This window comes from Amblyraja radiata, chromosome 12, assembly GCF_010909765.2.
Source record: "Amblyraja radiata isolate CabotCenter1 chromosome 12, sAmbRad1.1.pri, whole genome shotgun sequence".
Classification (NCBI taxonomy): Eukaryota; Metazoa; Chordata; class Chondrichthyes; order Rajiformes; family Rajidae; genus Amblyraja; species Amblyraja radiata.
The window spans coordinates 28,311,002-28,383,090 of record NC_045967.1 but is presented as its reverse complement, the minus strand read 5'-3'; the positions used below and the strand labels follow the sequence as shown (position 1 = coordinate 28,383,090).

The 72,089-nt window shown below is 42.7% G+C and overlaps 1 long non-coding RNA gene across 1 annotated transcript; it reads right to left on the bottom strand.

The window, feature by feature from the left end:
* Positions 1-16,103: 16,103 nt before the first annotated feature.
* LOC116979388 lies at positions 16,104-39,945 on the bottom strand. The gene is made up of 3 exons (XR_004413701.1): positions 39,835-39,945; positions 18,201-18,336; positions 16,104-16,183 (listed from the first exon to the last, which is right to left on the bottom strand). It is a non-coding gene; the product is annotated as an uncharacterized LOC116979388 (long non-coding RNA).
* Between the last annotated feature and the right edge of the window lie 32,144 nt (positions 39,946-72,089).

Sequence of the window (72,089 nt, the reverse complement as noted above, 5' to 3'; positions counted from 1 at the left end):
TCTATAGGCAGGTGGATGCTTCATAGACGTATGTTAGAAGAAACAAATCAGGTCTCACCTCAGATATCCTCCTTGTATGTTTAGAAGTAACAGGCATAATGGAAAAAAGGTATTGTAGCGGCGCCTGCTAGCGCACGCAGATATCGAACCCGGCGTTCGGAAGCCGCGGTCATGTGACTCGGGGGGGGCTGTTGTTTTTGCGCGGTTTTTCCATTGCACGCGTTAGTTCAGCGCTGACCACCGTTGTGGGCAGATGTGTCTGAAAAGCCTGTATGCTGGATATTGAACTTTCTGTAGTTGTTTCTCAGGCCACTAAAGTATGTTAATAAAAAATTCCATCCATTTAGGCAGTAGAGAGTGTGAATATCAAGAAGTAGAATTAACTTGGGTGCAGCTAAGAAACATATTGGAGCAGAAACATTGCTGGGAGTTATTTACAGAACCCAAATAATGGCAATAGTGCAGGGTATAGTCTATAGCAGGACACTGGAGGTAAATGCAACACGGGTAATAAATTAAGCATGGGGTCTTTAATCTACATTGAGTTTAGACAAACCAAATTAAATATAATACTTATCCCTGTAAGTCACAAGCACGTCTTCCTAACTGATTCCTGGGATGGCAGGACTTCATATGAAGAAAGATTGGAGAGACTCGGTTTGTATTCACTAGCAGTTAGAAGATTGAGGGGGGGATCTTATAGAAACTTACAAAATTCTTAAGGCGTTGGACAGGCTAGATGCAGAAAGATTGTTCCCGATGTTGGGGAAGTCCAGAACACGAGGTCACAGTTTAAGGATAAGGGGGAAGTCTTTTAGGACCGAGATGAGAAAAACATTTTTCACACAGAGAGTGGTGAATCTGTGGAATTCTCTGCCACAAAAGGTAGCTGAGGCCAGTTCATTGGCTATATTTAAGGGGGAGTTAGATGAGGCCCTTGTGGCTAAAGGGATCAGGAGGTATGGAGAGAAAGCAGGTACAGGATACTGAGTTGGATGATCAGCCATAATCATATTGAATGGTGGTGCAGGCTCGAAGGGCCGAATGGCCGCCTACTCCTGCACCTATTTTCTATGTTTCTATGTTTCTTCTGAAAAGGGCTTAAAATGGGACTTGGTCATTCAGGACAGTAATGAGAAGATTATTCACCTGGAGAGTACTGAATCTTTGGAATTCCCCACCAAAGAGTGATATCATAGCTTTGCCCATATTCAGGACAGAGATCAATACATAGTTCAGATATTAAGAGAATTAAGAGCTGTGTGGTCTGTGCTGGAAAGTGGAGCTGTGAGAGTCAAGTGGATAGTAGAAAGTGGAGAACGTTGAGGTTGAAATTCAGCTATGTTCATCTTGAATGAAGGAGAAGGTATGAGGTGCCAAATGGCTCATTTCTATTTCTGTATCGTATGTGCCTTTATAAACCTAAACAAGATGTTTAGGGAAGGTCGTCTAAGATAGGAGAACCCCAATATTTGAAATAATGGAAATAAGAATTGTTCCATGAAAAGTAGTCAGCACATAGTGTTATTTTCAGTTAAAATTCTGGAAGGATGAGTTTTAATTAGCAATAAAATAAGACATGTTTAAGTCATAAAGTCATAGAGTCATGCATGCCTGTACTGACTAAGATGCCCCATCTACACTAGTGGCATCTGCCCACATTTGGCCCATATCCCTCTAAACCTTTCCTATCCATGTGCCTCCCCAAATGTATTTTAAAACTTGTTACAAGGTAGACACAAAATGCTGGAGCAACTCAGCGGGACAGGCAGCATCTCTGGAGAGAAGGAATGGGTGACGTTTCAGGGCGAGACCTTTCTTCAGAACAGATAAAAACTTGTTACAGTACCTATCTACCTACAGTACTTGTTATATGGTCAATGTATAAATCGTCAATAACCTCATTGGCCTGGGCATTCTTAGAACCACTGTTAAACATTTTCCGTCATGTTCAATGAAGTTTGCAAAGAAAAACCCACCCGGGAAATAGCAGGAGGTTTGGCAAGGTCAGTGGGGCTTGATCAGTACTGGGGTGAGATGGATTGGTATCTCAAATGACCAATCAGAGCCATTGGAGAAATATAGCTGGTGCCAGGAGTATAAGATGAGAAGAAAATTTGAAGAGCAAAAGGGGACAGTGCATAGCTCTGGCAGAGAGCGTTCAGTATAATCCAAAGAGATTTTTTAAGTATATAAAGGGAAAGAGGGTAACCAGAGAGAGAGTTGGATCCCTCATGAATCAGAGTGGTCAACTCTGCGTGGAGCTATAGGAGATAGGCAAGGTCCTCAACAAGTATTTATCCTCTTTTTTTACCATTGAGTAAAACAGGAAGACTGAGGAACTTGGAGCAGTCATAGGAAGTGTCTTGAGAGTAGTCAGTATTACGGTTGAGTCCTCCCTCCACCGCCTCCAGTTTAAATTCAATTTGGAATATTTTGGAGGACCAATTATCCAAGAACCCAAGAAGAGGAGTTGTTGCAGGTCCTGATGCGAATGATTGTAGACAAATTTCCCGGGCCTGATCAGATATATCCAAGGACACAGTGCGAAGCTAGAGAGGAAATTGCAGGAGCCCTTGCAGAGTTTTAGGAGTCAATAGACAATAGACAATAGACATTAGATGCAGGAGTAGGCCTTTCGGCCCATTCGAGCCAGCACTGCCATTCAGTGTGATCATGGCTGATCATCCCCGATCAGTACCCCGTTCCTGCCTTCTCCCCATATCCCCTGACTCCGCTATTTTTAAGAACCCTATCTAGCTCTCCCTTGAAAGCATCCAGAGAACCAGCCTCCACCACCCTCTGAGGCAGAGAATTCCACAGACTCACCACTCTCTGTGAGAAAAGGTGTTCCCTCATCTCCATTCTAAATGGCTTACTCCTTATTCTAATGCCCCTGTCCCACTTAGGAAACCTGAACGGAAACCTCTGGAGACTTTGCGCCCCACCCAAGGTTTCCGTGCGGTTCTCGGAGGTTCCTGGAGGTTTTTGTCAGTCTCCCTACCTACTTCCACTACCTGCAACCTCCGGCAACCACCTGCAACCTCCGGGAACTGCACGAAAACCTTGGGTGGGGCGCAAAGTCTCCAGGGGTTCCCATTCAGGTTTCCTAAGTGGAACAGGGGCATTAGACTGTGGCCCTTGGTTCTGGTCTCCCCCAACATCGGGAACATGTTTCCTGCCTCTAGTGTGCCCAAGCCCTTAACAATATTGTCTATTGTCTATTGTTTATTATTTGTCATCTATTTGGATGAGAACCTACATGGCATGATTAGCAAGTTTGCACATGACACAATAGTGAGTGGTTTTACAGATAGTGAAGATGGTTGTTAAAAATTCCAGCAGGACCTTGATTAGTTGGGCAGGTGGGCTGAGGAATGGTCAATGGAATTTAATACTGAAAAATGTGAGGTGTTGCATTTTCAGAAGACTAACATGAGCAGGCCCTAGACATGGTAGGGCTGTGGAGAGTGTTGTAGAGGGGTCTAGGTGTGCAGGAGCATGGTTCCTTGAAGGTGGATTTGCAGGTATATAGGTTGTTCAAAAAGGCTTTTGGCACATTTCCCTTCATCAGTCAGAGCATTGACTATAGAAGTTGGATGTCATGTTGCAGTTATATAAGGTGTTGATAAGGCCGTATAGAGTATTGTGTTCAGTTCTAAGCACCATGTTATAGGAAAGATGTTGTCAAGTTGGAAAGGGTGCAGAGAAGATTTACGAGGAAGTTACCAGGACTCGAGGGCCTGAGCAGGTTGAGGTTGAGCAGGCTGGGACTCAATTCCTTGGAGCGCATGAAGATGAGGTATCACGGTTATTTCCACAGAGGTACTGTATATAAAATCATGAGAGAAATAGATTGGGTGGAGCACAGTCTCTTGCCCAGAGTAGGGGAATAAAGAACTAGAGGACATAGGTTGAAGATGAGGAGGTAAGATTTAATAAGAATCTGAGGGGTAACTTTTTCACACAAAGGATGGTGGGTCTATGGAACGAGCTGCCAGAGGAAGAGGTTGAGGCAGGGACAATCACAATGTTTGAGAAACATTTAGACAGGTACATGGTAGGCCAGGTTTCGAGGGATAGGGGCCAAACGCAGGCAGGTGGGACTAGTGTAGATGGGACATATTGATCAGTGTGAGCAAGTTGGGCTGAAGGGCCTGTTTCCACATTGAATGACTCTATGACTCTCTGATGTTGATGGGAATTCAGTAAGTCACATAATTCATAGATGTGGTACTCAGTAGCAGGAGGAAAGGTCCCAAATTTAGTTTGGTTTAGATTTTAGTTTAGAGATACAGCGCAGAAACTGTTCCGCTGTGCTGACCAGTGATCTCCGCACACTAAAGGGCCTGTCCCACTGTACAAGGTAATTCAAGAGTTCTCCCGAGTTTCCCCTGATTCGAACTCGGAGAATTACGGTAATAGCCGCTCATAGATACTCAGGGCTCTCGTGGACATTTTTCAACATGTTGAAAAAACTTCACAAGCTTACCGCATTTCCCGAGGTACCTACTGTTAGCATTATGAGCTGCTAAGAGACCTCCCGAGCTCCGATGTACCCGCTACGTACATTCAGGGCCGGATTTAGATGAAGAGAGGCCCTAAGCTATTTCACTTTTAAGCCCACCTCCCAATCCCCCACCTCCTCGACTAGTCAAGTCAAGTCAAGTTTATTCGTCACATACGCATACGAGATGTGCAGTGAAATGAAAAGTGGCAATGCTTGCGGATTATGCAAAAAAACTACAAAACAGAATGGAACAGAATCACATATTCGCATATTCACATATTATATATTTGTGGAAGGAAAAAAGAGAAAAAAACAGCAATTTTAAAAAGACACCACACAACAGTATATTGGTACAGTAAGTTAGTCCCTGGTGAGATAGGAGTTTACAGTCCTAATGGCCTGTGGGAAGAAGCTCCTTCTCATCCTCTCCATTTTCACAGCATGGCACCGGAGTCGTTTGCCTGACCGTAGCAGCTGGAACAGTCTGTTGCTGGGGTGGAATCTTGTTGTCCCTAGATTTGCTGGCCCATGATCTTGTTGGCCCTAGAGTTGCACCTTTTAATGTATAGTTCCTGCTGGGGGGAGAGTGAAGTTCCCATAATGAGTTTGGCCGAACGCACTACTGTCTGCAGAGCCTTCTTGTCCTGGTCAGAGCAGTTCCCAAACCAAATTGTGATGTTTCCGGTCAAGATGCTTTCCACAGCTGCTGAGTAGAAGCACTGGAGGATCATCAGAGACACTCCCCATTTATCTTCAATGGTGTGTACGTCCTCGGATGTTGTGCCCCGCTAAAGTCTACTATCAGCTCCTTAGTTTTATTGACATTCAAGAGGACGCTGATGTCTTTGACACCAGAGTGCCAGATCAGACATTTCCTCCTGGTAGGCCTTCACATCATTATCAGAGATCAGGCCCACCACCACAGTGTCATCAGCAAACTTGATTATAGAGTTGGAGCTGAACCTAGCCACACAGTCATGTGTGTACAGGGAGTACAGTAGGGGGCTGAGGACGCAACCCTGGGGGGGATCCTGTGCTCAGGGTGAGGGACTTTGACATATTTCCTCCCATCTTGACTACCTGGGGCCTGGCGGTGAGAAAGTCCAGGACCCAGGCACACAGGGGGTGTTGAGCCCCAATTCCAGCAGCTTCTCAGGAAGTCTCGTGGGGATTATCATGCTGAAGGCTGAACTGAAGTCAATGAACTGCATCTTCACATAGCCCCCTTCCGGCTGTCAAGATGAGAGAGAGCGGTGTGCAGAACCTGGGAGACCGCATCGTCCGTGGATCTGTTTGGGCGGTATGTAAATTGTAGCGGGTCCATGTTGTGAGGGAGGAAGGCGCAGATGTGTTTCTTGACCCGCCTTTCAAAGCATTTCGTGACCTACCGAGGTGAGGGCCATTCAGCGAAGCTGAGGAGGCATTTTTGGTACAGGTACAATGATGGATCTTTTGAAGCATGCATGGACCACGGACTTGGCCAGGGAGAGATTGAATATTGTAGTGCACACCGGAGCTAGCTGCGTATCACAAGACTTAAGTACTCGCCCCGAGATACCATCTGGGCCTACAGCTTTCCTTGTGTTCACCCATGTCAGGGCCCTCCTCACGTCGAGCTCGGACAACGAGATTTTGTGCACATCCCCAGCGATGGACCTCCTTTCAGCTTCGTTAGCCAGCATGCTAGCGGTGTTGTCGTTAGCCGGTAAACCTGGGGTGATGTTGCCCAACTCTGCTAGGAAATGGCCGATTCGGAAGTCCAAGCCGTTGAGAATATTCTCCCGTTCCGACATTGGATGGTGACCCCCAAATTTAATTGTACCAATGGCCATGAGGGGGGTCCAAGAGGAGGGGGTCCATTGGAGACAGGAAAAGGGATCATCAATGGGGGCGAGGACTCCTTCGCATGGAATAACGGTGTGAGGCGGAGGCGACGGTACAAGACCTCCAAATCGTGGCGGGCGCGGAACTCATTGAGGGGGGGACGGAGGGGGACAAAGGTGAGGCCTCTGCTGAGGATAGACCATTCGATATCTGAGAGGGGGAGGTCAGGGGGGATGGTGAACACACAGCAGGGATGGGGGTTGGGGCCAGAGGAAGGCAGGTGAGTGGACTGAGGCCGAGGCGATGTCTGGTGGGGGGGTGGTGGTTGGTCAGGGGGTAGGGGGGTATGAGGACTGTAGTGTGAGTGGGGAAGAGCTGGGGTCACATGGTTTGAGGGGAATGGGGAAGACCCAGTGGAACAGCCACTGATGTTACCAGGGTTAGGGGGACAAGCACTAGGACCCAGCGCAGTCAAACCCGGGGGAGTGGGAGTCTGCAGCATGGAAACTTCAGGCATCTCCACAACAAATATAAACCTCACCTGCATTTTAATCCTGCCACACACCACCAAAGCCTCCGGAATCGCAAGCACCGCGCCACTGATGGTAGGGTTTGTGACAACTCCACTGTGTCAGAAGTTTTATACACCTTGGTGGAGCTGGCCGAGGCCCCCCTAGATCTCAAGGCCCTAAGCTTAAGCTTTTCTAGCTTATACGTAAATCCGGCCCTGCGTACATTCTACGTACTTACCACAAGTTTGATTTTTATTCGTCAAGAGCTCTTGGGCAAACTCGTAGAGTGGGACAGGCTCTTAACACTATCCTGCACATAATAAGAACAATTTACAATTGTACCAAAGCCAATTAACCTACGAAACCTATGTGTCTTTCGAGTAGGTTGAAGCAGGGCGGACTCAATTATCTTTGCTGAAGGCTCAGTTCCTGATAGCCAATGGAAGCATGGCAAAAGACCAACAACTAATTATCCTCAGAACAACATGGTCCAGTTTGCTTTTGTCTGCCAATGTTTCTGATGTTGTTCCAAGGTCCATCACTGGTGAGTCATAAAACAGCCAGAACACAAGGAATGACAAATTGAAACTTGATTTCTAAATAAACAGAGTAATGTGCTAAAAGCAATGAGTTTTTAATACTATTTAAACCTTCTACAGTTACACCAACATTTGTTTTTCTTTACACCTTTAAGTTCCCAACAGAGGGACATCATATAAACAAACAATGTATGATTCTTAGTCCTTATATTAAGGCCTGAGTAGGAATCTGAATATACCGAATATATTGAAGAATATTGTTTCCTTGCATAGGGACATTAACCAAGGTGTAAAATCTACAGAGCAGAATGTTTGAAATGTTATCCACATCCAGTTTGGAAGATGGATTTTTTTGGAAAAGTGAGGGGAAAGCAGCGTTACAAAATAAGATGGATTGTGACATGAGATGCATTTTGTCAAGTTAGGAAAATCATTTAGGAAATTAGGGTTCACCATCATTTGTAGAATTAAGTAACCTAATAGAGTCCTTTTATGTCCAATAGTCATTTTCTGGAACATGTTACGAGGACTTATGTTTCCAGTTACTTCTCTACTTGTTTTACATATTTGTAAGGCCTCATTCTGTTTACTTAATAATTTAATTTGCAATAATTTGGCCCCTGGTCCATATGTGAGTTGTGATTTTGCTGCACTTCTTCTTAATGTGCTGTCATGTTAATGTGTTTGGTGATCAGTTAATAACCCCGGGGCCAAGGAAAGAGCGTTCACGTCGCGGCCCTGTTTCAACCAATCTTTCCACCACCACGCGCAAGAAGCACAAGAAGCGCAAGACAGACACCATTGTGCAGATGCCGAGAAGTGTGTTCAGCTCTGGCTGAACAACTTCTAATCTTGTGTGTGGACTCGATAAGAAGAAGAAGTTAATAACCCCCATAAAATACAGAGTTTGAGCACTGAGGCTTCGTTTCTGTCTTGGTACCACATTGTGGATCCAAATCATTAAAAATCTCAGGCTTCAGATAAATTTATGGGTAATTGCTGCCGTTCTGAGATGTCCAGATGGTGACAAAAAGGTTTTGTTCATGACTTGTTAAACTGTGTGGCAAATCACCCACAATAGAACACCACTGAATTCAAAATTTACATTCGACTTCATTACATGTAATTGTCAGGGGGAAATCACGAGTGCCTGCTTTTAGCTCTCAGTTGACATTTTGCTGAATTGAGCTGATGATCATTCATTGGGGAAAATCTGAGGATGCATAAAGAGGCATTTTCCCTATTGTTATTGGCCTCTGTAGTTTGTCATTTTACAAAAGAAAAGAAAAACATCAACTATTTGCAGTGTTTGGTTCAAAGATTCAAGTCTGAATACCAAAGAGACACAGTTAACACAAGGAATTATAATAGGAAGAAATAGAAATGTATTCTGACGTGAAATGAAGTAAAAAACACATGAAGTAAAAAATACATTTTCTGAGTGTCGAGCTGAATTTTGATTAAAATGCAACAGAGGGCTGACATGAAGTCATCTGTCTGTGCAAGTGAAGCTTACTTGAAGCTATATAGTAAGACGCTAACAGGAAATAGCCAAAGAAGGAGATGTGATTACGTGCATTTTGAATTTCTTTACCTTTTTGAAACTGAGAAAGCTGCTGTTGTTTCCCATTGGTACTCACAATGCCACAGCTGTGTCTATCCTTTGGTAAGTCATTAGAAGAGATGACGTGTGTATCTTCACAGAACTGGAACCCAGGGAAAAGTAGACAGATGCTATAGCATAAATCAGATCTTAACAATAATGTAATGTCTCAAGAGGTAGTAGGAACTCTTTTATTAAAGGTTACCAAACCAGGACTTGCATAAAATGTATGCAAGCTTCTAACTATATTTAAGTTGATTATCTACATCTGAAAAAGCAAAATGCTTTATATGTATTCACAATTCCAAAGGCCCAATGTAAATTAGATTGATCTTAACCTTACTTTAGAATGTAGGTCAGAGTGAACAAGCTTGTTGATATGAGGGACTTTGTCAGGTTAAAATATAAAATTTATGAGACAAGACATATAGATATGTATAATTCTCAGAATATTAAACAGTTAAATTAAAATTTCAAAGCTCACATCACATAGGTATTCTAACAAATACATTTTTGGGGGACATTTCTATTTAAAAAAAAAACTTTTTCCAAATGGCATTAAGAAGTGTCATTTTAAGGACAATACTTATTTTCACAAAACTCATAATCTCTTTTTTGTCAATTAATGTGATTATCAATGGTTAAAAAGTATACCCTAAACCAGTCAAGAAAAAGTTATGCATTGTCCTCTGCTTCCAAAGACAGTCCTATTGAAATGAATGGAATGACTTTCAGGAACAAATGACAATGTAATGTTATAGTTACGTGGAATGATTAATAGCTGAATAATTTCTAGGTAAAAGTTCTGTCATGCTGTGACAATTATATCAACTAAGAATTTTATTGGGCAAAGAAAAAAAGTGTAAATTCCCAAATTACAGCACAATAAATTATAACTTTAAAAATGTCTTTTATTTTATTAAGTGACGTAACAATCAAATTTCACACAAACAATGACTGAGATGTTTATGCATATCTTGGCTCCAACCCTCTCACAAGAAGTCAGCTGTTTTTTATATATAATTTACTCTATAACTAGGTTACGTCTGTTTAAAGCATCTTCGGAGAAATTAGGTGATTTGAACTGCATGTATTGTTGGTGGCCACATTTTAATTGCAATGATTACTCTGACTCAGAGTAATTTAAAGAGACTTCCCTGAGCAGGTCACAGCCCTGCTGTCTTAGGTTTCAACTACATGGTATCAACACCCTACCTCTTGCCCACAATTATACAAACCGTAGCTACTGCTCAAATATCCTGTCCACTTATCACTGCCATCTGAGTGCCCTATATACACTAATTAAAACTTCCAATGGCTGTCGATTGCATGCCCTACACTCCCATATTTCCCCCTTATTCACCACTCTCAGGTCGCTAGCCATCTATCACATGTGTCCTTCTGCCTGTCCATGATCATCTGCTACCCCGCTCCCAAACTCTCAGCCTCTGTCAGAAAACCCTTAGTTCTGATCCTGATCCTTGATTTCTTTTGCAAGCTCTATAATGGTGCATAACAGAAAGGAAACACCTTCCCTTGCATAATAATGAAAGCACCTCTGTGAGCACTAGTAAATGTCTGGGTCCAGATGGGTTTTATGATTATCCAGTAGTGTCATGGTTATGATTAGTTCTCCAGGAGGATTCTCTCAAACTTCTACAGAACGATAAAATGTATTCTGAGGGCTGCATATCAGCCTGGTATGGCAGGTGCTCTACTCTTGATTGCCTGAACATGCAGAGAGCGGTGAACACAGCCCAGTCCATCATGGGCTCGTAATATCCTCCCATCCAGTCCATCTTCACAGTGCGTTGCATCAGGAAGGCTTGAAGTATTAGCAAGGATGCCTGCCACCCTGGCCATTCCCTTTACTCACTTCTACCTTCTGGGAGAAGATGCAGGAGCTTGAAACCTTGAACGTTTAGTTTAGTTTAGTTTAGTTTATAGTCACATGTACTGAGGTACAGTGAAAAGCTTTTGTTGCATGCTAACCAGCGGGAAGACAATACATGATTACAATCAAGGCATTCACATGATAAAGGGAATAACGTCGAGATTTAACAATGGCTTTTTCCCATTGCTATAAGATTGGCTAATGAACGACCTCATTCACACCCTAATCCTGGTGTATTTTACAATAAATTAAACTAAGTATCTAACAGATTAACTAAAGATAAGGTAAGAATTTAGTCGTGTAATATTCATAATTGCATTGCACTGATGTAAAAAGCAAACACAGATTTTGACGTTTTTTGTTAATCATTCTCAATTTTAAAAGGGGCTATACTTAGTTGATATAGTTAATTGATTGCTGCACCATTTGCCTCACATCTTGGCACCATTGTCTTCAACTACTGATAGTGCCTGACCTACCAAGATGAAAAAATGCAGCTTTTTTCATATGTTTTGAGATCAAATAAATATTTATGGCAATTTAAATGTGACACTGCTTGCAGAACTGAACTGTAATATGCTGCTAATTGGGAAATATAAATATATTTTATTTAATTATTCAAGTAATGTTTTCTCATTCTCCACAAGATGTATGCTGTTTAGTCAACTGTGATAATAAATGTTCTGAAAATAGTTTGCAAAACAGAATACATTGATAAATGATGGACTGGTAAAACTGAGAGTGCTTTATTTTTACAACTGATTCCAATTACATTTCTGCCTATTGCTTCCTATTATCTATTGTTTTGCATTAACAATAGAGAACAAAGTTTAGCACAGGGTTTATGTGTCACCTTTCCCTCAACCATGTCACAACTGTTATGTAATCGTGTGAATGATTTATTCAACGAGCATTAATCCTACATATTATTATTTATCAGCTACAGGAATGAGGGCATAAAACATTTTTTATTTAAAGATACTGAACTTTGGACTCTCCAAAAGAAAGTTAAGCGTGGTTTAATTTGGCAAGGGCAATGGGAAATGTGGATGAGTGGTCCATTTGAAGTTTGCCTTTGAATGGTTGATTACAGAACATAATTTCAACAGTGGGGTGATTGGGGGGATGGGGGGTGGGGGGGAAGGGGGAGAGGGGGTCCTATCTATTCCATTCATCAGAAGAAGTGTTCAAGATATAACAAAGTCTGTTCAGGATGAAAATAAATTAAAAATTAAAACGAGAATCATTTCTACATTCCTTCACCATGAACAAATTAAAATAAAATTGTGCAATTCTCATTTTTCATAGTTGGAAATAGTAAGAAACTTTTATCTGAATAGTACAGTAGATTATGAAACTGAATGTTTCAATGAGACCAAGATAACTATACATGAGAAATAACCCAGGCGTGACAACTGTCAACATTAATAGGGTTGCATTCAAATTTTATTACATGTGGTTGAGTGTAAGAAAACGCTGTGAGGAAAGAACAGTCCATTCTCGGATTTGAAAGAGAAACCTAATGTTCTTAGGCTTGGAAGTTAAAATATTTAAGCTACTTTCTCAAATTATACATGAAATGTCTCTTTTAATATGGATCCTCCTTCAATTTGCAAAACTAAAGCATGAACTGGAAAGAGATTCTGTATGTATCACTGCACCAGCTCTGATTCAAATATTGACACAGACAGAAATTGACATATATGCATCAAAACTTAAAACATAGCAATCTGGTTGAAAACATGCATGGATTTATTGCTCCCAAATTTATTTGCTTTGGAGAAATATGTTTTTGTAATTTTTTATAGTTCTAGGCAAAGAAGGCTTGTATGATACACTGTAGCTCCTTTGATCAGCATAAGGGATCTTTATAGCCAATTTGCATCCTGCAGGCGACAGAATCTGCAATGAAATAGATGATTAGGTAATCTGTTTTAGATTTGATTGAGGGAGAAATGTCAAGTGGGACCACAGGAGAAATCAGCTGATCATCTTCAAACAGTGCCATGGGATCTTTTAGATCAGACTGGGCATTGGTAAACAATTCCATCAAAGGATGGAAATTCCAACAACAAAATTAATGAAAATCTGTGAAAGATCAAAGGTTCAAAGGGACAAAGGTATTTTATTGTCACGTACCAATTTAGGTACAGAGAAACTCACTTTACCATACAGACATACTAAAAAAAAAAGACACACAACTACATAAAAGTTAACACAGAGGATTGCCCATATTCCTCACTGTGATGGAAGCCAATAAAGTCTAATCTTCTTCATTCTTTATTCTCCTGCGGTCGGGGCAGGCGAACCATCCGCAGTCGGGGTGATCGAAGCTCCCTCAGTCAGCGATCGAAGCCCCCGCGTAGGGGCGGTCAAAGCTCCCGTGATCGGGACGGTCGAAACTCCTGCGGCCTGGAGCTCCCAAAGTCGGTCAATAACCAGGGACAGCGAACTCCCCGATGTTAAAATCTGTAGGCTCCCGCGGTTGGAGCTCCAAGGTCGATCCCCGACAGGGACCGCCAGCTCCACAATGGTAATACCGCAGGCTCCCCTGGTTGGAGCTCACAAAGTCAAAGGTCTACCCAGCAAGAGGCCTACCCAGCTCCTCGATGTTAGGCCGCAGTGAGGATGGAGATATGATATGGAAAAAAAATCTTCTAATCTCCGTCGAGGTAAGAGATTAAAAAAAGTTTCCCCCAAACCCCCACCCTCCACATAAAACAAAGCTAAAGAACACTAAAACATACATTTAACACATACTAAAAACAACAAAGAGAGAAAAGGATGAGGCAGACTATTGGCGAAGCAGCCATTATCATCAAAGATAAAATTCAGATTTAGTTTGACCAAAATGGCTTCTCATGCTTCATTTTTCCAAATAACGAGGATTGCTAACAGTTTCACCTTAATCTGGCTGCAAATTCATCACTATTGAAACACATTAAGCTATTTTCAGTATTTATGCACTCGTTAAAAAATAAGTGAGGGAAATGTGATGAGATAGACCTTTCAGCATTGTGGTATATGTAATATTGATTGTGAACAAGATTTGTTACTTAGTCTGTCACCCTTATAAGCATGTGATATGTACAGCAATGTGTCTAGAAAGTTCCAAAAGCAAAATGTAAAGAGCCCTTGAATAAATAATACACGTTTCCCTTGAACTCTGTCTGTCTCGTGTGTATGAATTTATAACTCTGTAATGGATTTCGTTAGCAATTAAGAATAAACTGATCAAACATGCAGGAGGGACCATGAGTAAACACCAATTCCACTTCTAAAGTCCAACCCTCTAAGAAAACTTTTTTCATGTAAATAGCTTATGAATTATATTTGTGCTCACATCACTTGAAGAATAGAAAAGCTGATTAAACACATTCATGAGTCTGAAGTAAAAAACGGTGCAACTAACCTTCATTCATTATAACATTGTCTGTTCTTACATAGATCCATTATATCACAGAAGCAGAACAGCCAATTGGACCATTTGCTGAAGGAGTCAACCAACAAGTTTCACTTTCCAGTTTATTTTCCTTCTAATATGCTTTCTTTTCATTTTCCTCCTTTTTTATATACTACTTTTTTTTAATGACTCCTGAATATGCTTCCTCTACCAATTCAGGAAGTGTATTCCAGATCATCACAACTTATTACTTAATTTTCTTCATCTTCATGTTGCTTCTGTGTTTTGTGATTTAACATTTAATCTGTGCTCTTCTTTTTACAGGCTTTCTGTTGCAGGAAACAGTTTCTGCTTATTTTCCTTATTCTCCTTCTCCTTGAACATTTGTTTCAAGTCACCCTTAGCTTATGCTGCATTTGAAAAAAAAATCATCTTTTAAGGTCATTCCACATAATTGAACATTGTTAGGAAAATTGTAGTAAATCTAGATTAACACTCAAGGTGCTCTCGTCCATGCTGGAAGAAACAGTTTGCTTGATTGACGTCTCATTCATCATTCCAAAATTTAATTTGTTTCACTTCCCCATTTGCAAAATATACTGCAATTATTTGCCTTGGCTGCTGCAGCAATTATTCCAAACTGGTAGCTTCTAGCACCAAGAGGAAGTGTATGGGATCAACACAACCTGCAGATTCCCATCTATCTCTCATATCATGCTGACCTCAAGCCATAGAGTCATAGCGTTATACAGCACAGCAACAGGCATTTCTGCTTAACTAGTCTATGCTGATGAAATTGCCTCAGCTAGTTTAATTTGCCATTTGCCTGTGTTGGGCAAATATATTGCCATGTTTTCCTCATTGCAGGGCATAAATCATGAAACTTCCAGACCAGCCATGCAAGGCAGGCACTTTCATGGTGAAGGACTGCAGCAGTTCAAAAGGATGGCTCAATGGCTCTTTTTCAAGGTAGTGATGGAAAACAAACATCAGCCTTCCCGTCATTACCTACATCTAGAAAATTGAACTTTTGTATGTCAAGACGGTATGATATTTTTCTGAGATAATCGTAGCCAGCACTGCACATAATGCTCCATCAAGAAACCTGCATGAATTTTGTAGCATTTAGCACAGCATGCTTGCTCTTATACTAACTGACCTGATTATAAAATGTTGGATCCTATATTCTTTGCATTACAGCGTACTCAACTTGTCCTGCCACTTATATTTTATGTACTTCCACATCAAGACTTCTATTTCTGCATGCTCTTTAATAGTACATTTAGTTTATATTGCTAATTGCCTTATTTAATTTATATCTGGCACATTTGTAGTCATCGAATTAATATCAAGATAATATGATCCCATTTTACATGAAACTCTGAAACAATAGATTCTCACTTTGTCCATATCAAGTTTCCCCCCCAAGATAATATTGTAGTTTTGTAACAATTGGAAGGTAAATAAGCATAACATTTGCATCCGTTGTGCTGCATTACCTCCTTGTCTCAGCAGAGAAGCGTATCCTAATGAGCACATGAATTATGATTACCATGAAAACCATGACACGAGTGCAAAATTTTAATTGTTGTATCATGCTTAAAGCATTTGAAATTGTGACATGTGGTATAGACCATAAAGTGGTTATCTCATTCACATGAATTATTATTATTACTGAAACTAATTATCATCACATTGATGGATGTATAAGTTGCCTCAAATATGAATATTCTTGCATTTAAAAAAGTTGCTGGTCAGTACCTACATCAAGCTGCTGATATGGAAATCGCTGAGATAGGGATCGGCTGTTTGTGACTTACCAGGTAACTAAGTCTGCAAATGTAGTGTTTCCCAAAATGGGTGGTATGGCCAGATTGCCTGGAGCTTGCTCAAGTTTGCTAAGAATGAAAACCACTGATTAATCCTTGCAAAGCCAGGGGAAGCACATTAAGGGACAATTACACGCTGTTTTTCAGTGCTGAGTGTTAGACCTATGAGTGTTAGTTCTAACACAACAGTAATCAATTTCTACCACCAAAATCAGCAGTGATAGGATAAATAACCTTTTCTGGACATTGTTACACCCTATACTGTGTCAAGATCTCTACATTATGTGGTTTCACTGACAAAAGTGAAGGAGATATCTGATATTTCTAAATTATGTGTCTTGATCCATGCACAATATTTATTTGATAAAAGATCAGATAAGCTATGCTATTCAGATTTACCCCCCCCCCCCCCCCAATTTTGGCCGCCAATCCTATCTGTAGGATCTTCAAAATACTGCTGCTTCATATAAATACGTACAAGGTGGAGTGAAGAATATGAATCAGAAATGAATTTCCAAAGGGGCCTCAGCAAAAATGATCTACCCTAAGCTCTGACATGATGAATAAGAGTGTGTATGTGTGCATGTGTGCCTGTGTGCGCAACTGTCAGTGTGTACATGTGTCCGCTTGTGTGCTCATGTGTGTGTGTGTATATCTGTATGTGTGCCTGTGTGCATGCGCGTGTATGTGGCATGCGTGTCTATTTGCTTGCTTGCACAACGATGAAAATACTGTATGCCATACAAATTTGATCACTACTAAATTCATTAGTACTTTTTATTAAGGAATTAATACCTTCAAGGAATTATAGAATAAATGTAAGGCACAATTTACAGCAAATTGCTTCAGATTCAACAAATCTATTGGCTCAGTTTAAAATATATAGAAATAGAAATATTCATAATAGTTTGTGAAGTGCTCTGATGTGCTGAACATCTTAAAGGTAGACCAATGTTTTACACACACAATAGTCAATCTCTTACTGATGCATTACTCTCTGCAAATTATATCCTTTCTTTGTAGTCCCAACAATTCATTTTTGTATTCCTTAATGACTTTGTTACACATTTGTAATTACAGGAGATTGTCATTGAATTACTCATCTGAAGAAGGGTCTCGACCCGAAACGTCACCCATTCCTTCTCTCCAGAGATGCTGCCTGTCCCGCTGAGTTACTCCAGCATTTTGTGTCTTTCTTCTTACCATTAAATTGTTGAGTTCAAAGATTGGAGTCCTTAAATCAAGGAATTGTCAATCGACAATTATAGTGGAACAGGCAAGATTCCTAGCTCAACAATTTTTTCACAGTAGATTCTATTTCTCCTGTCACCACCAGGAGAGGTTTAAATTATATATTCGTTATTGGTCGTAGATTATTAACGGGGAGATTTAAAAATTTGATCAGAAGAAATGTTAATATAATTTTATAAAACAGCTATTTCAAAGGATGAAATAAATATGCATGGAACAATAAGTGCAGAATCACAGCTAACTATCAGACTGTGATTATTAGACATGTTCTCACAGTTTTACAAGCACTAGAGGTTATCTAGAGTAGGGATGAAGTAATTTTGACTTTGAAGCACAATTAGTTGATTAGAGGGACGGGCATACAGAAGAAAGGAGAATTGGGTATTGCCTGGAGAGATCAAAGACAACTTGCACTCTCCATGATTGCATATGCTGGCTGCATACTGGAATTATATGTTGATCCCACATAGCCTGTAGCTAAACTTGCTCAGACAGGTTGCGAGAGAATGTTAAAATCAATTGCCTAACCTAAAGAATAAAGTCACAAATTGACTGAGATATATAACCTGCCAGAAGTAACCCTAAAACCACAGGTAGCATGGACAAGCTTCAAACCCTATATGTTGTTAATAAGTTTCTTCAATCAAATTAATATCACTTTTATGCAGTAATGTTACATATCCTACAAATAGCAGTTTTTACAGAAGCTGCACTTTACTGAAACAGGTGTCGGGCACACGTTTTTATTCAAATATCAATCCATCAAAGGTTCAATAAATTCCACTGTCCAGGATTTACAGCACCATGTGATGTAAAGCAGAATTCCTGAACTTACTTAGCGCTGGTGGGTATAGTGTCTTTCAGAGGACCTTCCACGATTTACACTGTGTAATCTGTTCTCAGATCTGTAGCTTTTAAAACCTCAGCCTGAGTTTGTGACTCCATTGGTTTCATTTGGGATTATGGAACAGCTGGGAATAAAAGAAAAGGAAAGCTAAGTTATTTTTATTTAATCATTTTGCCTTCAAAATAATGTTTTAGCTGATTTTATTTTTTCAATCTTTGTGTCAGATTTAATAGTTTGGAAACATTTTTGTACCTAAAACATATTCAGAAACATTTAACTTGAAGAGTTTTGGCAACTAGCAAAGCTGGGCATAGAACCTCACTGGCAATCAAAGCTTTCATTGGGTTTCAGGTTCAGGACTTCTGTTCTCCTGCCCACTTTTCAAGGCTGCACAGTTACTCAAGCCACTTCAACAGAGTTTAGGAGGCTTCAAGCTAAGATAATTCAGTTTGGAAGTGAGATGAATGAGGCTGGGAATATAGGATGATGAATTCTTGCCAGCAAGACCTGATCATTGTGTTGTTAAAGGATTCAGTAACACCAGAAATATTAAATGGCAATGAGCATTTTACTAATTTTTACTTATAATACATTTTATGCTGTGCTGAAAGCTCTTATGGCTTTGCCAGAAATGTCAAATAACAGGAACCTTCCTGTTAAATTGATAGTGTTGCTAATAGATGGGACGAATAAAATCTTCCAGCTTTATTTACCACGAACGGGATCCAAAATAAAAGTTTCTCCTGTGTTTACAGAACTGCTGACAGGGAAGGACCCCCGAAAAACGTCCTGCTTCATTTATAGTGTTACCCGCACAAAGTGGTGTAGAAATCTTCCTGGTATATTAAAACTGTCATCACTGCAGAGGTGGCAAATTAAATCTTCTAATTATATGTGGAATTTCACTAGTGCTCAGTGATCAGGGGAAACCTTCCTTTCATATTTATAAACATATAGGGATCGGTAGATTCATTACTTTGTTTTACTTTTGATCTCCTTTGTTTGCAGAGTTACGATGATAGTGTTGATGATGTAGTTGACAGTTTGGTGCAAAATAATTCAAAGTTCTATGCAAATGTCTCTCCTGTATGTCTAGCAGGCAATACAAAGAACAAAACCTGGACACATTAGATCTTCCAATTGTTTGAAAACAACTGAACATTCTTGCACTTTCCAACCTTCCATAATTATGCATGTTCATAACTCTTGAACACTTCTTCAACTTACCTTTAACTAAAGAAAAATACCAAGAAAATTCTCCCCAAACCTTTTAAAAATACTAACTCTGATTCCGTAGCATCATAGACTGATGCAGCATAGCAGGAGACTATTAGCTCTATCATGGCAGTCGATGAGTGGGAGTCCCAGTCCTTTAGTTTCCTCATTGAAGTGACAAAAGGAGATTGATGAAGGTAGGGCAGTGGGTGTCGTATACATGGATTTTAGTTAAGCTTTTGATAAGGTCCCTTATGCTAGGTTGATCCAGAAGATTAAGATGTACAGGATTCATGATGACATAATATATTCAGAACTGGCTTATCCATAGAAAATTGTTATTGGAAGGTAGATATTGTGGCTGGAGATCTGTCAACAGTGGACTTCAGCAGGCATCTATGTTGGGATCTCTGCTGGTTGAATGTTGGGAGGGAGTATACAGTTAATGGCAAGACCCTTAACAGTATTGTTGTGCAGAGGAATCTTGGAGACCCGGTTCGTAGATCACTAAAGGTGGCAGCACTAGTAGATAGTGTGGTAAATTAGGTGTATGGAATGCTTTCTTTCATTGGTAGGGCCATTGAATATAAGAGTCAGGATGTTATGATGCAGCTTTATAGAACTTTGGTTAGGCCACATCTGGAGAATTGCGGGCACTTCTGGTCGCCCCATTACAGGAAAGATGTGGAGGCTTTGCAGAGGGTGCAGCTGAGTTTTACCAGAATGCTGCCTGGATTAGAGGGTTTCAGCAACAAGGAGAGGTTGGATAGATTTGGATTATGTTTTCCTGGGACGTCGGAGGTTAAATGAAGATGTGATGGAAATATATGCAATTATAAAAGGCATAGTTAGGGTAAACACTCAGATCCCAGAGTAGAATTGCTTAAAGGGCCTGTCTCACAATGCGAGTTCACCCAAGAGCTCTCCCGAGTTAAAAAAATAAATAAACTCATGATAAGTACATAGAATGTACGTAGCGGGTACGTCGGAGCCCGTGGATGTCTCCTAGCGGCTCGTAATGCTAACGGTAGGTACTCGGGAAATGTGGAAACTAGTGAAGTTTTTTCAACAGTGTGAAAAATTTCCAGGAGTAAAACAATACTCGTGATGAGGCACCACGAGATTGATTTTTGTTTTAAACTCCGGCGAGCTCTTGGGTGAACTCGCATCGTGGGACAGGCCCATTACACTAGAGTACACAGCTTTAAGGTGAGAGGGGGAAAGTTTAATGGGGATGTGCGGGCCAAGTCTTTTTACATAGAAAGTGGTGGGAGCCTGGAATGCCTTGCCAGGGTTGGTAGTGGAGGCAGATACAATAGTGGCGTTTAAGAAGCTTTTAAATAGGCACTTGAAAGTGTAGGGAATAGAAGGGTATGGATCATGTGGAAGCCGATGAGATCAATTTAACTAGGCATCATGGGCCCAACATTTTGAGCTGTAGGGCTTATTCCTGTGCTGTACTTCTACAGTCTATGTTGACATTAAGAGTCTTCCTTAATTCTGAACAGATGAGTCTGAACAACTAAGTCATCCAATATATCACTGCATTCCTATGCTGATAATTATATTTCAGTGTTGGGTTTCCTTTTATTAATTATCTGCTTTTTACTTATTTTCAATTATTTCTGAATGTATTTTGACTTCTGTTTCCAAATGTCTGTGATCATGTAAGACAGTTTCAAATATTGAAAAAGCATTCTGACTGCATAAGCTAGATCCTAAGGCGTCTTGAGAAGGAGGATGTTCTCTATCTTTACTTAGTTCAAAATAATGGGTCGCCTATTTGGCAGAGACAAAGCTATTTTCTTTCTGAGAGTGTGTGTGTGGAATTCTCTTTCTCAATGGGTGTTGGAAACAAATTTTAAAATATTTTAAAGGGAAGTAAATAGATTATTGAGGTCCAAGGTTTCCATGAAGGAATGGGTGTAGAGAATTCAGATTACATTCAGATCAATTGAGATATTGTAAACTGGCAGATCAGGCTCAAGGAGCCAGTGACTGACTCATGCTCTTGCTCTTAATTTATGTTTGCAACAACATCAGGTTGGCTCTTGGGCAGGACATCACTTTCAGCCGTTTGTAGCCTAGTGTCTACTTCACTGTGTGCAGCGGCTGGGATTGATGTAACCCTGCCTGTTACTGCTATTAATATGAACTCTTGTATCTGCTTATACCTGCAGCTCACCAACCTTATTTGCCAAGCTCCTTGCATTTACACACACACATTGCAAATTCTTTGAGGTCTGCCTTACTGCCCCTCCCTGTTTGGTCCCTCATGTTTTTGAACAACTCTATTCCATTGTGTCTTGGCCCTTGCATTTCTTTGTGCTTCTTGTATTCACGTTTTATTTAGTGCTCCTTCCCCTTTCCAGTTAATGCAGAAGGGATTAAATTATTGTTATTGTAAAGGGAACACATTTCAGAATACCTGACCAATTTAATTGCACCAAGAACTCTCAATTGAATAATTCCACTAAATGGATAAATCTTAGAAACAATGTTTACAGAATTAATTAGTTTCATGGATGTTTAGCTCTGGTTTTGGCTTTTTTTCTCCCCATGTGCAAATCTGTAATTGGAAAACGTTGGCATTAATAACAACCTTTAAGGCCCCATTAAGGTAATGTTCTCAACTAAAGGGACTAAATACATTATGAAATTGATTTTACAAATACATTACTGTGCATTACAAGTTGTTAAAGCATTATCACACTTTCCAGTATGTGATTGTGAACAATGCATCATATTAATTTAATGATAATATATGGCAATATTTTAATATCCCATGTCCAGCCATCAATGCAATCTGTTTTCATGGTTCATAAGTTCTAGGAGCAGAATTAGGCCATTTTGCCCATCAAGTCTACTCCGCCATTCAATCATGGTAGATCTATCTTTCCCTCTCAACCCCATTGTCCTGTCTTCTCCCCATAACTCCTGATACCCTTACCAATCAAGTATCTGTCAATCTCCACCTTAACAATATCCATTGACTTGTCCTGGCAATGAATTCCACAGATTCACCACCCTCTGAATAAAGAAAATCCTCCTCTTCCCCTTTCTAATGTTTTTTTTTTCCTTTCTATCCTGGAAACAAGATTTCTTACCACAAGGAAAATAGATTAGCGAAGAAGTTTGTTTCCCGTTATGCACACCAAATGTGTGACGTGGAAGTGTGTTCACCCTGAACAATCCCCTTCTGAATATCAGTTCCATTGATTTCATCTGGAAGCAGGAAGAAGGTTTGTGGTGGAATATTGTGAGGGTTATTTCAACAGACATAGTGTCAAATAATCCTGCCTACTCAACATTGGATTGAATATTATATTGGCAGAGGTGGACACCCAGAGAGAGAATCAGTGCACAGGATACACCCCACCCATCAATTTTGAAAGCAGAAGACCTCACCTGATTACTGAGAAGCAACACTGGTCTCCTTCATCCTGGTAGGGATTGCTTTTCCGGAAGATGCTGATGCTGTTTTTTTTAATCGGTATTCCATATAATAACCATATAACAATTACAGCACGGAAACAGGCCATCTCGGCCCTACAAGTCCGTGCCGAACATCTTTTTTCCTTTAGTCCCACCTGCCTGCACTCATACCATAACCCTCCATTCCCTTCTCATCCATATGCCTATCCAATTTACTTTTAAATTACCAACAAACCTGCCTCCACCACTTCCACTGGAAGCTCATTCCACACCGCTACCACTCTCTGAGTAAAGAAGTTTCCCCTCATGTTACCCCTAAACTTCTGTCCCTTAATTCTGAAGTCATGTCCTCTTGTATGAATCTTCCCTATTCTCAAAGGGAAAAGCTGATCCGCACCAACTCTGTCTATCCCTCTCATCATTTTAAAGACCTCTATCAAGTCCCCCCTTAACCTTCTGCGCTCCAGAGAATAAAGACCTAACTTATTCAACCTTTCTCTGTAACTTAGTTGTTGAAACCCAGGCAACATTCTAGTAAATCTCCTCTGTACTCTCTCTATTTTGTAGACATCCTTCCTATAATTGGGCGACCAAAATTGTACACCATACTCCAGAATTGGCCTCACCAATGCCTTGTACAATTTTAACATTACATCCCAGCTTCTATACTCAATGCTCTGATTTATAAAGGCCAGCACACCAAAAGCTTTCTTTACCACCCTATCTATATGAGATTCCACCTTCAAGGAACTATGCACAGTTATTCCTAGATCCCCCTGTTCACTACATCACTATTCATGAAGCTATTTTACAGAATTACCATCATTAGTGCATGATGACAGAAGCCACTGCTGCTGCCCACATCCCTTTGTGTGTGCAAGCGTCCTGCACATGGTCTGAGGTTCTATTAGGTGTTGTGCTGGCTGTAGCATCTCAATTGTATTATACATCGAATTTACAGAGCTCCATTAAATGCACAGCAAAATGTACTTCTCTTGCAAAGCTCTTTACCAGTCACATTCCTGGTCAATTTGATCGTTGTACTAGTTATTAATCTTTTCAAATATCTGTGTCATTAAAAATCTGTCATGAAAATAATATATTTTTCAACATCTGAAACTATCAAAGCCATTAGATAAATTCCAGAATGCCTGACAGTCTCTTATCATTTAAAAGTCCCATTTTCTGGTCTAATTTGCACATGCAAATTACTTTTAATTAGTGTAAGTCTATTATGTCTTATCCCCAAAAGTATCATAAATATAGCTGCAAAAGTCAGACTTGTGGGGTTTGCTTCCCTGAAACAAGATTACCTTCTACTTAACCTATTTTGTATATGTAAATTAGGACTAATTAGCACATAAATTATTATGTGATTTCTAGTAGTATAATGAATATAACCTCTGGCTCCGTAAAAATTGGGCTTGCGTTTTCAGTCATATTTATGTTTAAAATTAAAATAGAGCTTTATTAAAATTAAAATAGTCCTTGGGGATGCCAGGGCATGCTCTGTCTACCATTCTACAGAAAGGGAGCAGGCATGAGCAAGCAGAGCATTGAGTATAGAAGCTGGGATGTAATGTTAAAATTGTACAAGGCATTGGTGAGACCAAATCTGGAGTATGGGGTACAATTTTGGTCGCCCAATTATAGGAAGGATGTCAACGAAATAGAGAGAGTACAGAGGAGATTTACTAGAATGTTGCCTGGATTTCAACAACTAAGTTACAGAGAAAGGTTGAATAAGTTAGGTCTTTATTCTCTGGAGCGCAGAAGGTTAAGGGGGGACTTGATAGAGGTCTTTAAAATGATGAGAGGGATAGACAGAGTTGATGTGGATCAGCTTTTCCCTTTGAGAATAGGGAAGATTCAAACAAGAGGACATGACTTCAGAATTAAGGGACAGAAGTTTAGGGGTAACATGAGGGGGAACTTCTTTACTCAGAGAGTGGTAGCGGTGTGGAATGAGCTTACAGTGGTGGAGGCAGGTTCGTTGGTATCATTTAAAAATAAATTGGATAGGCATATGGATGAGAAGGGAATGGAGGGTTATGGTATGAGTGCAGGCAGGTGGGACTAAGGGAAAAAAGTTGTTCGGCACGGACTTGTAGGGCCGAGATGGCCTGTTTCCGTGCTGTAATTGTTATATGGTTATATGGTTATATGACTGCAACAAGAATCTCCATGTAGAAGGATCCTGATCGCAGTCCATTTAAGAACGTACTCACCAGCAGAGAAAAGACTTCCCAGAGCTGCAGCGAATTAGTCCAGAGTCAAGAATGTTTGTTATATACATTGGATTTGAGCCAAACAATCAAATTTGCACTGAAGTTTTACTGACACTTGGGATGCGACAATAGTTACACTATACAATAAATGATCAGTTATTCTAAAGGAACTGGATCATGATAGTGCACGAACCAAAGTCTCTAGAGCAACCATAATAGTACAAAGTTCAGAGTGGTTCACTGCTGAGGTTGGGTTGTGGTTCGGGTTGTCATTGTGGTATAAGAATGTGATTGTTAATGGGAAGAAGCTTTCAAGAAGCTGGAGATAACAGTTCTTAGGCTCTTATACCTTTTTATCAATGGCCACGGTGGGAGGAGAACGTGATCAGGGTGGTGTGGGTTTTTGATGTTATTAGTTGCCTTCTTGGGGCAGGGCTTCTTATAGATCTCTTCTATAGTGTGGAGGTCTATACCCAGGATGGAATGGGTAATATCCCCCACTTTCTGCAGCCTCCGTTGCTCTTGAGCATTCTAATTTCTAAATGAGGCCACGATGTAACCAATCAGTTTACTCTCTGGCGTACACTGTGGACCTCCAATAGAGTATTCAGTGACATGTCAAATCTCCTCAAGCATCTGAGCTAATAGAGACATACAATACAATACAATCAATACAATACAATACAATCAGTTTTATTCATCACATTGCGCATAAAGTGCAAGTGAAATGAATTTGCCAGCAACGGTACCATGATAAAGAACACACAAATGTTTATTGAAACATATAAGATTGTTAAGGGTTTGGACACGCTAGAGGCAGGAAACATGTTCCCGATGTTGGGGAGTCCAGAACCAGGTGCCATTGTTTAAGAATAAGGGGTAAGCCATTTAGAACTGAGATAAGGAAACACTTTTTCACACAGAGAGTTGTAAGTCTGTGGAATTCATTGCCTCAGAGGGCAGTTGAGGCCGGTTCTCTGGATACTTTCAAGAGGGAGCTAGATAGGGCTCTTAAAGATAGCGGAGTTTGGGGATATGGGGAGAAGGCAGGAATGGGGTACTGATTGCGGATGATCAGCCATGATCACATTGAATGGTGGTGCTGGCTCGAACCCCTGCACCTATTGTCTATTGTCTATTGTCTTTTGTTTCTGTGAGAGAACGTCCTCTTGAGATCCAACAAATCACATTTTGACATATCTACTTTGAAACTTAGACCACAATCAGTAAGGTTACTGTCCCACTTAGGAAACCTGAACAGAAACCTCTGGAGACTTTGTGGCCCACCCAAGGTTTCCGTGCGGTTCCCGGAGGTTTTTGTCAGTCTTCCTACCAGCTTCCACTACCTGCAACCTCCGGCAACCACCTGCAACCTCCGGGAACTGCACGGAAACCTTGGGTGGGGCGCAAAGTCTCCAGAGGTTTCCGTTCATGTTTCCTAAGTGGGACAGGGGTATTAGGCAACAAAACATTCTCCATGATAATAGAAAGATTAAACGAGAACTTACCGTTTGAAGTTTGATCTTTATTTTATGAGAAGTTGAAGTGAGGGATTACGTGAAGAGCCCGCCAGCCCGAATGTGCGTCAATCTTCAGAGCAGCTGTTTGAAACCACAGACTAGTTGCTGACCTAAGCTATAGGAAGATTAACGAGCTAGAACTACTGAATGATCTTTATGAGAATAAGGTTGGGAGTGGAGGGCACGTAATCTCTCACTTCAACTTCTCATAAAATAAAGATCAAACTTCAAATGGTAAGTTCTTGTTTAATCTTTCTATTTTATTTTGAAGTCATGTGAGTGACTACGTGAAGATTTCAAAGCTCTGTGGTTTCATGTAGTGACGCAATCTGTGTGTGAAACACTTAAACAGATAAACCATTAATGGTAGGGAAATAAAAGAGTTATTAACATCATGATGCTAACTTGCATACATGGCCATTGTTCTTAAATGGACCGTAGTCCCAATAGACTGTTGAGTTAGACAATAACTCATGCAACATTGTGCATAACACTATCTGCAAATATCCAGACATATTCCACCAAATTTTATAATTTATTAACCTGCACTATGCAAACCTCATACTGTATGATGAAAGGGAAATCCATTCTATTGGCTGCTAATGAGCCATCAGCAATATGTTGAGACTATGGAATAACAAAATAATTATCTTCCATTTCATAGGCACTAACAAATGAGTGCACTTGTATACCTAATGACATCCCTGATCTCTGCTCTGGTGGGTATGCTATCAACATCAAATGTATGCAGTCCTGCTCATTTGCTTATGAGATTATTTCTATAACAAGCTACCCTAATGTCAGTATGTCGTAGAGACTAAGCCAGAGATTCAGTAAAAGCTGTGTTCTTTATGCTGAGATCAGTTGCTGAAAGCATAATCATCTTAAGATACTGGTCCCTTTAGGAAAATTAGAGTAATATTTGCATAACTATTTACTGATATACATCACACATTCCAATGAGTGTAGGCATAACGTTAGAGAATAATGGGTGAATAACCAATCATTTATGTCCCACTTATGGTACTACAGAAATGATAAAGCAGCACAAGCAATGTCAACTGTGCTATCACATAAAAGCTTCTCTAGGCTCAAACTGGAAACCATACAAACCTCTGTTACTTCCATTTAAAATTGACTCACATATGTTGTTCACAAGCTTCTCATACAATCGAGCAGAGCTAACTGCCCGAGAAGACAGGCTGTCCCAGCCTTCTTTCGTGACTGAGTAAATAAGAGTTGCTTCAGTCGCCTACCATGGCATGATTGAATAGGCAAATTGATACTGTTAAATTTCATGTTGCCTTATTTGTAATATCGCACAAGATATCTACCGACAACCCATATGTTTTATCAGCTGCAATTTTGCATATTACCTGAAACTCTATGACATAATGCCCTTTCATCTGAAAAGGGCAGCATAGGCTTTCACCACTAGCTTTGTTATCAAAACAGCAGAATCTGTGCCTTATGTGTGTAGATATGACAGAGTATAATAATAATAATAATAAATTTTATTTAATGGGCGCCTTTCAGACATCTCAAGGACACCTTACATAGATTAATAGGAATAAAAACATATAATCAGAATAAAATAAGTAATAAAGACATCACAGAGACACAAATTAAAAACAGAATTCAATCCAAAAACAGAAAATCAAAAACACAATGTGAAGAGAGAGCAGCGGCAGTCAAAGCGCGCCAGCATCCACTCTCTCTTCACGAGTATGCAACTATAAGATCGATTCACTGTGTCAGTCAAATTGCAGAAACCCAATCATCCATCTTAAACTGGGTAAGTAAACCCACAATCCGATTAGCCTAATGCTAAACCGATTCGGCCTGCACCATATTACTGTAATCTTGAGAAGTATCAGAAATATACCCCTCTAGTCCTTGGCCAGACCAATCATCCTGGGATGAGATGTCACTGATTGCACTCGGAACTGCTGTTCCTCTATTGATCCTACGGACGGAATTTTTTTTTGGCTTTCCTACCCGCGGAAGATGCATTATCTAGTTATTCATACATATCGCTGATAATATATAATCAGCAGCTAATGACTAGAGTTGAAACCACAGTCTCCCTTAAGTGTGGGAATACGAGTTCCCTGTCAACACTTGACTAGGGGTCACCATAAATACTGAGCGTTTTCCTTCAGAGTGGAGATTAGTATAATGCAAGGCTGAATCAGGAATTACCTCGCAGTCCTTTGACTGAAACCACATGTCTAAGTCGGCAGAGTGCACAACACAGTCTCTTCGACCCGCCACTCAATCAGAAATACTGGTATTGAGAGCCTATGGATAATTATAAATACATTGTTGATTGACAACATGAACCTGCAGGTCAAATCAAGTTATGTTATATGCCAGACGAGCTTCCTGCTGGTAACTACCTGTCCCAGCGAGGATGGCAATGATGGTTCCAATGAACCAGTAACTCTACTAACTGAAGAGAAATAAACCATTTGTTGAAAAAAAAACTACTTTATTCTACTGAGCAGTCTGATAACCTCAAACACAGATGATGAAGCAGTGCTACCCTGGTCACTATGACTCCTGTGGCCAGCCAGTTCCATGATGGTCTACACTGATCCAGGGTAACCAAACTGTTCCTACTTGGAACTTAAAGAGATTACTATGCAAGGCACACTGCCAATGTCTCTACATCAACCTGATCTATCCTAGAGACAGTGAAAATGACTAGACAGCCCATGCTGGCAGTAAACCCAACCTGGGCTGACAGACTGCTCAATTTCGGAGTTTATGGAGGTTAATAACGAGACCTTACTTACCAGCGTCTCTAACCCCGGGTCGATTTTTTTTGTTGGAGCTTCAGCGAAGTTCCATATGCAGACCCTGTCTATCATGCTTGTCATTTCTGTTAGATAGCTGATGCCACTGGCCAGCTGATTAGATTAGATTAGATTCATTTATTTCATTTCCCTGCAGTCATACATATAATAAAAAATGACAAAAACACACAATCAACACAAATTTAACATCCACCACAGTGAGTTCACCAAACTCACTGTGGTGGAAGGCAAAATCTTAAAGTCTCTGTCTCTTCCCTCTTTGTTCTCCCTCCGCGCCGAGGCGATCCAGGCTCCAGATGTTGTGACCCCACTGGGTGATGGTAAATCTTGCAGCTCAACCTTGCTCCACGAACGGGCCGGTTCAAACTCTGCGGGTGGTCGCTGCCGCCGCAACAGCTCCGAGGCCGAGTCGGGTCTCCACTGCCGCCGCCACGGTTCCGGGGCCGAGTCGGGCCTCTGTTGCCGCTGCCGCCGCCGCCACAGCTCTGAGGCCGAGTCGGGTCTCCGCTGCCGCTGCTACCGCCGTCACAGCTCCGGGGCCGAGTCGGGTCTCCGCTGCCGCTGCTGCTGCTGCTGCTACCGCCGTCACAGCTCCGGGGCCGAGTCGGGTCTCCGCTGCCGCTGCCGCTGCCACCGCTACAGCTCCAGGGCCGAGTCGGGTCTCCGCTGCCGCTGCCGCTGCCGCCGCCGCTACAGCTCCAAGGCCAAGTCGGGTCTCCGCTGCCGCTGCCGCTGCTACAGCTCCGGGGCCGAGTCGGGTCTCCGCTGCCGCTGCTGCCGCTGCTGCCGCTGCTGCCGCTGCTGCCGCCACCACAGCTCCGAGGCTGAGTCGTGTCTCCGCCATTAGGCCTCGGCGCAGACGGAGATGGGGACGGGGAATACGACAGAAAAAAAGTTGCCTCCCCCGAAGGAAGAGACCAAAATATGTTTCTCCCATCCCACCCACATACATACACAGCTTAATAAAACAAAATTAACTAAAACATGACAAAGGAACAAAAAGAAAGAAAACAAAAACCAGACGGACTGCAGGTGGGCCGCAGCTGTTAAGCCAGCGCCGCTATCTTGCTCCTCTTGTAGTGGCTTGTCCGTCCCCGAGGGAACAGCAATTTTAGAGGCAAGAGCACGCAGATCTTCCTTATTCGATTGTCGCCATCATGCATTAAAGCATGGGATCCCGGCACATAGTCATATTCGGGGTCATGTTTGGAGTCAGTCCATATTGATCTCTGACACTCTCTTAGAGTGGGAGAAAAAATTGCACCCTGAACCAGGCATTGCCATATGCGTATGCCTCGGACTCTCTGTGCATGCTTCCATAACACCGAGCATATTTTGTGACACCATCTGTGATAGTCTTTCGGGTGGGAGGAATATACCAACCCTGAAACCAGGGGCAGCTACAGGCATATGACTTGAACTGCCTGTGCATGCTTCCGTAATACGGAGCATAATATATATGGCTCCATCTCCATCACGTCATACATCCGCGTGGGATGATTTATGCAACCCTGAACCAGGAGTTGCCTCCGGCACGTGTGCATATATAGTTTGGCACCATCTCCATCACTCCATTCATCCAAGCGGGAGGACAAATTGCAACCCTGAACCAGGAGCTGCTTCAGGCATATGTGCATATATTTTTGGCACCATCTCCACTTAACCTTTCATCCGAGTGGGAGGAAAATTGCAACCCTGAACCAGGAGCTGGTGCCTGACATGCCTTCATAACATGGAGCATTTTGTGTTACCATTCGATTCATCAGATGTTCTAATTGAGACAAACACCCAATCACATCTGCCATAGATGTCCCAAGACATGGCTATGACTTTGCCCCGACTTGGGGTTGTCAGTGTGATGTCTGTGATGTCTTTGCAATCAATGTAACAGAAACTCGTGCATGAGCCTCGTGACTGAGGTCAAGTGACCTTCAAGATAAATGGCAGTGATTGCAGAATAAACGAGCTCTTGCTCTGGAACACAAACCCGGTGTGGACCTGTCTTTTGTGCTAGCAACAACTAAGCCTTACCTCAGACAAGAATACCTTACATGGTGTCAGCAAACGGCACGCTGATCTCCCGTAATGGGAACAGCTGTGCACGACTTTGCTCCCGACTTCGCTCTCGCGCCGGCTCCGGCCAGTCGGGAGAGGTAAGCATAATCACAGTCGTTGGCTCCGAGGAGTCCGACTCTGAATCGCCGCGAGCGGCCAGTGCCCGTGCGCACTGGGGGCCGGTTGGAGCGGCTTTAGGAGCAGCCGCGAGCGGCCAGTGCCCGAGCACACGGGAGCCGGTTGGAGCGGCTGGGAGTGGGAATCCAGGCAGCCGTGAGCGACCAGTGCCCGTGTGCATGGGGGTCGGTTGGAGCGGCTGCAGGAGGATCTAAGCAGCCGCGAGCGACCAGTGCCCGTGTGCATAGGGGTCGGTTGGAGCGGCTGCAGGAGGTACCAAGCAGCCGTGAGCGGCCAGTGCCCGTGTGCATGGGGGTCGGTTGTAGCGGCTGCAGGAGGTACAAAGCAGCCACGAGCGGCCAGTGCCCGAGAGCACGGGAGCCGGTTGGAGCGGCTGCAGGAGTAATAAAGCAGCCGCGAGCGACCAGTGCCCGTGTGCATAGGGGTCGGTTGGAGCGGCTGCAGGAAGTACCAAGCAGCCGTGAGCGGCCAGTGCCCGTGTGCATGGGGGTCGGTTGTAGCGGCTGCAGGAGGTACAAAGCAGCCGCGAGCGGCCAGTGCCCGAGAGCACGGGAGTCGGTTGGAGCGGCTGCAGGATGGGGCAACAGCAGCCGGGAGTGGCCTATGCCTGAGAGCATAAGAGCCAGTTGGAACGGCTGCTGGAGGAAATACCCCAAAGTGGCAGGAGATGGAGGCTAGCCACAGTGGGCAGATAGTAAGCCCACAGCAGTACCTCGTGTGGGGCTGCACAGAGTTTCTCACTCATCAGAGGGGAACACCGAGAGTCAATCCTGGGCTGGCTGCAGGAGCTGGAACAGGAGCAGCTTCAGGAGCAGCCGTGACGGCCAGTGCCATGAGCATTGGAGCCGGATGGAGTGGCTGCAGGAACTGGAGCGGCCTCAGGAGTAACGGCTTCAGGAGCAGCCACGATGGCCAGTGACCATGTGCATTGGAGCCGGTTGGGTGCCCGAGAGCATCGGGACCAGCTGGAGCGGCTGTTGGAGCAGGTAAGTGGCAGCTCCATGAGATGGAGACTGTCACAGAGGGGCACCTAGTAAGTCCTACAGCAGTACCTCTTGTAGGGCTGCACAGTGTTCTCCCTCATCAGAGGGGAGTATAGGGGGTCAATTTTGGGCTGCACTTGAACAGAGGAGCAGAACATACCCCTAGTCCACATAGGGTGCAGAAAACCTATTGGAAGACACTTACCATCAGGGAACTGCAAACCTGAATGTTCCCAGTATCAACCAAAACATGGTAGGGCAGGGAATTGAAACGAAAGAAAGTTCTAAGTCCTAACAGCGGGACGGGATCGGCCGCACTATAAACAAAAGACATGACCCTAGATCACCAGGATGCACTGGCCTTATATGCTAACCTGGAACCTCCCAACCTCCCAACCTCCAATGTTAAAATTTGGAGGCATCTTATCTTAACAGGGAAAGAACTTCACATAGAGGGAACTCTGGGGCACATTAAGGAACATCTTAAAAACTACTTCCTGGGAAATGCGCTAACCCTCATCACAGACACCGGCACCCCAACGACCACGGGGGATGCCGAAATAGTAACAAACCTACTAATAGTGACCATGGAGGAAGGTGGGTTTGACTCCTTACGAGGTTGGTGGGAGATAACAGATCTATCTGTATGCATAGAATTATTTCTACCGACACTTAAATTTCAGAAGTATAGGGGTATACCTTAGAATTATTCATTACATTATCCTCCAGTTCAGCATGTACCGAACTGAATGTTAATGCTTACAAGGAAAGAAACAAACTAAAGCGCATACTGAACTACAGTGCCCATATAAATAGGAGTTATGGAGGACATCCAACACGAATCACAGGAATTCGTGTCCTAAATATCCTTATCATAATTAGAGGTGGTTGCCACTTCATCTTAGATTTGACTAATTTGAATACTTCGTACTTTATATTCATTACAGATGGGAACCTTTGGTGCAACTAAGGTATTGATCCTAGGGTACTACATGGCAAGCATCGTATTAAAATATGCTTGCTATATAGTACTCATTGGAGGTGCCCACAGATGTATTTAACACAACAGATCGTCTGCGGTTCACCGTTAACACAGTTCACATGGCAGTGACTTTGCCGTAAGAAAGGGTACAGCCTTAATGGAGGCTTGCAGGGAACTAAACCATCCATCAGACTGGTAGTAGAATAATTGGCATTAGGGGCTGTGTGCCAGCCACATGATATCGGTCCTTTACATAATCAAATTACTGAGCGCAAACACGCGTCACTCAAATATTTATAGGGGGTCATTCTGACAGACAATGAAGCAACCAACAGAGGCCACAATGGTACTAATGGTGGAACATACATTAGGCATTGTTCCTAACAAAACATTAACAGTTACCCGGCTATGGAACCACATACTGATGGGCCTTGGTTGGGATGCTACTAATTCCATCTCCAGCTGTGGGGGAGATGGAATGCACAGGAGGCATCACTACTAACGTTGGGCATATATACCTGGGGAAGTGAGTGCAAGCCATGGCTTTAAGTCATATTGTTTTGGGTTATATCACCAGTATGTTAGACTACATATTGACAACACTACCGGGGTAGCATATGTCAACCATATGGGTAGAAACATATCGACACCATGTGACTATCTGGTCAACACTATTTGTGAATTGAATTGAATTGAATTGAATCCTTTATTTGTCATTCAGACCTTTCGGTCTGAACGAAATGTTGTTGCCTGCAGCCATGTAATAATAACAACACACAAATAACACAAATTAACATCCACCACAGTGAGTTCACCAACACCTCCTCACTGTGATGGAGGCAAAAGTCTTAGGGTTACTGTCTCTATTAATCCGGATTAATAGCGTATCCAGATAGAGATTGGATATCAGCTACCAACTACCAGGGAAACTGAATTTAGAGGCAGACATCAGGTCACGCTAGTCTAAAAACACTGTATGGATGTTGGATAAAATATGTATTGCTGGAACAGCATGGTATGGAACACCAGATAACGACCTATTCACATCCATGCTCTTACCAGTTATCAAATTATGTTCTTGGGAGCCAGAACATGGGGTAGTGGTTCAGATGTATCTTCGCTGATTGGGGGATCATTTATGCATCCCTCCCTTTGCCTCATCAGTCGGGTATTTAGGAACAAACTATAGACTCCACGTCTCGAATTATTTCAGCGGGTCACAGACAGTCCACCCAAACATCAGTACTTGGTATCATCTAGAAATGGGAAGTACTGTCACAACAATAATCATCACCCACAGATCTATGAACATCCCGTCTGTTCTGGAATTCCTGGCAAGCCTCCATTATGATGAGAGGCTCAGTCATAGTGCCATCAACTGCGCCACAAGTACTCTGTCAACATACCTGTCGAAGGTACAGAGCGGCATTCTGTTGGGACATACCCTGGTAAACAAACTCATGAGGGGCATTTTAAAATTAATCCCCAAGAACCAGGTACTCCCAATTATAGGATGTGAGCATTGTACTGGCCATGTTAAGAAACTGGTCTCCAGCTACAGCTCTGTCCCTACGGAAACTGACTATGAAAACAGTCATGCTGATGGTCCTGGTCACGGCACATAGGGTCCAGTCACTACAGAAAATAATGTTGGACAACATGATTAATTCATCTGGAATTTAAGTTTTACATCAATGTAATAGTCATACAGAACAGACAGGGGTCAACAGGCCTAAAAAACAGAATTCAGAGCCTACCATACAGATGGTCGTCTCTGTATTATAACACACTTACTATCATACATGAAGTATACTAAGATCATCAGAGGGTAGAAATGTCACTTTAATCAGCTACTAACAGCCACTCAAAACAGTGACAGTCCAGACCATCTCTAGATGGCTAAAACAAGTCCTAAATAGGCTGGAGTGGACACTAATATTTCAAATCTCATTCCACCAGGGCTGCAGCTACATTGGCAGCTATGAAGTTGGACGTACCAATGGACCTAATCCTCAAGACAGCAGGATGGTCAACGGAGGAACTTTCCAACGACTTTATAACAAACCAGTCATTGAACCTGGAACATTTGCAGAAACAACTTTAAGTTCTGTATATAATTTACCCCATAAATAGGGGCAATAATTGGTGTTAATATTTTTACCATTGGGTTTCAATATCGAATTGATGTCTGATGATGTTAACTCTATTCTCCCCAAAAATCAAGGCAGATGTGATGCATGGACTCGTTCCACGGCATGAAATCACAGAGCTTTAAAATCTTCACGTGGTCACTCACATGACTCTGAAGTAAAATAGTAAGATTAAACGAGAACTTACCAGTTTGAAGTTTGATCTTTATTTTATGAGGAGTAACGTTGAGGGAATACGTGCCCTCCGCTCCCACCCTTGATCATATCTTGAACTGGTATCTCTTCTCTAATCTTACTATGATTAGTCATTACAGTTATCTGTGATTTCACACCGCTGCTTTGAAGAGTGACACGCATGCGTCCTGGCGGGGCTCTTCACGTATTCCCTCAACGTTACTCCTCATAAAATAACGATCAAACTTCATACTGGTAAGTTCTCATTTAATCTTACTATTTCTTGCTACGTTATGCAATAAATGTAATATGTATATAATGTAAATACAAGTGCCTGTAACATCTTAAAAGTAAAGAGGGAGATGTGATGTCTGTGTTCAAAAGGGAACTGCAGATGCTGGAATATCGAAGGTACACAAAATTGCTGGGGAAACTCAGCGGGTGCAGCAGCATCTATGGAGCGAAGGTAATAGGCGACGTTTCGGGCCAAAACCCTTCTTCAGACTGATGGGGGGTGGGGGAAAGAAAGAAGGAAAAGGGGGAGGAGGAGGAGGAGGAGCCCGAGGGCGGGCGGATGGGAGGGTGGGAGGAGACAGCTAGAGGGTTAAGGAAGGGGAAGAGACAGCAAGGGCTAGCCAGCCAAATTGGGAGAATTCTATGTTAATGCCATAAGGACGCAAGGTCCCCAGACGGAATATGAGGTGCTGTTCCTCCAATTTCCGCTGTTGCTCACTCTGGCAATGGAGGAGACCCAGGACAGAGAGGTCGGATTGGGAATGGGAGGGGGAGTTGAAGTGCTGAGCCACCGGGAGGTCAGGTAGGTTATTGCGGACTGAGCGGAGGTGTTCGGCGAAACGATCGCCCAACCTACGCTTGGTCTCACCGATGTAAATCAGCTGACATCTAGAGCAGCGGATGCAGTAGATGAGGTTGGAGGAGATACAGGTGAACCTTTGTCGCACCTGGAACGACTGCTTGGGACCTTGGATGGAGTCGAGGGGGGAGGTGAAGGGACAGGTGTTGCATTTCTTGCGGTTGCAACGGAAAGTGCCCGGGGAGGGGGTGGTGCGGGAGGGAAGGGAAGAATTGACGAGGGAGTTGCGGAGGGAGCGGTCTTTGCGGAAGGCAGACATGGGGGGAGATGGGAAGATGTGGCGAGTGGTGGGGTCACGTTGGAGGTGGCGGAAATGGCGGAGGATTATGCGTTGTATTTGCCGGCTGGTGGGGTGAAAGGTGAGGACCAGAGGGACTCTGCCCTTGTTGCATGTGCGGGGATGGGGAGAGAGAGCAGTGTTACGGGGTATGGATGAGACCCTGGTGTGAGCCTCATCTATGGTGGCAGAGGGGAATCCCCGTTCCCTGAAGAACGAGGACATTTCCGATGCCCTGGTATGAAATGTCTCATCCTGGGAACAGATGCGGCGTAGGCGGAGGAATTGGGAGTAGGGGATGGAGTCTTTACAGGGGGCAGGGTGGGAAGACGTGTAGTCCAGATAGCCATGTGAGTCAGTGGGTTTGTAATGTATGTCGGTCAGGAGTCTGTCCCCTGCGATGGAGATGGTGAGGTCAAGGAATGGTAGGGACGTGTCGGAAATCGTCCAGGTGTATTGGAGTGCCGGATGGAAGTTGGTGGTGAAGTGGATGAAGTCAGTCAGTTGTGTGTAGGTGCAGGAGGTGGCGCCAAAGCAGTCGTCAATGTAACGGAGGTAGAGGTCGGGGATGGGGCCCTGGTACGTCTCGAACATGGATTGTTCAACGTACCCGACAAAGAGGCAGGCGTAGCTGGGGCCTATTCGTATGCCCATAGCTACGCCTTGTGTTTGGAGGAAATGGGAGGAGTCAAATGTGAAGTTGTTGAGGGTGAGGACTAAGCGGAGGAGAGTGTCAGTGGCTGGGTATAGGTTGCTCCTCTGGTCGAGGAAGAACCGGAGGGCTCCGAGGCCATCCTGGTGGGGGATGGAGGTGTAGAGTGAGACCAACTCCGCTAAGCGGAGGAGAGTGTCAGTGGCTGGGTATAGGTTGCTCCTCCGCCACCATAGATGAGGCTCACACCAGGGTCTCATCCATACCCCGTAACACTGCTCTCTCTCCCCATCCCCGCACACGCAACAAGGGCAGAGTCCCTCTGGTCCTCACCTTTCACCCCACCAGCCGGCAAATACAACGCATAATCCTCCGCCATTTCCGCCACCTCCAACGTGACCCCACCACTCGCCACATCTTCCCATCTCCCCCCATGTCTGCCTTCCGCAAAGACCGCTCCCTCCGCAACTCCCTCGTCAATTCTTCCCTTCCCTCCCGCACCACCCCCTCCCCGGGCACTTTCCGTTGCAACCGCAAGAAATGCAACACCTGTCCCTTCACCTCCCCCCTCGACTCCATCCAAGGTCCCAAGCAGTCGTTCCAGGTGCGACAAAGGTTCACCTGTATCTCCTCCAACCTCATCTACTGCATCCGCTGCTCTAGATGTCAGCTGATTTACATCGGTGAGACCAAGCGTAGGTTGGGCGATCGTTTCGCCGAACACCTCCGCTCAGTCCGCAATAACCTACCTGACCTCCCGGTGGCTCAGCACTTCAACTCCCCCTCCCATTCCCAATCCGACCTCTCTGTCCTGGGTCTCCTCCATTGCCAGAGTGAGCAACAGTGGAAATTGGAGGAACAGCACCTCATATTCCGTCTGGGGACCTTGCGTCCTTATGGCATTAACATAGAATTCTCCCAATTTGGCTAGCCCTTGCTGTCTCTTCCCCTTCCTTAACCCTCTAGCTGTCTCCTCCCACCCTCCCATCCGCCCGCCCTCGGGCTCCTCCTCCTCCTCCCCCTTTTCCTTCTTTCTTTCCCCCACCCCCCATCAGTCTGAAGAAGGGTTTCGGCCCGAAACGTCGCCTATTTCCTTCGCTCCATAGATGCTGCTGCACCCGCTGAGTTTCCCCAGCAATTTTGTGTACCGATGTGATGTCTGTGATGTCTTTGCAATCAATGTAACAGAAACTCGTGCATGAGCCTCGTGACTGAGGTCAAGTGACCTTCAAGATAAAAGGCAGTGATTGCAGAATAAACGAGCTCTTGCTCTGGAACACAAACCCGGTGTGGACCTGTCTTTTGTGCTAGCAACAACTAAGCCTTACCTCAGACAAGAATACCTTATAGTCAGGCTGCTCCCTTCAACAGCTGAACCGCTGCAGATCGGTGCTCTGTTGGTATCATCATTTACCAAACAGATTGCACCTGCTAGTGACTCCGAGTCCTTGCTCCCTCTGGAGCCAATGGAGTATTACAGGGAAGGACTGGAGTGCCTCTGGCCCCCATACGCCAGACAGAGTTGGAGAAATACTGCAACCCTGTCAGGTGTTGTCATAGGCAATTACGTTTATATGATTAAAAGAAGCCTATCCCTATTAAATCAGAGAATCAACTACTTTATCGATATGCATATAGTTGGAGTCTCTTGTAAAAGAATCTTCAATAGTCCCCTTTAGTGAGCGGAAATTATCATGACGCCACCAGGTGTAGCTCCCACAGGTGTCTGATAGGCACAGCTCAAACAAAGCTTCCTAAGCCAGGAGCTCTGGACTACAATGGGAAGTCCAATTTCACTACACCATTGGTGTAAGTGATAATAAATGTCCTTTGTAATTATCGTATAAAACATAAACTTTATTGGCATGATAAAACATATTGTTATATTGCCAAAGAATTAAACATGACTTTAGAATGCTATCGACTACGATAGTCACAAACGTGACCGAGTGGCAACTGTTATTAATGCCAACTCTATTACAGCCACCCAAAAATAAAGTATACACTATATGCTGCTGCAGCATAGCTGTAGCAGTAACTATGTTTAAAATTGTTCGGTGTTATGGCAGCTGAGCTTACCTAAGCGGTAGCTCTTGGCCGCTGCTATATATAAAACTCACCGACTGCTGGAAACCTCCTGCAGCAATAATAGACCTTGCAGCCGGCAGCCACAATTTATGAATTCTAGCTCCTTATGGAGCTCCACGGCTGCCTCAAACTCTGGCTGCCTGCTCCCGTATGGAGCTCTCATGCCGGCAGCGGCAATAATTTATCCCAGCCGGCAGTCTCCAATTTCGGCCGCCTACTGCCGTGCAGAGCTATAACGGCAACAGCCACAATCCGAGCTCCTATGGAGCCCTAAGGCGGTCTCCAACTCCCGTGGAGAGCTGGAACTGCGGCGTAATTTTTTTTTCTTGCTCTAGATCCTATGGAGCTTCCACAGCAGCCCACACCCCCAAGTGCCTCCATAGCTACTCTGGGCACGCTATAGAACGGCCCGGTGAAAATTGACTTACCTGGCAGATATGATGTGCATGCGGGCTGGCGGGCTCTTCACATAGTCACTCACGTGACTTCGAAATAAAATTGTCAACACTAGTGCTCCAAACAGTTGCATTCTCAGCCCTTTAGATTACGAACATTTTTTAGAAAAAGAAAGATTCATAATCTGCTGATGGCTAGATCTCTGGCATTTAGGACTGGGGATCCAGAGACACATATGAAGTCCAGGTACTATCTCCTGAAGGCGGCCATAAGGCAAAGAAACAATCTATGATAAGCGGGAGTCACAGACGGTAGCTCAATAACTATGGCAGAGTTGGCACAACATCACCCATGACAACTCACAAATGTTTCAGTTTCAGTTTCAGTATAGTTTATTGTCACATGAACAAGTGCATCTGTTGCATGCAATCCAGTCAGCTAAAAGACAATACATGATTACAATTGAGCCATTTACAGTGCATAGATAGATGATAAGGGAATAACATTTAGTGCAAGGTAAAGCCAGCAAAGTTCGATCAAGGTAAGTCCGAGGGTCACCAAAGAGGTAGTTAGTAGTTCAGCACAGCTCTCTGGTTGTGGTAGGATGATTCAGTTGCCTGATAACAGCTGGGAAAACACTGTTCCTGAATCTGGAGGTGTGCGTTTTCACCCTTCTATACCTTTTGCCTGATGGGAGACGGGAAAAGAGGGAGTGGTCAGGGTGTGACTCATCCTTGATTAAGCTGCTGGCCTTGCCGAGGCAGCGTGAGCTATAAATGGCGTCAATAGAATGGGGGGATTGGTTTATGTGATAGTCTGGGCATCTCTACTTCGGCACCGTCAATGAAAGCTGGGGCATGTGTGCCGCTTCGCTTCCTGAAGTCAATCACTATCTCCTTTGTCTGAGTAGAATAAGTACCAATGATGCATCGCTTCTGGATGAGCATGCTTTGAAAGGGCAAACAATGACACACCTACAAGAGCATCCAAAGTTCCTGGTGACTCTGTGAGGCCTCTGAGGCCAATGTCGGAGCATCTTTCAAGAGGGTGAATCCACACGAGTCTTGACCAGAAAACAGACCTGGCCATGTGCCGAAGATCTGTGCAGACCAACTGGCTAGAGTATTTACAGACATCTTCAAACCCTCACTTCTACAGTCTGAGTTTCCCCATCTGCTTCAAAAGGGCAACTATCATATTAGGGTTCAAGAAGACCATGGTGACCTGCCTCAATGACAACTGCCCGGTAGGTTTTTTTTATTTTATTTTCTAAAAAATGTTTTATCAAAAGATTTATTCACTTATTAAAAAATTATAATTACACTACAATGAAACAAGCCTGAACCCACCACTATAATACAATACAGACATATATCCATAATAACCTACTATACAACTAAGTTACAATCCTTATTGAGGATACATTCAACATACTGTGGAGTCCAGCGGTCCCGGAACTCCCTCAGGGTGCCCGTGGACAGGGCGTATTCCCTTTCTAACCGCACCCGGGCACGGATGTATCCCCGGAATAGGGGACGACAGCCGGCTCGGGTAGAGCCCTCCACCGCCTGGCGCCTTGACTCGCGGATGTCCAGCTTGGCCAGGACCAGGAGCAACCCAACCAGGACACCTTCAGCCCTACCCTCTCGCCTACGCACAGGGTGTCCAAAGATGAGGATGGTGGGTGAAAAATGCATCCAGAAGGCAAGGAGCAGCCCCTTTAGGTGCTTTGAGAGGTTGGGCATAGCATAAATCAACTCTGTACCTCCTTTTGCAACAGGAACCTTGACTTCCTCTTCAGCAGACCATAATCAGTGTGTTCAGTAATAACATTTCCCTCTCACTGACCGTCAACACAGGTGTACAGGCTCCACATCCAACAATACTGTTGGATGTGGAGGCTGGTGGGGTGAAAGGTAAGGACCAGGAGAGATCTATCCTTGTGTTAGTTAGGCAAAGGTTCTGTAAGTATCTTCAGGCTGTTTGAGGTTCAGCGCTCAGTATATCTCAGCTTTAGTACAATATGGAACCCCTGGACAGATTGGAGATCAGATGCCAACTCATCTAACCATAAGTTACATTGCTGGACTCAACATTGAGCCCAGCAGTGGAGTCATGATGTTCCAAAGGGGTAGTCTGAATCTCCAGGAGGATCAGAGTGCAAAAAAAGTCCTGAGTAGATTGGAAACTCTCTAGTTTAACATAATCTTTTATTTTGGCCTGCATGGAAGCATCGTGTGAAAGGAAATCTGTCAGTGTACACACATGATTTATTAACCCTTTTGTTAAGACCAGCAAAGACAGAAAGTGAGGAGACAAAAGGATTGAAGAATTGCAAATTGTGACGTCAAAGGAAGAAGTGTAGGTGAAGGGGGAAAGCGAGGGGAGAAGTAGATTTGAGTCCAGCTGGGGCATAGGGGATGAGGGAGTTATGTGGGGCGAAAGGATGGCAGGGGAGGGTGGTTGTAGGAGCTACCTAAAATTTTAGAATTCAATGTTCATACTGTGTAAGCTACACAAGTGAAAAATGAGGTACTGCTCCTTCAGTTTTTGTGTGGCCTCATTCTGGCAATGGTGGAGGCCCAGGACAGAATGGACAGTAAAGGAATGGGAAGGGGAGTTAAAATTGTTGGCAATCGTGTGATCCAGAAGGCCTTGGCAGCACAAGTGCAAGTGTTTGGCGAAATGGTCTTCAAGTCTAAGCTTGGTCCCGCTGATGTGCAAGAGGCCACATCGGGAACACTGTATGCAGTAGATGGGATTAGAGGAGGTGCATGTGAACCTCTATCTCATATACAAGATCTGCTGTAGTCCCTGGATGGAGGCTATGGAGGAGTACAAATGTAATCCGGACTCCCAGAGTTACCAAAAGTTAGGTCTGATATGAAATATTGTTATTGCCTGTCACAGTCAGCCAAGGACATCTGGAGTTTTATTTTTAATGTTTTTCCCTTTAAAGATCAAACAATTGTTATCTTGGAGCATAAATGACCAAAGTTAGTAAGACAAAATGTAGAAACAAAGAACTGCAGACGCTGGTTTATTCCAAAGATAAACATAAGGTGCTGGAGTAACTCAACGGGTCAGGCAGCATCTCTGGAAAATAATAGATGACACTTTGAGTCCCAACCAGAAACATTACCTATCCTTGCTCTCCAGAGATGCTGCCTGACCCATTGAATTACTGCTTTGTGTCTATATAAATTTTAAAGTAAGACATCTGTTGAGTTTAATAGACTGTCACTCATGTCTGACAGTAATTGGACAAAGTCACTTGCTGTCAAATATCTGAATTTGAAGCACTCCTTATATTCTAGATTCAATGACCTAAAATTATGTATTTGCCACTTTTAAAATATGGATTATATGTTAAATTAAATTATTTAAAACTGCACAATGTTATCTATGTTTCTTGGGATTATAATGTTATTCTCTGTAATCAAATTTCCTCAAATTTTAGGGCAGGTAGAATTATGAGATTGTTTTTTATAATTTGACAAAATGTTGTTCAAAACTTTAGGTCATACAGATAAAGATAGACAAATTTTAATTTCAGGTGAAAAATGTAGATGTTGTGTCCAATAAAATGTCTAATTATCATTAGTTTTTGTGAATTTGAAATTCTTGCCACTTTCTTTCAATTAAACTCTTTCTTTTGCGAGTATTTGATTTTAGATAAACTGGTGTTTTATAAAATAGTGGGATTTAGAAACGGTGGAGGTTTGAAACGATTGTACATGATATTCACGTTAAGACATTTAACCTTACTGTAACCCCTTCCTGCTCTAGGTCTGTTAAAATTACAAAGAATTTCCACATGGATGGGTTAAGAAGTAATCTAAAGCTGTAAAATCACGTTGATGTTGCAGCAACTTTATAACCACTATCGGATTCAGACTGACTTTAGGTTTCACACCTACAGGAACATTTAGTGATATTCTACCATTCTGAACATGCTAAGAGACGTTTAGAGACGATGGTTGATGGACAGCCAACTCCGTTCTCACTAGAGTGTCTGAGACTGAAGTTGAATCCTTTAAGTTTGTCATTTGTAGGACTGCAACACAAATGGCCATACACAAGGAAGCTTTTAATAGTTGTCCATTTATCACATACTACTTCTCAGGAAACACAGCAGGTAGCTGTTCATTTGACGTCTCCATCTCCATTATATAATGAACTGTAATGTTCTGCTCTGAATAAAGTATCAGAGCAATCTTTTATTAGCATGGCCATTGCTGCTCAACAAAGACAAATAGCAACCTTTATAATTCTAATTATCAAATACGTTAACTTTGCACCAATAAACATTTTGGACCTTAAAGCAATGTGCTTCCTATAAAATGAATTTTGTGCAAAATTATATTGAGTGACTTTGCGCTTGTGTGACTACATCCAATGAAAAATTAACAAGTGAGATTAAACCTCAGCCGTAATTGAAGATAATTTTGAAATATAGCCAGGCTTGATGAGGTATGGACATAAAATTCAGAGCCTAGGCATGTATTTTGGGTCAGAGAATAAATTCCAACGTCACATTTGATCTGTTCAGATTGTGTGATGAGCAGCATGGCCTGTTATTTTGGTATTTAGTTGAGTTTAGTTTGGAGATACATTGGGGAAACAGGCCCTTTGGCCCACCTAGTCCATGCCAACTAAAGATCACTCATACAATAGTTCTACCCTTCACACTGGGGGCAATTTACAGAAGCCAGTTAATCTACAAACCAGCATGTCTTTGTAAGGTGGAAGGAAACTAGACTACCTGGAGAAAACCCATGCAATCACAGGGACAACGTACAAACTCTGTACAGAGAGCACCCGTAGGCAGGATTGAACACTGGTCTTTGACACTGTAAGTCAGCAGCTCTACCCCCGGGCCACTGTGCCTCCTAAACGGTCATCCAGAAAAAAAGGGAGGCGGATGATGATGTTGAGCAGCAAGCAATGCTGAACTGATACCAGCACAGCCAAATTAAAGCTTGTCTGTAACCCAGAACACTCTCTTAATCAGGTGCAAACAAAGAAGCATTTAGCTCTTTACAGCAGAAGGTAAAGTTTCAGTGTTCAACTATTATTTGCTGGTGAATTACTAATATTAATATTATGTGTTGGACTATGAGTGTGCAATTGTTTGATGATCTTTAGAGTTCAATTACATTGAATGCCGGGAAGTAGAATCTAGCTTTTCTCCACAAACCATTTGTTACCAGATGCCAAAATTTATGCTTTCCCCCTGGTGGCAATCTGAGCCAAAAGTATGTGAAGAGTTCATCAAATCAGTTCTCCCACCTGCACCTCGGTAAGGATTAATGTGTGAAAAGTCCTTGCTACAGCTGGGTCTAACACATGTTTTAACTGCAACCTCAGCACATTATAATGACCACATTGTGAGTGTCTATCAGGACGTGGACATTTGTGTGGCAGTCATCCTTCGAGCTACAGCTCTATCAAAAGGAGCCAAAAATACTTCTATCTTGCTGGAGAACAGCAGGTGAGTAAGGATTGATATTCATACAACATGGTATATAGAACAATACAACACAGCCACAGCCCCTTTGGCACAATGTCTGTGCCAAATATGATTCCAAATTAAACTAATTTCTTCTGCCTGCATGTGCTCCAATTCCTGCCATTCTCTGCATAGTCATGTCCCTATCTAAAAACCTCTTAAACACCGCTGTTATATCTGCTCCAACCTTCACTCTTAGCGATGTGCTCCTGGCACACACCACACTCCATATAAAAAACTTACCCCACACTTCTCCTGTAAACTTTCCTCTGCTAAAGTTAAATCTATGCCTTCTAGCACTTGACATTTCCATCCTGGGAAAAAGGTTCTGACGGGCTACTCTATCTCTGTCCCTCATAATTTTATATACTTGTATGATGTTTAGTTTAGTTTAGTTTAGTTTAGTTTAGTTTAATTGAGTTTAGTTTAGTTTACTTTAATTTACTTTAGTTTAGAGATGTAGCATGGAAACAGGCACTTTGCCTCACTGAGTCCACGTCGACCATTGATTGCCCATTCACACTAGTCCTATGTTATTTCACTTTTCCATTCCCTACACACTAGGTGCAATTTACAGAGACCAATTAAACTACAACCACGCATGCCTTTGGGATGTGGGAGGAAACTAGTACACCCATGCATTTACAGTGAAAATGTCCGCACAGACAGCAGCCGAGGTCAGGGTCAAACCCGGGTCTCTGGTGCTGTGAGGCAGCATCTACACCAACAGCTGCACACATTTATTGTCACCACATATGAACTCTGAGATGTAACACCCATCAGATTCATACGCAAGGTGAGTCTTGCGTGAGGAAGCACCATATCTTGGCTGCTGAGTTTAATCCCTTTGGTTTGGAGTGTCTGGGTTCTGTTTTGGCTTTTCAGTAGTGGTGCGATTACATATCACTTTTATATAACGTGCCATTAAAAATATGAGGAGGTGACACACAAGGTTATGAATCCTTATTTTGTATGCAGCACCTTAAAGAACACCGCCTATCACATTAACTTTATTAACGTAATGTCGCGCGCAGTTTCAGTTGTCCTTTAACATTCACTTGTTATCTGGTGCGGCCTGCCTGTGTGTGTGACACAAAAGTAAACAAAGCAGTATAGGAGATGGCAAAGCCTTAAATAAAAATATATTGCTTGTTCTGAATCACCATGTAGTTTTAATACAATGGTATAAACAAGCTGAATAAATTACCAGCAAAGTAAGATTAATTCAGATAATAGTTCACTCCATAAGCTGAAGCAGAATGATGTGAGGATTAGAAATTAAACTAAATCAAAACAGCATGATTTTGACTATGTCTGTCTGGTGGAGATGTGTTTTACTCCCATTTTACAAATCACCCAATTTTATATTCCATTAAAGTATAATTCATATTCACTCCATTCTGCCGGATGGATCATACTGAAATTACCCAAACGAGAGTAGAAAAGCAACAGCGTATGTCCCTGGGCTGATCCTTCTTCATGGAATCGAAGGGATGCAACATATTCAGTTATAGCTTCAAAATAGTATGAGCGGGCAAAGAGAAATCCAGTTGTAATTACTTCAGAAATTGTTAATGCAATATTAATTTTAGGGCTTTGCACACAAGCAGAGGATTAATCTTTTAATAGTCTGAAATATATCTCCGCAGTTGATTGAAGAAGGGTCTCGACCCAAAACATCACCCATTCCTTCTGTCCAGAGATGCTGCCTGACCCCGCTGAGTTACTCCAGCATTTTGTGTCTACTTTCCCCTGTTGATGTTGAAGTCAATTGCTCTATATGACCGATTTAGAAAAAATAACATTTATTAACATACTTCAATTATTTTCTGATAATAGGTTAATAATTTTGAAGGATATATCCCCTGAAAAAAATATGGCAATAGACTATGTAAATTGTTGTGATTATTCATTTGAAAAATAATGCACATAATTTCATGCTTCTTTTTCCAAATTGCTTACACTACAAAATAGTCATTTATCTTTTTGAATAAAGAAATATCTGTTGACAATGTTAGTCAATGTCACCCGCATGATTTCACAACCACTATGAAAGTGCAGTGGATTATCAATAATTGGTTTGTACTTCCAGAGATAGTACAGACATAATATTCAGATTGGCTTGTGGGTTCTCTGTAATTCCATTTTTTTGGGTAATTTGTGTCAACTCAGGTTTAAATTCATTGTTTTATATCTTCAGCAAAACGGTGGACAAATAACACTAATACCTCCTAAAGTATATCTGTCGATGCTGATAGATTATTCTTTGGCCACTTGTTCAATCATTCATGATGCATTGAGTTGGATCATACTGACAGCTAGCCTGAACACAGAGTATAGAATATACTGGAGACTGGGTGTATAGCACCTCTGTTTCAATGCCAGATGCAGCATTGTCCAGGGCATTGTTGAAGAGACATATCTACTTCCCCTCACCCATATCACAGCCATTGCTGTCCCATTTATGTTATTATCCTTGCTGACGTTCAGGAGGGAAGACAGTAAAGGCAGAAAGATCAAGTAAGGGTCACATAAGGTCAAGTGCTGAGAGCCAATCTTTTCCTCCTCATTCTTTTAACAGCTTATTCTTCCCTTCATGCCCTCCCAGTCATGTGCCACATGAAAAGAAATGATTACTAATGTACCCACCTAGCGAAGAACATGAGTTGAAGACAAACTATGTCAGCATCAGGCACTGCACCCTCTGCAGTTTGCTGTAATGTTCAATATGTTTGGAGAGGGCAAATGATTTGTAGAATCCGTCACAACTCTTCTTTTTGGGCAGTTGAGTAGATCTGGACTATATTCTCTAAAAATGAGAAGATTTCAGAAATGTATTTTATTTATTTTTCAGGCTAGAAGCTGCGGTGATGGGGGGAGAGGGGGGGGGGGGGGGTCTTCCCTCATCAGAATGCTCAAGAACCAGGAGTTAATTTCTCAGTGTAAGTGGATAGGTGATTCAGGAATGACAGGAAGATCCATTTTGTAACACTTCTCTACCCCAGAGAACTGTAGAGTTCAGTCATTGATTACATTCATAACAGAGACTATCAAGCAGTAATCAATCAATAATTACCTTTCTTTCTGATTCTGAATATCTGCTCAGTCATGCAAGGATAAGTAAAGGGCCTGTCCCACTTGCATGTGATTGCACGCGTTTGGCGCGACCAAGTTCGCTAAGTTCGTGGTAAGTACGCGCTAAGTACGCGCAAAGTACGCGCTAAGTATGCGCAAAGTACGCGCTAAGTTTGGGTGTGACTTACTTTGCGTCATACTTACCAATCAGCTGGGCAGGAGGTGGGCCGACTGAATTTGGGCGTCGCACGGCGTCGGGCGGTGATGTCATCATGCAACGCCATGCTGGACAGTGATGTCATCGTGCAATGCCACGTGCTAGGCATACGCTGTCAAGACGCTGTGTACGACATCAAGACACTGCTTACGCCGTCAAGACGCTGCGTACACCCTCAATGCACCTGCAGGCCGAGAGGCCGTTGGCGCGTGAAATTTTCGGACAGTGCGGGATTTTCGGAGCCTCGCGCGATGTCAGGACCAGCCCCGCACAATTCCATATGCCTCCGCACTGTGAAGTGGGACGGGTCCCACGCGGCCCATACGCCTCAAGCGACCACGTTTGGTCGAGCCAGACGCATGCAATCGCATGCAAGTGGGACAGGCCCTTTAGAGAGGAGTTGTTGATATTTTTTTCTGCGATGTTTGACGTGACCCACCCATCTTGCACACCTCCAGTGGGTGTTTGCTTTAACACCCTCATCAATATCATGGCCGGTATGACTCGTGCACAAATATTTTATGGAAGCATTTGGAGTCATGCAGAAACTAACTTGATATTTGTAATGACCAAACACAGCACACACTGAATTTTGTGACTATTATTTTATTTTCAAACAATAATATTGGCACATATTTTCTATTAAATCTGCAGTCATTGTGCTGTAATCTATAATGAAAATATAAATCATGGAAACCTTAAGATTTCTTAAATTCCTTCAAATTTATTTTCAATATAAAGGGATTTTGATATACTTGCTGGGTATTGCATGTAATTAATATGCAGCAGTTATTAAATATTAATAAACTCATACTGCAAATACATTACCCGTTCAAAATCATAGTGGACATTAAATTAAACATAACTGTAATTGGTATTTTAATTGTCAACTAATCTTGCCCTGTCAAGCTTCAGAACTGTTGTATTTAAGTCCTCTGGTATAAGGCTGACGACAGATAAAATTTGAAATTGAAAGAGTTTTTCAACACGTGAAAAAGAGAGGACCATATTAAAATCGGCAAATTTATGCAGGTTAACCTGCTGAAATAACACAAATAAAAGCATTTATAAACCATTTTTAACACATTAACACCTCTCTAAATGCTTTGCAGTAGTGTTAAACAACATGTGATGGAATGTCATATTATGACAAGTTATAAAGAAAGTCTTAAGATATAACGAAAGATTGAGTCACAGAAACATTTATACCGAGAAATTGGATTGGACCCATTTGCTGGTGCTAAGAAGTCATTCCACTGAAAGCTTGCGCTAAGTTGTTGTTCACTGAAAAAAAGCTACATTGGTTATAAGGGTGATTGAAATCCTAAATCTGTTTTCTGCTGTGAAAGAAGCACTGTGTTGCAGGATATATGTTTCCTGACAAGAGCTGAAAGAATCATTGTGGCAGCTGTATTTTGCCAAGTTATGCACCAGGAAGACCTTCAGACTTTAAAGCTGCTGTTTGTGTATCAGCCATAGATGAACTGCATAAAAGCCTGCCACAATGAGGATGCATAATATTGTAAGATGTATTCATATGAATGCACTCGGTAAGGGGTAGACATACAATCTGAACTGAAGATAGACACAAAATGCTGGAATAACTCAGCGGGACAGGCAGCATCTCTGGATAGAAGGAATGGGTGATGTTTCCCCCATCACCCGATGAAACATTACCCATTCCTTCTCTCCAGAGATGCTGCTTGGCCCGTTGAGTTACTCCAGCGTACTGTGTCTATCTTTGGTGTAAACCAGCATCTGCAGTTCCTTTCTACACATAGAATCTGAACCAGTCTCCTGATGCATGTGTTAGTCCTAAATAACTGTGAGGAAGGGGATAGCCAGTGAGGAAAGAAAGGTAGAATGATGTACTGAGATTTGTGGAATTAAAACACTGCAAACTATGATGGAGCACTGAAAGCAAATGTGCATGTATATTGACAATTGTAAACTGTGCCCATCGGATGTAATCAAAACATCAAAGTCAGAGTGCACACATACAAATCCCAGTTCACTGGGAATTTCATTAGCAACCAACATAATTTTCAATAGTTTTCTTAATGTAGGGAGGCCCAGTTTCAGTTGGAAAGATACTGAAAGTACAGGTCCAACAACCTGATGCAATTACACGTCTGAACCTACACAGTGGTCAGCTACACGTCTGAACCTACACAGTGGTCAGCTACACGTCTGAACCTACACAGTGGTCAGCTACACGTGTGAACCTACACAGTGGTCTAGCAGAGATCCCGACTGGAAATGCCTGGTCCAGTTTGGCCATCGATGCGGGTTCACCTGTTCTGGGTGTAATCGATTTTGGATGGCACACTCTGTAAAGTCATTGACAATGCAATACAATTTTGAACCATACCAGATTTCCAGATTTTTGAATCTAGCAGGTGATAGCCTGGATATCAAAGGTGATGGAGTGAAAACCTAATCCAGATTTACTCTGGACCCTCAGAAAGCATAATCATGGGTGGTGTATAAGCAGCAACCTTAATTTTTGCATCAGTTGCTATCCATCAGTGAAAAATTAATTTAGCTAATGATTTTCTTTATTTGTCCTTATTTCTTCATATATCAATTAATTAATAATATGCAATATGCTATGCACTAGATTTATGATTTTGGATTTAATTAGTTTTAATTGTTTATTTATTATTTAATCTATTAAGAATCTAAAATACTTCTAAGACAGTGAAGGAAGCTCATATTTTACTGGAGGCAGGGTATCAGCTCTGAGACCTGGTCACCTTTGCTGCACCATATGGAAGATCCCGTTGATGAGGCATAACCATTGTCTGCCACCGTGTTGTTGTAATGGGTAACATATTAGTTCGGCCACAGCAGGAACATGGCATTAAAATCACAATTGGATCAGCCATGATCTTGTTGAATGGTAGAGCAGGCTCGAGAGACCGAATGGCGTACTCCTTCTCCTAATCCGTATGCTGATATGCACATTGAGACACCAAGTAAAGGCTACAGAGAAACCACACAGAATTTGGAATTAGTATAGCAAATATAGCTAAACAAAATAGGGAGGGTTGGGGAGGGGGATTTTTCAGTTTAACAAATATGAGAAGATCAGGCAGAGAAAAAAACTGACTTCAAACCCACTATGAAGGTTGAAAGCAAAGATGAACATAAAATGGTTAAAATCTTTGATCACCTTGCTTGATAAATTTACAATAATTTCACTTTACATTCCTTCCCCTGTGGCAAATTAATTAAAATAATCGTAACTAATCTGACATTGAAGAAAAGTTGGTCAATGGATCTCAAACATGTCTCGAGGCAAGAATTACTTTTTTATGAACTATTATGAAAGTCAAATCATGTCGTATATATGATTTGATATATATACTGATTGTCATTCCAAATAGTTAAATGAGGAATGCATAGATGTTATTAAATTTGAAATAATGTGTTAAATATCTTAATTCAACAAACATTTACATTTTAATGCTATGAAATCTGCGCAACATTCAGACATGGGTTCCAAGCAATTACCATCTCCAACAAGAGACAGTTTCAATGTATCCTCTTGACATTCAATGATGTTACTATAATTGAATTCCCTCACAATCAATAACCTGAATTCACTATTGACTTGAAACTTAACTGGACTAGCCATATAAATATAGTTGTAGTTATAGTGCAGGAACAGGACCTTCAGCCCATGTTGTCTGCTTTGAAACTGATAACAAATTAAATTAATCCATTCTGCCTGCATGTGATCCATATTCCTCCTTTCCTGTATATCCATGTGCCAATCTAAAAGCCTACTAAATGCCATTATTGTGTCAGCTTCCATCACCACCCCTGGCAGCATGTTCGAGGTACTCCTGGCATGTAACGCCAAGAGCTGATCAAGGCAGGAAGTTCTGTGAAGATGGACTTGACTCCCAAAGTCTTTTCACTGTCTACAAAGCATTCTGGCTTCTGATGGAATACTCTCTGGTTGCCTGAGTGAGTACAAGTTCAATAGCACGAGAGAGCAATTCACTTGACTAGCACATATCCCTGCAAAACATGTGACTACACCATTCGTCCCACTTTCTTCATCTAGGAAACTGTACTGAATCCGAAGACCAACTTTTGTTGCATATTATTAACCTCTCAAAGAGTAAACACAATTGTGGGCAATTCACTCCTGATTTGAATTCGAATTCTTTTGGATTGAATCAGGCAGAATGGTGTTTAGTTTATAGATACAGCGTGGAAACAGGTCTTTTATTTTATCAATATTTTGAATGTAGCTTGCAGTTCAACACGCAAGATTAATTTTTAACACGGCTGATTGATAACTTTTTCCTAAAACCATCTGCTTGAAAACTGTAAATATCTGAACCATACTGAAACAGGCTGAATTTAGATTACACACCCATTTCACTCCTGGTGTCTGAATCCATCAGGACGAAAAACAGCACCTCGAATGAGTAACTCGCATTCCCACAACATTAGTTTATTGTCAACGTGAAGTCACAATTGTCTTTCAGCAACACAACACAACAGGCCATGTGATTGCACCACAACAGGCCATGTGATAGTGACGAAGGAACCACTTGGGCACAGTGTGTACTTATAGCTTTAGCAGTTTAAAATTGCACTGCAAACACCACTTTGCTCTGTTGTAATGCATGTGATTGCTGGCGACCAAATGCCAATTGAATTGTTTGTAAATAAATGAGTACAGCTAGTCTTTTGTCATTCTGTAGTGGTACATCATGGATATAGGCCCTTCAATACACCACTTTTGTGCTGCTACCAAACGTCCATTTGCATTAATTCCATTATTTATTCTCCCAACATTCTCATCAACTAACCCAAATTCTATCATTCTCCTACACACTTGTGGTAATTTACATTATCTTAAGGATGGGGAAAGTCTACTCAGTCACAGGGAGAATGTGCAAACTCCACACTGACAGCACCTGAGGTCAAAATTGAACTGAGTACTGGAGCTGTGCGGCAGCTGGAGCTCTACCAGATGTGTTATGTGATGTTCATCACATAAAACGTTACATCTTCACGTGTACAAAAAAAACTGTCACAATCTTCTTCCATTTCCTCTACTGCTGATTGAGATTGGCCACTCATGGGCCATTATTCCATGTGCAAATAATATGAGAATGGGTGAGTTTCTACTGTTTCCACCATGGTTCCACAAGTAAAGACTGCAGAAGTATAATGAGTGCACTCTGCAATAGCAGTACCTTACTGGATATGTTTCTTGATACTGGCTTTGTGTACTTGTGTTGGTTGGACTGATCCAGTGGCATCTGCTTCATTTTTCACTCTTTTTTTTCCATAACGAAGTAGGAGGCTGTTTTTTAATTTGTTTGGTTTAGACTTAAAGCATGGAAACAGGCCCTTCATCCCACCAAGTGCATGCCAATTATTGAGCACTTGTTCACACTAGTACCATGTTATCTAACTTTCTCATCATCCACTCCCTCCAAACTAGGGGCAATTTTAGAGGCCAATTAACCTACAAATCTGCACGTCCTTGGCACATGGGATGATACCAGAGCACCAAGAGGAAATCCATGCAGTCACAGGGAGAACGTGCAAACTTCACTCAGCAGCACCTGAGGTCAGGATTGGACCTGGATGTCTGATTCTGCGAACAGGCAGCTCCACCAGCTGTGCCACTCTGCCACCTCTCCACCACCCCTTCAGCCCATCAAACCTGTGCTGGCTCACAGAGCAACCCCATCTATTTCATTCCCCACTTATTTTCCCACAGCCTGTTTGTTAAGCATGCCATCCCACGACCTATACTCAACCACACCCCCCCATCCCAATTTTCCCAACAGCCAATACAATTAAATTTACAGTCTTTAGAGATACAGTGTGGAAACAGGCCCTCCAGCCCCCGTGTCTGCACTGACCAGTGATTACCTCATACCCAGGCACTATCCTACACACTGGGGAAAGTTGACAATTTTACCAAAGCCAATTAACCTACAAACCTGTATGGCTTTGGAGTGAAACTGGAGCACCTGGAGAAAAACCATGCGGGCACAGAAAGGATGTATACTCTGGTGCTGTAAAGCAGCAACTCTACCACTACGCCAATGTGCTGCCCGTCACTAATTAACTAGCTAAAATGAATCAGGCTACACAGGGCAAAGACAAGCAATGACAGGAAGACCCTGCAGAGTGCATTCAGCAACCACTGGAGGCTTGGATTAAACCTTGGTCACCAGAGGTGTGAGACCGCTGCATGACTGGCAATCCCACCATGTCGCCCAGTTGCAGTAAATCAGAAATTCTCAGTGGCTGAGGCATAAATTCTCCTTAAAACAACAACATGATTTCATTCAGCCTATTAATGTTTGTAGAAGTTTAGTACATTCAAGATGATAGTTGCTTACAAAAGCACATTGAACGCACTTCAAAGTCTTTTTATCATTAAAAAAAAAAACTTTTTAGGCACGTCTGTTGAATATAAAGATTTTGTCCAAGATAAAAAATAAGTATGCATATATTCAAAGTGTTGATATAAAAGGATTGATATAAAATAAGTTTGAGATAACGAGCTTTAGTCTCAGGCAACCCAAATAATCTCTTTCAACCGAGGATATTTTGGTCATTTACGTTTCCATTCATCTAGGTAAACTGATAATATTTCATCCTGCTCCTGATTTCTGGCCTTGCAGATAGTGGAAAGGCTATGGAGGTGAGTTAGTCACCATAGGATGCCAGGCCTTTGATCTCTTCCACACATAATGTAGTAACGGTCTTAAAGATAGAAATGCCAACAAATGTCAAGGGTAAGTAGTTAAAATGTAATTCATTGGAGATGTTTATTGCCTGGCACATTGATAGCATGAACAATACATGAGAATTATCAACCCATACCTGAATCTTGTCTAGTTTGTGCTTCGTAATGATGTGTGCTGATTCATATGTTGCATCTATATTACTAAAAGTCTGTTCTTGACCGGTTTTGGCGATCTGTGCTGCGATTTCCGAGAGAACGCCACCACCTATGGCCATCATTTTTGGCCACCTCGCTCAGAGCCCCCCTCCGCCACATGTGTGCAGAGGATTTTTCCAGTCGATGAAAAATGACAGATATATTAATGATTTTACAAAATTCCCCATTCTCTCAGCTGCCCCCGCTGGCGGCAGGGGGGATGGACTATAAAACCAGGAAGTGGTGTGCCTCAATTAGTCTGCAAGCTGGAGGAAGGCAGAGGGTCACATTTCTCTGAGCTGTGAATAACACTGAACACATGTCCACACAACTGTGAGTAAGTACCCTTAACGCGGTTTGAAAATGAAAATATGGTTAAAGTAAAAAAGCACTGCCTGCAAATGGTTGTTTGGGGGGTTTGGGTTGAAATAAAAAGGCACTCTCTCTCCCCCCCTCTCCTCCCCCCCCCCCCCCTCCTCTCCTCTTCCCCTCCTCTCCTCTCCCCCCCTCTCCTTTCCCCCCCTCTCCTCTCCCCCCTCTCCTCTCCCCCCCTCTCCTCTCCCCCCTCTCCTCCCCCCCTGTCCTCAACCCCCCCTTTCCTCTCCCCCCTCTCCCCCTCTCTCTTTCTCTCCTCTTTTTCTCCCACTCCTCCCCTCCATCCCCTCCCCCACCATCCCTCCCCTAAACCCCCCTCCCCTCCACACACTCCTACCCCATTCCCTCCACCACCCCTCCCCCTCCCTGCTCCCCACCTCTCCCCCTCCCCTCTCAGCATACCCCTCACTCCCCCCTCTCCTCTCTCTCCCCCCCTCTCCTCTTCCCCCTCTCCTCCCCCCATTTCCTCAACCCCCTCTCCTCTCCCCCCTCTCCTCTCCCCCCTCTCTCGTTCTCCCCTCTTTTTCTCCCACTCCTCCCCTCCATCCCCTCCCCCACCGTCCCTCCACTAAACCCCCCTCCCCTCCACTCATCCCTACCCCCATCCCTCCACCCTCCCTGCTCCCCACCTCTCCCCCTCCCCTCACCTCTCCCCCTCCCCTCCCCTCCCCTCACCTCTCCCCATCCCCTCCCCATCCCCTCCCCTCCCCTCCCCTCACCTCTCCCCCCCTCTCTCCCCCTCACTCTCACCCACTCTCTCTCCTCCCCTCCACCCCCACCTTTCCCCTCTCACCCACCCTCCCTCTTCTCCTCCTCGCCACCCCCTCTCCCTCTTGCCCCTCTCTCTGTGTCTCTGCCCCTTCTCTCACTGCCCTCACTCTCTACTCCCCCCCTCCCCCCCTCTCTAGATGTGACTGCAAGTTGGGGGCTATGCGTCAGTAGATAGGGTGGTCATAGAATAGAATAGAATGCAATTTATTGTCATTCAAACCTAGGTTTGAACAAAATATCATTTCTACAGTTTACACACAATCCAAGACCCACACTTAACACAGTTTTACATAAACATCCATTACAGTGAGTCTCCAACATCTCCTCACTGTGATGGAAGGCAAAATCTTTATCTCTTCCCTTTGTTCCTTCTCCCGTGGTCCAGCAGTCCCACTGCAGTGTCGAGGCGAACTGGGGCTCCGATGTTAAAGCCCCCGGCGGGCGATGGTAAGTCCTGAGGCCGTTTAAGCTACGCCGGGTGATGTTAGGCCCTGGCTCCATGTCCTTAAACTTCCAGTGGGAGAAGTCGCCGTTGCGGAGCTCGGAAAAACGGTCTCCCACCAGGGACCTGCGAGCTCCCGACGTTCCCGTCTACCGGGTCTGCGGCCAGTGCCTCCGAACTCCAAAGTCGGGTCGCAGCCACACGCCACCACAGCTCTTCCCGCTCCGAAGTTGGCCAGCTCTGCGATGTCAGTTCCGCAGGCTCCGCAACTGGAGCCCCCAGGTTAGTCCCGGCCGGAGGTTGCCGCCAGCTCCACGATGTTAGGCCCAACGACATCCGAGACCCGACAGGGAATAGTCGGGTCCCCACACTGGGAAGAGATTTAAACGGTTTCCCCCACAGCCCCCCCACCACCCCCCACATATACACAGCTAAATAATAATAATAAAAACTAACTCAAGACATACATTTAACAAGACAAAAATAAAAAAAGACAGACGACTGTAGTCGAGCCGCTGCCGTTATGGGGTAAAAGGAGCAAATTAATAATATTAATATAATATCAAGGGGGGTAATTAGCGTGAGTGCGGGGGGGGGGGTATAGTTAGTGTGTGTGACGCTGCATGCCGCCTCCCCCCCCCCCCCCACAACCGCACGTTGGGGGAACAGACCCAATGGGCCTGCACTTGGTCTAGTATATATATATATATAATTTGAATTGAATATGAACAAACATCCCCACTTCTGATATCCTCCTTTATCTGAGGAATATCTCTAACCATCAGAGTGCTATTGTATTGTTGCCGTTGACTTCAGTCTTATCAAGATTGTTTCAAGTGTGTTTATTTTGTGAATCCACTGGATACGAACCAAAACATCAGGGCTTTTTGATGTCACGTGTTTCCTAAACATTAAGGTCAGAAATTCCTCCCTCATCTTTGGGATTTCATTCTATGGTCCATGTTTGTGTTTGGTCCTGGACAGTGATTAGGTCAGAAAATTAGTATCCTGGTTAAATCCAAACTGATCACCTGTGAGCACCATTTTGATGAGTATGTAATGTTTGATGGCATATTCTAACACATTATTGATGAAATAAACTGGATTGTATTTGTCTAGTCTTTGTGCATGTGACATGCAATGAAGCACCAATAATTTGCTACATGAGTATTCAGAAATTCTGAGTGTTCACCAGGTATTGTTTGCTGAGATCCCTTCTGATCAACCAAATCCAGCTAGCCTTTGGTTCACTTGCTCCCTTTCCACTCACCTGGGCTCTGGCTCTGACCAGGGTCCCTTATTTCACAATCCCTTTACACCCATCTGCAAAATTTATTATAAAAATAATTAAAAACATTTATTCAGGTAAATAGTCTGGTACCACCAAGGTCCCAAGTCTGCTGGATTTTGATCGTTTTACTATAGTTTAGTTTAGTTTAGCTTAGTTTAAGGATACAGCACGGTAACAGGCCCTTCAGCCCACCGGGTCGGCACCACCAGCGATCCCCGCACATTAATACTATCCTACATACACTAGGGACACTTTACACTTATACCAAGCCAATTAACCGACAAAGCTGTATCTCTGGAGTGTGGGAGGAAACCGAAGATCTCGGAGAAAACCCACGTGGTCACGTTATTGTAGCCAACATTTGCGGCTGTTTCTTATAATGTGAAGTGAATTGACTAAAGAATTGCTTCTGTCATGGTAGGGATTTATTTGCTAATCTTGTGATTACATTGTACCATAGGCCTGTGATCACGTATAATTGGAATATAATCAGTAGAGGGGACAAACAGGGAGAATATGGAGTGTTAGATATTGACATCAAAGGCAGAGTTTATTGGATGTACAAGCCAAGCTGCTTTAAATCCTTAAGGATAGCCAACTACTAGTTCAAGACATGGATCTGGATGGAGATGTGTGCAAAGCACAGTGATAAGAACTGAGGTTCCATGTATTTGATGTAGAGGCAAGGAAGTGGGTAGGAAAGAAGATTGAGAGGAGAGGAAATAGACAGAGAGGAGGAATAAGAAATGAAGAGAATATGTGGTAAAGGAGAAGGAATAAACCAAAATAATAAAATCTAGTGTCATTAAATATTCTGGTGATGGGCACTATCACCTGGTGATGGGTGAAATGTTGTGGTATCTAGAATAGGGAAGCTTGACACGACACTCGATTGGTGGCATGTGTTTGCATCAATATGTTACACCAGTATGTTGGACAGTGTATGTCCCATCAGAAGTGTGGGCTTCCTTCCTGGGCTCCATAGTGGGGAGCTGAGATTGCATGCTCCAATTCATTTCATGCTTGGGGGGGGGGGGGGGGGACATTCCTAAACATATTATTGTCTATTTCAATTCAAAATTGCAAATTAGCCTTTAAACTTAATTTGTATCTTAAATTCCATTTTACTGGAGCTTCAGCATAGTTGGTGCATGGGTATGTTTGTCTTTATTATTAGTAAATTTGAGTTCAAGATTTATTTCAGGCAATAGTTGATTGTTGCATTCATGACCCTGATTGGCCTTCTGGTCCTGTTCTGTACTGACGCAAGGATGTACTGTCAAATGTGCCTTTTCTTTTGGAAGATATGTTAAGCACTGGAAGAACAACACCTCATATTCCTGTTGGGTGACCAATGGCAAGAACATTGAATTCTCCAGTTTAATGTCATACCTACCCCACCCCTCGTCTCCTCCTCACAACCTCCATCCCCAGTGCACACACATTTCTCCCACATTTCCTGTCGCCCTGTTCTTTTCTCCTGCTCCTTATACTAATCTCCTACCACTCCCATCTTGCCTGCATTTCCCATTTATTCCCCATCTTTCCCTTCCCCCTGTCCCCTTCCACCAATATCGCTCCCTTCAGCTTTACATTTCACTCTTTTTTCCCTTATCTGACACCTTTTTGTCTCCTTTTCACGCATAGCCTTTGCCATTATTTCCACACATCTGCCAATGACACTCGCACCAATATTCACCTACTTGCCAGGTTTTGCCTCACCTCAACCTTTCTTTTACAGCTTTCTCCCCCTTACTCCATTAGTGTTAGGATAGGTCTCTACCCAAAATGTCATCTGTCCCTTCAGTCCACATATACTGCCTGACACGCCGTGTTCCTGTGCCTGCAGTCTCTTGTTTGCCCATTAAACAATTCCAACTGCCTGATGTGAAAGGTATCACAGCATTAGTCAAAGAAAAGCAAAGGGTCTCACCCAGAGTTCAACCAATGCTTTGTCATCAACCACAACAGATTAAAGGACAATTTATCTCATTGATGCCCGTTGGAACTTTGGTCTGCAAATTAGATGCAGAGCTTTTATGAAATGTGCATTGTGCTGTGAGAGGTAATTTATATTCCCTTGTGGTGCTAAATGTCAGCACTTGCCCTTCTCTATTTGCATTGACATCCCAAACACTTGTGCACTATTCATGTAAACACTCACATAATGGTCACCTTTCTAATTATGCAAAAACATTAGAGAAGCTCAAAATGATTGTTTCAGATAGCTTCACACTCACACATTAAAATATTAGGTGGCATGCAGCCCGGGTGACCTGGATTCATAAACCACAGAATAGCACAGACCAGGAGTATCCCTTCAGCCCCCAAGGTCTATGATTCTGCCTCCTTAGCATCTTATATGTTTCAATAAGATCACTGCCATCCTTCTAAATTCCAAAGAATGTAAATCTAAATTATGTATCCACTTGTTGTCACCTCTGTTATTCTCCAATGTTAACCTTCCGCCTGGATAAATTAAATCCAGGAACACTCACTCCCCTGCTGCTCCGCTTTGATTCCAGCATCACCTCAAACACATAAATATTAAGGTGGGTAAGTTTGAGGCATTTTTTGCAACATTGACTATTCTGAAATTCCCCTCATGATGCCAAAAATCACTTTCATGACCTAAGAGACTTTGTTTTTTCATTCATCATAGAAACCCTGGTTATGCAACCACATTCTTGTTTCAATCTCAACTTTATAGTTTAAACTACGTTTAAGTTTGTAATTAAATGGTTGTTAATTTAAACTTGAATTAAAAAAAATATGGAGGGATCTTTGTATTCTATTTCCCACTTCTCATTATTTCACACACATGTTCCCTTTGCATCACAAAAAATGCCATCATTTTTTTAGGGAACAATTTTCGATATTAACCTGTTTCACACTTATGTCTGCTTCCCACAAAAAGGCACAGTCACCGATGAATGTTCCCAGTGAATTCTGTTGCTCATGTTGTGAAAGTTCAACACAAGATTGTTCTTAAAATGCATCATGCTCAATCCATGAAATTGTGTAATCAAGACTGAAAAACGCATCACTAGCTTGCAGCTCAAGTAAGCAAATGAGTTAATCCTGAGGTGAAACTGGACAATATTGAATATAGTGGAAGTGGTGATTATGCTGTCCATGTCACTCATCACCTTTGCCTTGCCACCACCCATCATACATTCCTTTCTCCAAAAGGGAGGCAAAATCAGTGAGAATGACAAGCTTACAACACTGTAGTTAACACAGATGATAATGAATCGTAAAGGAATGAGACCTTTGTATATTCACATTCTGAGAACCCATTGGCAATGAAGAATTATTTGAGGTCTTTACCCCTAATGACTTGCAATGACTGTAAGAAGCGGCAAACTCAAAAACCTTCCATATGTGCACTTGAGGAAGTATTGTGAAAGGAAAAAATGAACTTCAACATTCACCTTATTATGCACATCAGTGTTCATGATTGGGACCATGAGCCCTTTGTTTGATTATCTAAGTTAGTTATGAAGACAACTATCAAATAGTAGATGGAGCAAGGCGTTGTAACATTAGGGCTTACAACATTAAGGCCTCCTCATTCTCAACCAGGAAACAGATTGTGAAATGAAGCCTTTTGTCAGGAATTCTGGACAAAATGTAACAAAGTAGAAGTCATTAACTTCCAAACTTATTTGGATGAGGATTTTGCGTTATGCCTGAATAGGAAGTAGAATAAGTTGTTACCAGGAGCAATGAATAAGTTCATTGGCTTTGCATCAAGTGCCATTCACTCTGACTTTGCTATTCTGGTGAAGCAGAGGGATTTGAGGAGGTCAAAGGGGAAGCTTTTTAAATGCCTCTAGATATCTGGCTCCCCCACACACCTGGTCATGGGTGAACAGTTCCATTTCCAGGTAGCCAGTATTCTCTGTGAAATAAAACTTGTCCTGCACATCTGCCTTTAGATTTCCGCCGTTAATCTTAAAGCTATCCTGGTTATTTTTTGACATTTCCACCCTGGGAAAAGGTTCTTACTGTCTTACTATCAATGCCTCTCATAATTTTATATACTCCTCTTAGGTCTCCCCTGAACCTTTGATGGTCCAGAGAAAACAATCCACGTTTGTACGATGTTTCCTTATAGCTAATATCTGAATCAGAATCACACTTTATTCGCCAAGTATGTTTTGCAACATACGAGGAATTTCGTTGGCCAGGTCAGTCATACAAATAAAAAGCAACAGATCACTCAAAAACACATTTTAACATGAACATCCACCACAGTGAATCCTACACATTCCTCACTGTGATGGAAGGCGAACCCTTAGTTCTTCCTCGGTCGTGTGGGCCTTGAGCTCCTGTTGACGGGACGATCTTGACTCCCGTAGCCGGCGGCATTTCAGGACCTCCGCGTCGAGGCGATCCGCTCCCGCATCGGGGGGAATGTCAGCTCCCCCGCGCTGGGCGATCGAACCTCGCGTTGGGGTTGGTCGAACCTTCCGCAACGTTGGAGCTCCCGACTCAGCCTCTCCCGAAGACTGCGAGCTCTTGATGGTAAAGTCCGCGATGGTCGCAGTGTGAATGATCCCAGGCAAGGGATCAGCTCCGATGTTAAATCCGCGCCCCGCCGTGGGGCTCATGACAGTCCGAGGAGGCCTCCAGCTCCAGCGATGGAAGGCCGCAGAGCCCGGAGAATGTGATCCGAAAAATAATCACATCTCTGGTAAGGTAGGAACTTGAAAAAAAGTTCCCCCCGATCCCCTCCCCCCTCCCCCCCTCCCCCCTCCCCCCCCCCCCCCTCCCCCCTCCCCCCTCCCCCCTCCCCCCCATAAAACAAACCGAAGGTCATTTAAACAAACTTTTAACACACTAAAAACACGCTATATAACAAAAAGAATGGAGAAACGAACAGACTGCCGGCAGGGCGGCCATCTCCCCGGTGCCCCTGGTGGACCATCTAATCCAGGCAGCATTCTGGTAAACATCTTCTGCGCCCTAACCAATCTTGACATCCTTTCTGTAATGAGGTGACCAGAACTGCACACAATGTTCTAAATGTGACTTAACTTAATCTGCAACATGATTTGCTGAGTCATATACTCAGTGTATCGAATGATGAAAGCCAGCACACCATACACCTTCTTTACCACTCTATCTAAATATTTTGCCACTTTCAGGGAATTATAGACTTGGACCCCAAGGTCCCTTCATGCATCAATGCTGTTAAGGGTCTTGCCATTAACTGCAGACTTTCCCCTTATATTTTCCCTACCAAAGTCCTATGTTATGCCTCTCATTATCAAGAATCTGGTAGATATTGGTATGATGTCATTCAACAATGACTTACTGCTGAAGGTAAATCTTGTAGGCTCCCCTCGGTCATGATTGACCATGGGTGATGCATCCTAGTTGTTGGCTGCTTGCTCCAAACTTTGGCTTGAGCAGCGTCGCTTGTGGCTGAGGAGACCAATGCAGGAGTGACAGTTTCTGTCGCATTTGTGTGTGGTCTCTGGTTTTGCTGAGGTTGCTGCCCTCCTTTCTGTGCGCCCGCTTGTCTGCCGCTGCGTTCATCAGTTTCTCTTCCCCCGTTTTGAGATGTTAGTTCAGGTTACCTCTCCACCTTGTGCAGTCAGCTGCAAGGCTCTCTCAGGACTCCACATCGATGTTGAGTGCCTTCATATCACTCTTGCAGACATCCTTGTAACGTAGCTGGGGGCGGCCAATGGTTTTCCACCCAGATGTCAGCTCTCCATAGAAGATGTCTTTTGGAATATAGCCGTCCTCCATGCAGTGGACATGGCCCAGCCACCGCAGTCTGCGCTCCCCGAGTAGAGTGTACACACTGGGAAAACCAGCACAAGACAAGATCTCGGCGTTGGACATTCTGTCTTGCCAGGATATGGCGGATACTTCTAAGGTGGAAGGTGTTGAGTCTTCTCTCCTGTCTGGCATATGTAGTCCATGTGTCACTGCCGTACAGCAGTGTGCTGTTAACATAGGTGTTGTAGACTGCTATCTATAAAGTGAAATCTACTATATATATATCTTATATCTATATAACTAAAACTCTCATCTTGACCACTTCCTGTCTGCGCTCTATGTTGATTTTAGAAAAATGCTACCATATATCGCTATCATTTTTGGCCATATTACTCACAGCCATCGTCCACTGAGGCAGCCCCGAGGATTTTTACGATCAATTAAAAATAAAAAACTAATGAATGTTTAAAACATTTTGAGATCAGCTGATTGGTCCTCTCGCCTGTCAATCGGCATGATGAAGGTAACGCCCCTTCCGGGGGGGGGGGGGCAGGACTATAAAACCCTGGATGCCTGGACATGAGTCAGTCACTGGAAGATCGCAAGGGAGAAGCCACAACTGTGATTCTAAATTGTGAATTAACTAAACTGTGAGTCTGCAATGTACTTGCAATAAATGATTTGTTAGCCCTTAATTAAAATGCAATGATTTGTTTGGCCTGCCCTGCCTGTGCTTGAAAGTGCAATGCAAAATTGGAAATGAAAATGACAATGCAATTAGTTGGTTGGCCTGCCCTGCCTGTGCTTGTAACTGTAATGCAAAATTGGAAACGAAACGACAATGCAATGAGTTGTTTGGCCTACCCTGTGCTTGAAATGGAAATGAAATTGAAATTGAAATAAGGTGCTGGCCAGCCCTGTGCTTGAAATGGAAATGGAATTGAAATAGAAATTGAAATGAGGTGTTGGCCTGCCCTGTGCTTGAAATGGAAATGGAATTGAAATTGAAATTGAAATGAGGTGTTGGCCTGCCCTGTGCTTGAAATGGAAATGGAAATGGAAATGAAATTGAAATTGAAATTGAAATGAGGTGTTTGCCTGCCCTGTGCTTGCAATGGAAAGGAAATGCGTTCTTCGGCCTACCTGAAGCCACTCATTTTGGCCCACATGGGCCCTATTAGCACAGAAACCAGTCCCTTTTGCCCCAAATGCCCGTATTAGCCCAGGAGGAGCATTTTGGCCCAAAAGGCCAGGAAAAGTCCAGAAAAAGTGCCTTTCACTGAGATTCCACTCTTTTTTTAAAGTTCCTTTGGCCTATCAGGCCTGTACTAGCCCAAGAGGAGTCCCTTTGACCCATTAGTAAGTATTCCCCCTGTAAGTATTAAACCTCACTCCAGTATTTTTCTCCCTCCCTTCATTGGCTCCCTGTGAGATCCAGGCCAGGATAGACTTTTCTCCTTCATTGCTGTGATCTGCAGAAAAAGATGAAAAATGCCTAAAATTGATTCTGGTGCACCTGGAGCATATTAATTCTACTCATTCTTATGATATAAATACTCTGACAATCCTTACAAAGGAGAAATAAATTCTCCTTCATTATAGGACACAAGATCCTCTTTTATTTAAGTTCACTATAGGTCAAACATCCCTGGAATGCAAATAATGAGGAGCCCTTGTACCAAACATGATTTCTCTTACATCACTAAATTCATATTCTTTAATTCCAGTGCAGAGATCCATAATAACAAACTTATTTGTTATTATATCGCGTCTGAGTATTGTGAGCCAAGAGCAGCATCTTCTCTACCATAGACTGGAACTGCAAATTAAGCTACACATTAAGTTTGAGAATTTCTACCAACAAAACTTCAATAATCTTTAGAATTAAATCCCCTTTTTCCATCTATATCCTTCCTGAACTAATTCTGATTCTTTGCACATTACAAAAGAAGCGCTCTGTGGAAATTATCCTCTCGAAAATGCATTCTGTGGTAACTGCACTCTTAAGAAACTGTGCTCCTTTGAAATCACACTATATGGATACTACGCTCCAGGGAGACCACACACCAGGGAGACCACACTTGGGAAAAGCTCCACTCCAGAGGGACCACATGCCATGGAAACCGCACTCTATTGAAGGACCGCTCAATGGAGCTCACATACCATGGCAACTGCACTCCGTGGAAATGGTACTCCATGGAAACTGCACTATTTGAAAACTACTCTGCATACAAACTGCACTGTGGAAATTACACTCTGCAGATATTATATCCCATGGATCAAGCATTTTTTGGCAGCTGCATTCCATGAAAACTGCACCTTTGAAGCTGCACTCTTTGAACACTGACGTCTAGGGAGACCACAGGCCACAGAACTGAATTCTTTTGAAGCTCCACTCCATGAAGCTGCACTCCATGAAGACTGGGCACCGTGGAAACTGCACTCCATGAAGACTGCATTCCATGGAGACTGCACTTCATGAAGACCACACTCCGTGAAGACCGGGCACCATGGAAACAGCACTCCATGGAGACTGCACTCCATGAAGACTGAGCACCAAGGAACCTATGCTTTTGGAAACTGTGGTCTGTAGAAACTTCATGCCATGGAAACTGCCATCTGAGGAATGTGCACTCCATGCAAACTGCACTTGAGATCCTGTTATATGAGTTTGTGGAGCTAAGCAGCCATTCATGGGACCTCAATGATTGTAATGCCTGTAATGATTCCACTGCCATGAACTTAGTGAGTATAGAAATAAAATGATAGATCAGATAAATGCATGACTGAAGGCATGATGCAGGAAGATGGATTTGGATTTCTGAATCTTCGAGACCATTTCTGAGGAGAACAAGGGACTGGCTTTCAAAATAAGTTGAAGCGGGAAGAGATTTCTTTATAGAGGGACTTGGGAGATATGGGATTGGATAGGAAAGTGGGCATGGGATGGAACCAACCATGGGCTTGGCTGGTGCCGATATAAGTCTCATCCCGAAAAATTCCTCCAGCAGCTTGTTTGTTCTAGCATTTGCAGTCTCTTGTATCTCTAGTATTTAATACCCAGTCTTTATTTCCCATTCATGATCTTTTTGGATGGCAGTACAAACGTGCTCAACCTTGCGGGGCACTCCTGCTTCTGTTCATTACATTCTTACATCTTGTCTGCAAACCACTACTGAGATGGTAATAGAATTGGACTGCAAAGATGCTCTCAAAATGAATTATATTTAAAGTGAATTAGTTGCAGGCTATGCAAAGAAAACTTGGTTATGGGATTAAGCAGATCTTCGAAGAAAACAATACAAATACATTGTGATGAATATCCCTTTAATTATGTTCATATTTTATTGCCTAGCCAATTGAATCATCATATTGTGATCTGCATTGAAATTCTGATCCAGGACAATTTCATATGTGGCATAAAATATTTCATATTCCAATGTTCGTACCACTCAGATGACTGTACCACTTGTGTCATCCAATCCAGTGTTGGAGCGCAGTCAGCCAAAAGAGTGGCCAGAATGTTTTGTACTCGTGTTCATCCCAGGAAACCTGACCTCAGTGGGGCTTACATGAAGAAATGCTGGCAGCTTTGCATAAAACATCTAACAACACAATCTAATCATTACTTCTTAATTGAAAACAACACTTACATTTAATAGTTTCCACCCCTATCATCATAATTGCACTTTACCTTATTTTATCTTGAACTAAATGTACTCCTTCAAAACCATATGGAACCATTTTCAAACCAAATTCCCTTACAACATTTTTATTAATTGGTTTTCTAACATTATAATGATTCCTATTAAATATATAGCTTTTTATCAATTCTTTCACCCATTATTGACACTGCGACTCATCTCATCATTACTATGGTGAAGAGTTTTCACTCTAGATGCAATGAGATGAAGGCAAAAATTGCAGTTAAAAATGCATGCTTTTTTTGTTTATTTTTGTTAAAATTACAGCCTGAACTAGTTTGTGTGACAGTGAATCTATCATGGACTTGAGAAATTAGACAATGTTTTAGAACACAGCCAGGAAAGAAAATTGTATTAAGAATATTCTATTATCTACCTAAGAGTGGTTACCTGGCAGAGTTTTATTGATATGACTAAAATAGATTAGCTATAAAAATTGGGCAATTTAATCACAGACAAATAAAATTATTTTGAACACATGAAAATGGTGTTTGAAAATCGATACCAAAATATTTAGAGGTTTCATTAATGGAGAGCAGTCAATTTCTCAGTAAATTTAAAGGTAACATTTATCTGAAAAATAAGCAAAATAGCAGACGATTATGAAAAAGTCAATTTGTGGTTGAAATTGCTGGTTTTATGTATTTTAGGTGATTTGTTTTGAAAAAGGCCAAAGGAGCAAACCTTTCTGACTGGCCCTGGTGATTCTAAAGGGAACCATCAATGCTAAGCCATTTCAAGGAGTAGGCCCTGAAATAACTCCTTCACCTGCTGTAAATTCAAGGTTATTGGAGTGACAGATGTCTTTACTTTCTTCCCTATGATGCATCACTGGATGCCTCTTGTAATCTAGTGCAGAGTCCATTCCTGTTGGATTCCTTTTACATTGCTGAGGAAGCAGCCCACCAGCCATATGGTAGATCAGACGTTTTGTTGGGCAGGAAATAAAAATAGAAAATGGCAGAAATGCTCAGCAGGTCAGGCAATATCTGTGTAAAGAGAAACAGGTGATGTTTCAGTTCCAAGACCCTTGATTAGAATTGGGAAGGAGATAAATCAAGTTAATTTTAGGAAGCAAAAAAAATGGAAAGAACATTGGAAGAAGAAAAGATAAATCACCAATTGGCCGGGACCATACGACTTTATGTTGCTGTTAAGTAACAAATACGATTTTGTTGGGTGGCACAGTGGTGTAACTGGTAGAACTGCCTTACAGTGCCAGAGACCTAGGTTCAATTCAGACCTCAGAAGCTGTCTGTGGGCAGTTTGGAGTTTGTATGTTCTCCCTTTGGCGGCGTGGATTTCCTCTGGGTGCTCTGGTTTCCTCCCACATCCCAGATATATGTGGTTTGTAGGTTAATTAACCTCTGTAAAATTGCCCCAAATATGTGGGGATTGGATGAGACAATGGGATAACATGGAACTGATGTGAATGGCTGATCTATTGTCAACATGGACTCAGTGGGACAAAGAGTCTGTTTCCATGCCATAACTCAAAACCAAATCCACCATCCCATTTCAATGAAGCATCTCTTTCTGGATATTATGAAGCAAAGGTAATTTAAGGTGTTTCTTAAATTGTTTTACTTTAGTTTAATATTAAAATTAATTGAAGTCTTTGATGGAAGGCAAAGTTCTACTTTTAGCTTGGATTTCAGCTAAAGTCTTCAGGGCATTTCTAAAGTAGGACTCTGTACTACACCCATTGTCCTAGTTGTCATTGAGGCCTCATTACCTGACTTAAGGATGCAGAGATTCATCAACATCAGGGTCTCTGTTTCCCGATCAAGTAGGGTCCATTTGTGGCCGTTGTGTGTTTTGGGGAAAAATACAAGTGTTCCCCGACTGGAAACCATGAACGAACAATGAGGTACAAGTCTGCTGCATTCAAGTCAAACTTTGCAAAATCATCAATGATGCCAAGAAGGAATTCGAACAAAGCTAACATCCTGGGATAACCACTCAGACACCCTATAATTGTGGCAATCCTTGCTTATTATAAACGGTTATAAACTGAAGTTGAACAGTGTCGCTGGCAACAACACATCCCTCTCTGGCAATCACAGTGCATTATATGCTTTCTTTGAACAGAAAGTTGATGGAACAACATTGTCTGCCCTATTAGCCTCAGGTGCGTCTGCATCAATGGTCACAATCGCAGATGCCGGATCAGCTTTCCTAAGAATGAAACTTCTTGAGTGCAGAAAGCAACTGCTCAGATAGAGTTCTTCGCCGTGTTTTCAGTACCCATGTGGACCAGCTGGCAGAAGTATTTACAGACATCTTTAACCTCTCCCTACTCTATTTTGAGGATCCCAGCTGTTTTCAGAAGAGTACTATCATCCCTGTTCCAAAGAAAAGCAATGTTGTGTGCTTTAATTAGTATGGTCTAATTGTTCTGACATTCACAATGAAGTGAATTGAGAGGCTGGTTATGGTGCATATTAAATCTCGCCTCCCGGTCAGCCTTGATCTATTGCAGCTTGCCTACTATCACAACAGGCCAATGGTAGATGCCATCTCCCTGGCCCTACACTGATTGCTGGAGCATATAATTAAAAAGGACACCTATATCAGACTCCTGTTTATTGATGGTACACAAAAAAGCTGGAGAAACTCAGTGGGTGCAATGTCAACCAAACATCTTCAAACGCCTGGACATGGGCACCAGTACCCTTATCTATATTACTAAAAGTAAGATCTTAACCACCTCCTGTTTTTTCGTTTCATGATTGTGGAAAAAACGCAGCCACTTACGGCTGTGATTTTTGGCTATGTTACTCAGAGTCCCCTCCGCTGCGCAGGACAAGAAGATTTTTCCCATCGATGAAAAAGAGTTATTAATGTTTTAAAAAATGTTGACATTCTCTCTGCTGCCCCTGCTGATGGGAGGGGGAGGGACTATAAAACCCGGAAGTGTTGTGCCTCACTCAGTCTCTGCAAGATGGAGGAAGCAAGAGGGCCACATCTCTCTGAGTCGTGAATAACACTGAACACATGTCTACTCAACTGTGTGCCCTTAATGTGGTTGCTTTGAAATGCTGCACTGCAAATGGTTGTTGGTGGTGGTAACTGCTTTGAAATGCTGCACGGCAATGGTTGTTGGTGGTGGTAACTGCTGTGAAATGCTGCACTGCAAATGGCTGTTGGTGGTGCTAACTGCTTTGAAATGCTGCAATGCAAATGGTTGTTGGTGGTGGTAACTGAAATGCTGCACTGCAAATGGTTATTGGTGGTTGTAACTGCTTTGAAATGCTGCACTGCAAATGGTTGTTGGTGGTGGTAACTGCTTTGAAATGCTGCACTGCAAATGGTTGATGGTGGTGTTAACTGCAGAACTTCCTGTTTGCATCGTATATTGATTTTAGATAAAATGCTACCACTTACGGCTGTGATTTTTGGCCATCTTACTCAGTCCCCCTCCGCTCATCAGGTGCAGAGGATTCTTCCCATCAATGAAAAGTGTTATTAGTGTTTAAAAAAATGTTGAGAATCACTCTCCTGTCAATCACGCCCCTTCCGGTGGGAGGGGGGAGGGGGGAGGGATTATAAAACACAGAAGTGTGGGTGTGGCTCAGTCTCTGCAAAATGGGGAGGGAGAGGTCATGACTCTGTCTGGGCTGTGAATCAACTGAACACATTGAATGTCCAATGAACTGTGAGTGTGGTGTTTATGTGGTGTTTTGTGTGGTTTTATGGTTTGTTTCACCCTGCTTGAAATGGTATGAAACTGCATTTGAATGTGGTGGCCTTGCGCCCTGCATGCAATGGTATGGCACTGCATTTGAATTTGGTGGCCTTGCACCCTGCATGAAATGGTATGAAACTACACTTGAA